This window comes from Gossypium raimondii, chromosome 7 (genome assembly GCF_025698545.1).
Source record: "Gossypium raimondii isolate GPD5lz chromosome 7, ASM2569854v1, whole genome shotgun sequence".
Taxonomy (NCBI): domain Eukaryota; kingdom Viridiplantae; phylum Streptophyta; class Magnoliopsida; order Malvales; family Malvaceae; genus Gossypium; species Gossypium raimondii.
This window is the reverse complement of record NC_068571.1, coordinates 34,800,711-34,872,799: the sequence shown is the minus strand read 5'-3', so window position 1 is coordinate 34,872,799 and position 72,089 is coordinate 34,800,711. Positions and strand designations below refer to the sequence as shown.

Here is a 72,089-nt window from a genome sequence, read left to right as displayed (position 1 = left end):
TGTTTCTTCTATGAGAAACTAGACTCAATAATATTTAATTCCATATTTTATTCATCCTTTAATTCAATTTCCATAATTTATGGCGATTTTTCAAAGTTAGCCTACTGTTATTGTCCAAATAGCAAGGAATTTCAACTTTTCGCCGAATCCCTTTTTTTTTTGTGTTTCGAGTACACACCTGGTTTTGTTTGATGCTAAAAAAGTCCTCGAGCACTCCAAAGCTTATAATAAAGACACTTAACATCAATTTAACGGATTTACAAGCGAATTGACAACTAAGATCGAACCGAAACCCAACTTACCACCAACGATAACCCTCTGTTTAACTATTGTTAAGAAGAGAACACTTAATTCACTAGTCCGAGCCTCCCCCTACGCCTAAATCATAGAGAAAAAACATTACCACTTCAGTCGTTAAGAGATTCATGACAGAAATGAAGAGAAACACTTATCGAAACTAAGCGAGCACTAACCGCTTGTGAAAATGAAGGAAAATAAATGGATTAGGGAAAAATCAAAAAGAAGAAAAAGGAGAGAAATATGGAAAAACTCAGAGAATTTCGGCAAGAGGAGATGGAGAAGAATAAACGGCAGAATTTGTTTTGGAAAAAAGAGTCAAAATTTGTTTATGGAAAAAAATCCCGATAACCCCCAAAATCCCTTAATCTTCTCCCCTAATTCCCACTACACATCCACTACTCAGAATCCCCTTATTACATAACTCTATCCCAAAATCTGAGTAAAAAATAATGCCCTTGCTTGCATAAGGATTCGATCACAAGACCTCTACCATAATAGCACACCATTTAACCACCAAACCAGCAAGCCCATTCTAATGTAATTTACCCAAAAATCAAATAAAAGCCTACTAAACAAGAGTAAGGCCTAATTCATTCAAAATACCAAAATTTGCCCAAGCGAAGGCTTGAAATTGGGACCTTCCAAACATTCCCAGAACACATAACCACTAAAGCTGACAGATATTTGTGTCATATTTTCACAATAACGAAATTAGAAATTTTGGGGCATTTCAACGGTTTAGGGTTGGGTGGTGTTGCATATAAGTTATATTGAATTTTTGTGAGTTGGGGTGCCTATGATAGGCATATTGGTTAGTAGTTTAAGTTGTGTGAATTGGCATGTTTTGGTTGATGATTTATATTATTGTATAAGTGTGTATACTTGTGGTACCATTGAAGGTACATTGGTTAAGCATTTAAGATGATTGAATTAGCATGATTTGAGCATGTTTAATGGCATTTTGAATAGGTCAAATGGCTAGTAAATGGATTACTTAATGTTCAAGAAATCTTGAAATGGTAAACTTGATATTTAAGATTCATTTAGGTACATACGGGTTGGCACATGGTCTGCGACATGGCCGTGTGTATCAAGTCAGAGAGTTACACGACTTGACACACGGCCTACGACACAGTCGTATGTATCAAGTCAGTGAGTTACACGGGCTGGGACACGGTCGCTTGTCCCAACTTTGAAAGTCACACGGTCTGGGGCATTCCACACGGTCGTGTGTCCCCTATTTTTGAAAATTTTCATATTATCCTGAAATTTTTTAATTTGTTTCAAATTAGTCCCTGAGAGTTTTAAGATTATTTCTTTAGTCCCTTAAGCTCGATTTAAGCCTCGTAAATATAAGTTATTATTGCAATTAAATTACTTTGTGGTATTTGAGAAATTATATTGTAATGATCATGATTATTACTTGTTATTTATGTTAACTTGCTGTAACATTCCCGTACTCCCTATTCCGGTGACAAATATGGGTTAGGGGTATTACAGTCATTGTATATTTTATGTTTAAACAAGATTGCCAATGATGGAGTGGATTGCGTAACAACCCAATTTTTGGTGGTGTCGAAAAATATGGTTTTGGGACCTTGTTTCCTTAAATTGAGTCCATAAATATTAAATAAGGATATTTGCGGAGTTAGCGTATAGACGAATTGAAATTTGGTTAAGCAATTTAGCCAAAATTGTGAGTAACTACGGCTTAGGGACTAAATCATAAAATTTTAATTGCTATAGATTTTTAATTAGAATAAAGCTTGGAAACTTAAATAACAATTATTCAAAGGAACAAAATAGAAATGGACCAAATTGATTTGATGTTAGTGGGATAAGGTGTTAATTATCATTAGACTGAGTTGATTAAAGTTTAAGCCTAATTAATTATAGTTAAGTTAATTAACTAAGTTTAATTAAAATAAACCTAAGTATATAAGCAAATTAAGTAGGAAAAAGATGAAAAATGTTTTCATCTTCATCCCAAAGACCACTAAAACCATTTTAGAAGAAAAGAGAAAGCTTTCAAGCTTTACTCAATATTCGACCCTTAATTGTAAGTAAGTCCCTAGCCATCTTTCATTGATTTTTTTTAGATTTTAGGTCATGAGAGCTTGTTTTAGCTAGCTCATGTACCAAGTTGTGAGACTTTTAAAGTTTTGTAAGTTACCATTATTAAGAATTAGATGAAATTGGTGCAAAAAAGTTAGAAATTAAGCTTAGTATATGAAAAAGACTAAATTGTAAAGCTTAATTGTTAGTTTTGTACACTAAATTGAATAAAATGAAAAACAATCATGAAATGTTTGTAGGGACAGAAATTAAAAGGTCCCTAATGAGTTATGTGGAAATCAAATTTTAATCTGAAACCCTAAATTAAAAGTTATGATTGACTCGATTTTAAGGACTAAATTGAATAAATTGTAAAATATGTGTAAATTGATAATTGGTTATGAATTTGTTGTAAATTAATTGTATAATATATTTTGTGGCTATTCGTAGTTAATGACTTCACCGGATCGTCGAGAGAGAAAGAAAAAAGAAAATTGTCGATGAGTGAAGCGCAAAACCTCAGTTTTTACTTTTATGATTCGAGATAGATTTAATTTATTGCATATATATGTTAATTGCTTGATTGATCATTGAGGTAAGTATATGATCATAGTAAGAATTGCTTTGATTGAGTTTGATGTGGGATAACGAAATTTAGGACTAAAATGAATAAAATAAAAAATAGCATGAAATACTTGAATTATGTTATATGAAATGGTAAATGGATAAAAATATGTTGTATGGTCAGTAGTACATGTGATTTTATGATGAATTGGATTATAGTTGTGATTGTGGTCGAGTAATGATATATGTACTAAATTGCAAAGCGAAATGTGATAAATGATTGTTATGCAATAGAACAGTGTACATGGTATGAAAATGCATATGTGACTGAATACAGAGTATGAATATGTGAGTAAGATGATTACAAGTATGGGAATGCTTATATGTATAATTGATATTCGTGTGAACTTAGTAAAACGTTAGGATACGATTTGTATGCTAATAAGGTCATATGCACGCTTGTACAGGATATGTAATTATACGGAGATCATTACAGATTATATCGGGATCCAACATTCATTGTGGATTACTGAGTATTTGATCTGTCACAATTCGTTGTGGCAAATTAAGGTCTTTCTAACACTTAACGAGCTTGCTTTATAGCATTTTTATATATTTTTATTTCATTTTCAGTTTTTATTGTGATGTGTTTAATTTATGCAAAATAAGCGTTTTTATACAATGTTGAGTTATGTTATGACCTAATAGGCCACTATGGGCCTGAGGATGATCTAACGACTTTATCCAGTGTGTAAGACACTATTTTTGAGCTTAGAAGGCAAGGGACAGCTGTAGCATCATGACACTAGGAAGTGGTGTCGCAACACTGAACTTTGAAGCCAAAATACCTAGAAAATAAAGGCAGTGTTGTGACACCGATCCTGTGGTGTTGTAACATCGAGTGACGAATAGGAAAAATTAATTAAGGGTATTTTAGTCCTCAAAATGTATCTTAATAAGAATATTGGGTTGTTTAGAAACCCTAATTAGGTATGAGCATAAAGTCTATAAATAGGCATATTAAGTCTCATTTGAGGAGGCCTGGCCAAGTGAATCATTTTAATATTTTTAGGTTTTTAGTTTAGTTTTATTTTCTTTTCAGTTTAGTCATATTTATACTTTTCTTACTACTTTAACTTGGATTCGATTTTTATCCAAGGTCGTGATATGTTAGTTTTTCATTATTTTGTTGTTGATTTCAATTACAATCGAGATGATCTCTGCAACTGTTAAATGAAATTTTGCTTCCAAGCTTCAATCGATATAAAAAAATGGATTTCTTTCTCTACTCCTTACTTTTATTTAATTTGATGTTTTGCATGTCAAATATGAGTTTAAGAATTTTTGTATTTCAATCCATGAGTAACTAATTTCCTTAGGGAATATAACGAATGATGTTTGAATAATTAACGGATGAACGAGGGTTGAAATCTAGGTTTGTTGGTTTAAATTATATGCAATTAAACTCTAGAGAGTGACACCCTTGGTAAGTAATTTAAGATAAACGAGATCGAGAGATAAGTTTACCTAGTACCTGGTAATTTATCCCGGTAAAGAAAGTGAGACCAAGAGGTAAATGTGTATTAGTCGATTAGTTAATTAGTTAGAGGCCGAAAGATAATAACTAGTTAATTAATAGTTAACTAGATAAAACCTGAGTTCTAATGTTAATTAGGATCACTAAAGTGAGTTAAGCTCTTGCTTGTTTTATTAGCTTTTTTTCGATTGGTAATTGGTTGATTTTTAGTTTAATTAATTTTTAGGTTAATTAGATTAATTTATGCTTATTTGATTTTTCATAATATAATTTTAAATCGGTACTATTTAGACTTATTATTGTAGAGAATTAATTTCGGTTTAATTCAACCTCTCTTAGGTACGATCCTCGGAATACTTCCTGGAGTGTTTCGTTGTAACATTCTTCTATATTACAATTTGACCAGTCTAAACATTTGCATGTCTGGTAGTGATCAATATTATGTGTCTCTACAGAGACCTTGGTGTGGTGGGATGTATATGCATATGAGAATGCATTTGATTCCTATGAGTTTTGCACTTTAGTGCTTTGGTGTGGTGTAGTTTAAGCTTTTATGAGCTATCTGGTGTGGTGTAGTTTATCTGTGTATCCAAGTCCATTTTACTAGGGTTCTATCAGCGTAACATTATAATTGCAATTGGAAAATTTGACAAGGTAATGAAATAGATTAAAAATAGAATTTACTGCTGACACGAATATGAATGAGTCAATAGACTTTAGAAAGAGATTTAGACGATATGTTAAACGAATTTTCTCACGCCTAGTTTCCTCTTATGTTTCGACATTAAAGGAAAGTTAGGAGTTACCTGAATAAAAAGATAATATGGCGGGATCTATTGGGAAATTCAAAAAAATTAGTGGCTAAATTATGAATAGTTGAACTGCAATTCTAGTTTTATTAGATTAGAATCGGCTGGCTCCTTAGTGGGAGACAAAATAATTAGCGATGGATGACTACAATGTTCTAAGGAGACCATACAAATTAGGATATATATGGGTGGAAAGAAGAGAATTCTCCTGAATTAATTAGTAATCTCCTTTTCATCTATAACGTATTCTTCGGTCGCTCCGAAGAAGAAGAAGAAAAATAAGTTTAAGGAAGCTCTGCATGATGTGATAAATGTAGGATCCAAGTCTAGGAAGCCAAAATTTTAATAAGTCGGTATCAACTGGCTGGCTACAACGACACCATGACGATGGTCTAACGACTCTATGGAGTGATACCTCTACGCCAATAATCTATTAGCTCGCTAGAGCGACATTATGACGACGTTCTATAGATTCTATGGAGGGACACCATGACAACTTTTTATACGTCCTTCGGGGTGACACCTCGAAAGAGGTTTAATATGTAAGACCATAGCTAGGCTATGACAACATATGGAGTCCACAAAGACAATAAACATGGGTTTATATTGGGTAAGACCATAGCTAGGCTATGGTAACATATGAAGTCTGCCAGGATAGTAAACATGAGTTTATATTATGTAATGCCATAGCTAGGCTATGGTAACAAATGAAGTCCGCCAAAGTGGAAAAACCAGGAAGCTAACAATGCACGAAAAACCAAAATTTACTATATGGCACATGCGACGAGTAGTACAGTTATATGATTACGATTCGTCTGAAAACGCAAGTAAACAGGATAGTTCAATAATCCACCAACTACGAAGATAAAAAAAGGTGGTAAAAGTGTCTGATAATACAGATAAGCTTGTTAACGAGGGAATTCGCCAAGTTGCTATAGAGAAAGGAGTTGGTGCATGCGATCTTAGTAAGGTAAAGGAGATAGAAGGGATACCTTATTAGAGGTATGAAGTATCCATTAGTATGAGTCTGTTTTTGTTTGGCGAGTAAACCAGCATTAGAGGTGATAATGAGATTATCAAACAAAATCTAAACCTAAGGGTTTGTGGGTAATAAGGCGACCAAAGAAGGGTAAGTCCGCCAAGCTTCACTTTGTGGCGACGGTCTGATCGAGAAGGTCCACTAGAGATCTTCAAAGTAAGAGGGTGTATGACTAGGATTATGTAATATAGGATAGTCCGCAAGGGCTATCAAATGAGGAAGTCTGCCAAGAGCTTCCTTAGGCGGGCAATTTGCCAGAAAATAGTGGAAGAGACAATTCATTGAGACCTATCTATTCATTTCAATTTTTAGACGATTGGACAAAGGCAAACTAATATCATAGAACTACAATGCAAGGTATGAATCCGCTAGGGAAAAAAAGGTGTCTATTCCAGCAACTTACTATCATGTTTAGACCTATGAATTAGGACAAGAGAAAGTGCCCTCACTAAAGATGGACCACGATAAGGTTAAACTTGCTAAAAGAAAAAAGGGATCGAGGATGTAACAAAATAAGGCGAAGACCATAGGGAATCATTGTTGTCGAAGGATGCATTTACATCAAAAATAGTGGAAAAGCCCACCAGCGGGAGCATAAAAAAGGGGGCAAGGTGTCAACCATGCCGATAAATCTAAGAAATGCCCAAGGATAGACAGGGAGTTTGAAATTTTTGCCTTAAATTTTATTTTCTAAAGAACTTGAAATATTGTTGTTGCATTATTTTATAGAATATCACGAATTTACTGATCATTTGTAGGATAAATGTTTTGACTCAGGAATCAAGTGAAGGGACCAAGCCAAACACTGCCAGCTTTGAGGCATGGGCGTGTAATTCGTTTATGTGTATATATAGGGCCTCTGATAGTACTTAAAAGAACATATGTTTTCTCCCTTCTTATTGGTTAATTTGTTCCCATTTAGTTATCTTTAACACTTATTTTAGCATTTTTAGTTCAGTAATTTACATTTTATAAGTTAGTGGATCTTAGCTTATTTATCCTTAATTTTGTCATGTTTTGGTATTGATGTCACTACATAAGTATTTTCAGATTGCGCCTAGAATTGTCGCCGCACCTAACAGTTGTCCGGATAGGAACAAAAATGTGTGAGCTATCCAGTCTTGTACAACTAACTTGTATGTATAGAGGCAACATGATTCTGATGAAAGGACGCCTGGGCTATTTGGGGAAAAATATAAATATTCACATAAAAAGAAAAAAAAAGAAAGAGGAGAGGAGAGAGCTTTTTGGGTTTATCATCTTCTTCAGCCTATCTTTTAAAACTTTCAGCTATGGCAGCTTAAGCTCCGACAGGTGAGCCGACATGAAAATGATGCAGCTTAGCTCTTAATGAAGAGCCCTGAGTGCGACACAAGAGGGAATAGATAGATTCAAGTCGAGTTTTCTAGGAATAGTATTCTCTACCTGTTTCTTTTATTTTTCTTTTCTAAATGTTGGTGACTGTTTCATGTTTTTACGAAAGTACACGATTTCTGGGTTAAATGTTATTTTATTCAATCTTGCTTCTACTGTTTAATCTTTAGGTTTGAATGTTTTTAGCATAGAAGTGTTATTGCAGTCACTGACACTGGAAAGTGCAGTGACAGTTCAAACTAACAAGCATGACAACGGAAGTTGCTTAAGGATTAGAGGAATTTAATCTGCTTGTTCTTAATAGTGTTCCATTGCCAGCATCAGAAGGTGGGGTTAATGTGCATGTTTAAGTCTTAGATTAAATATAGAAGTTAAGCTTGGTAAGATATTCATTGCAGTTTAATGCATCGACAATCACCTATCCTTTTATACCTTGTGAGCACTTAGCATTCTGTTGAATATTCACGATGGGGATCCTAGTTTCTCACTATCATATTTTATCTTATTATTTTCAAGTTATTGCTTCGACACCTACTCTCACAAATTATCTCCTTTCTATCCATTTATTACACTGACATTGATAGAGAAAAGAAAACCATCCTCGTGGGATCGATATCCGGCAGAATCATATCTGTCTACTATACTTGCATCGACAGTGTACACTTACACATTATTGCCGTGACGTTAAACAATCGATCAGGCTCCCTTGGAGGCCACCCCTCAGGGATTAGGTTGGATGTATTACGTTTAAAACTTAATTTGGAATTTTAAATACTGTTAGATTTGATAAGGTAGTAAATTTGTAAAAAAAATATTTCTTAGTTGGTGTGGATTATAGCTGAAGTCATATACTGTAATTTGATAATGTCAAAATATTTAAAGGAATCAGCATAAAAAAATTTCAAGTTATTCAGGTCATTTGTGATATTCGGTACCGAGACTCGGTGATCGGGTCAGGTATAAGGTGTTATAGATTTTTTATATGAACTGAGCTTGATATTGAATGTCATAATGAATAGATTATGAATGTTTTAAATTGTGGATTGGTATTGATAACTAAAGGCCTCAAGATAGATTTTGGTATATGTAATTAGATTTGACCATTCTATTGCCATGATAGTTGAATTAGTTTGCCTTTGATACTTGTATACCTTCTTATGCAATTGATCTTATACTTGTGTTACAATATAGAATATGTATTGGTAGACATTGAGATTATAAGCATATGACATATTGCTAATGTTACCTTACGTTATATTATCTTGGATCATGAAAGTATCACTAAACTTTATCGCTCAGCGTATGATTGTTTGTTCCGTGCGTAGGTGTAGGTATTTTCGAAGCTCGGGGAAATGAAGTCAACATCTAGACCAACGTTTTCAACTCAAGAAAGTTTGCATAGCTTGTTTTATTTTTCTCTTGTGGCATGTACCTAGGAGCAATTTGCTAAAGGTTTCAAATTGTCAAGTTGAATATGTTGTGATCATATGAAATGTTTAAAGTTTATGTTTGTATAAGGAAGTGAAATGTTTAGAAATTTTTTTTTGAATATACTCATTTGGTGAATGGTTGAATTGGAGTCCTAAGGATAATGATTATGTAATTTTTAGGTTTTTTGTAAGGCTAAAGTAGGTACCAAATTCAACCTTGTTGGATAACAAGGGCCTCATCACAATAACGTACTCCTAACGTCACAACGAGAAATAACCTAGGGTTCATGTTGCGACGACGTAGCCTCGAGGTCATGGCAAACCTAATTTAAAAAGTAATGTCATGGCCTGGAAGCCCCCAAAGTTGCAACGTCAACTCAAATTTTGTAATCTTTACAATTTGATCCATTTCGACCTTAGGTTAGCAAAAGTGCTTTCGTCAGTTCGTGTAAGACCCAAAAATAATTATATATTATTTAATACGCATGATTTTCTTAAGTTTAAATGTATAATGATTTTGGATTGAATATTCTTGATTGTAGTTGCTCTGAAAACGAATGTGACATCCTGTAGCTCAGACCCAACGATCGGGTCGAGTATAGGATATTACAAATTTTGTCTACTTAATGCTTGTTAATGCTTATGATTATGTAATAGGGACAATTTGGTTGGTTGTGTTTGTGTGTTTTAGGTTTGGTTTGCTTGAGGAAAAGTAAAAATGTAAGTTTAAGGGAATTATGATAGGGGTAATTAGGCATATATAATCACGATTTTTCTATGCTCATTTTAGCTTACTTTTGAGTAAAATCGATTTGGTTTAAAGTTATATCATGTTTTAGGTCATTTGAAAGTATGTTGGTGGTTTTTTTTCATTTTTAGTGGTTCGATGTTATTTTAGCATTTTGTTAATGAATGATGCTGAAAGAGTGCAATTGACAATGTGTAGGTGAGTGGAAGACTAAGATGCATAAAGGCTTGAATGCTGAGCAAACAGAGAGTTAGGTTGCAGCGTGAGGCTGCTTGGCACTGCAATATGAAGGACTGAGTTGGCATGAGGTAACTAAGGATGAGGTCGTGACATTGACAGGTTGGAGGTCACAACCTAACTCACTATTTAAATTTAAAGAACCAGAGGTTCCATGAAAAGCCACAACGTTGGACGCAAAAGGAGTGACTAGGACAAATCAAGCTATAGGAGGCGTGTCGGATAATGAATGACATCACAATGTGGATATGTTGAAAGTTGCAACATCATCCCTAAATTCATGACATAAAAACCCTAAGGCCACAACGTTGATGCCATGCACCTTGTGTAAAAGAAGTTTGCTTGTGAAGTCACGATGTCGAGTCCAAGATCTAAACACCCTGATAGTTACTCTGGGGTATTTTGTTGGAATTTTTCCTTTCGACCTTTCATAAGTTGAATTTTAAGTGAGGGCATTTAAGTATTTTGGCTTCCTGATATAAATACTTTTTAGCATCATAAATTAGAGGAGAGGAGAATTTGAAAAAGAAAAGAAAAGATATATGGCATAGAGTGTTTTCTTTTTAAAAATTTATAGAGTGTTCTTCGCATTTGTTCTAGTTTGTGATCTTTGGTCAATTTTCTTTAGCTCTTTCTTGTGGATGATGTTGTAAGGTCGAGATTGATGCAAAACTCAGCTTCAAGCTACCTTGGCTGAGCGATTCTAAACTCAAAATTTTTATTTCTCTATTAATTGAATTTTGGAATGATGTTTTGTGTTAACTCAATGATGTGCTAATTTTTTATTATGGCTGATTGTGATTTTAACCACTGATTGATGTTATGATGTATGTTCTTGCTTAATCAATTGTTCGATTTTGTTGTTGTGCCAAATAGACTAGAATTGACAACTCTAGTTGAAAATTTAGATAGACGAGTTTAAGAGGTAAGTCTAATGTGTAGGATTCGATACAACTAGGCCAAATAGTGAGTGCGAGAGGTAAAGGATTAGCTAGATGAGACTAAGAGGAGATCTTAGATGGTGGTTCTTATGTTAGGATGAGATCGAGAGGATATTCCTAGATAGGAGTAAGAATTGAGATAATCGGGCGTGCATATTAACTTCATGACTAGTTAAATGATCAATCAAATATTTTCTTAATCACTTGCATAGTCTACACAAGGAAGAGCATAGATAACTAGATTACTAGCATGTTAAGTTAAGTTAGTTACTTGATACACCATAATTTGATTTGCACATTTGTTGTCCATTCACACACATTTTAGCATGTTTTAAATGGAATCAAGTCATTTTAGTGTCAATTTGTGTAAGTGTATTTTTTTTAGTTGATTTGATTGTTTTTCATGTTATTTTGTTTTTTTAATAGTTTTTGACATTTAAATAAATTTATGTGGTTGTATAGGGCAAATCAGGAGTTGAAAATGTGCATTAAGGGAGGAACTATAGTTGTGGTCGCAACCACGAGCTTTGGAAGTCGCAACATTGAAGTCATACGCATAAGCAATGAGAGACCACAACAGGCAGTCTTGTCACGAAGTTGAACTGTGTAATGTCATGACGTTGCGACCTCATGTCATGACAAGATTCATTTGTAGCCGCAACGCTGTGATGATTTTATATCTAAACTGGACATTGACTTGAACAATTAGGGGCATTTAACAGTCAATTTCAATTTTAAGCCTCTATGACTTAAAATTATATCAGGGAAACTTTTGTCTTTGGTTATTTCCTATATAAACCAAATTTTGGTTTTATTTTACAACAATGGATGATAGATAGATGATTTTTAGGTTATAATAGTACAAGGACCATTTTAGATTTGCTTAGTAGATTAGGTTTTACTTTATTTTCTTTTGTTTTTAATTTAGATTTAGATTTATTTAAGGCGTCAATCATTTCTATTTCTTGTTGGAACTTTACGATTGGATATTACTTGAACTTTCACGCTTAATTTGATATATAAATGAGTACTTCTCCTAATTCTTATTTTTATATTTTTAATCAAATGTTTAATAAAATGTTTGCATGAAAATTTGAATGAATTATGCATTAATATTATTTTTGTTGGTTGATTAATTACTTCATTGTTTCTTTGGTTGTTTAATTTTATTATGTGAAATTAGTCAACATACTAGAATTGAAGACTCTAGTAGAATATTTAGACAAATGAGATCAAAAGGAGAGTTTGTCATGTAACAATTTGGTATAAATGTGACAAGTGGTGAGATCAAGAGGAGAATTATATGCCTAACTCAGATCAAGAGGATAGTTTAGATGGTAACCTTTAATTAGGAGGAGATTGAGAGGATAATCCTAGTTAGGAGTAGTAAACAATTCGATCAAAATATTTGTATTAGCTTAATTAGCAGTTAGTAAATCGATTGAACTTCATTTTATTGTTTTGCATTGTTTAATAAGAAAAAAACTTATTTTAATGTTTTTAGTTGTTAATTTAGATTTAGTTTTATTATAATTTTATATTTGATTGCTCTAATAATTCGTAAATTGACTAAACTAATATTTGTTTTGTAAAAATTAACTTGATAATACATTTACCAATTTGACAATCTCCGGTATAATCCTCCAAATACTTTCGTATTTCATTGTAATTAAAAACTACATTACAATTTGGCCTGTCACACTTGTAGTAAAAACCACACTTCATTTTTATATATATTTTTCATATTTTGGCGTATGCATGCCAATGGTCAAGTTGTTGGCATCGTTGTTGGGGATTGTAAAGATGTAAATGTATTTGTTAAGTTAGTTGTTTGAAAAACAATATTAGTAGAAAGATAAGTGAATTGAATTGTGTTTTTATTTTGTTGTATCATTATTTTATTTTTCTGCATTTGCTTTTATTTACCTTGTTAAAGATTTGACTTAATCATGTATAATAATGAATATAGGTGGCAAACTAAGTAATACAGTTATGACAAGCAGCCGAGTTCAAAGAATGAAGCTTCGATGGGCAATTGGATTTGTGATGGTTATTATGGGGGCAAGAATATTCGCACGAATATTCTTATGGTCAATATGGTTTTGCAAACGACACAAATGCCTACAACCAAGGTTGGTCGGGTAGCTATTTGGCATATGATTCATATCCCTCGTATTGTTATTCTGATATGGATGTGCCAAGTGAAGAATGCTTCAAGAATCCATCCTTTGTTATGTGGGTTGGTACATTGGAGGATGATATTTCTGCGTGCCAAGCTACGATGTCATCCATGTCCAATACGTTGGATCAACTATTGAATGTTGTTTGAAGTCGATCCACAATGAATGCTCCTGTGGAATTGAGTGTCGAGCATGATGTTCTCGAGCTTGAAGATAAGATTCACCTTACCGTTGTTAAGCATTATGAGTTGAGTAGGGATGTTCAACAAAAGTGCAGAGTGAAAGATCAAGATGAGATTGTAATTATTGAAGATATGCTTCCGCTTCAATTGACATAGAAGTAGATAAAGGTTTAGAAGTGAATGTATGTGATGAGTCTAAACCAATACTAGTTGAAGGTGTTGAAGAGCCAACATAACTTTCAGTTATAGTTGCGGAGAAGAAAATTGATGAAATCAATGAGTATATTCATTTCTAATCCGATGAGGGAGGTAAAGCTTGAGTACCTACAACCTTAAGCGACACCGAGGTAGGTGTGCGCGAGATTATAATACCCCAGAATGAATTATGGGTTTGGCTAGGATTTAGTGTAGAATGGCTTGTGATGTAAATGTCGTATCGATCAAAGATAAGGAAGTAGCAATGTGTCTGATCGACAAGACCAATTCACCTCTCTTGAATGCAAAACAAATGTCTAATCAAATTATTGAGAACCAACGAGAAGTTTTTCTACAGTGGTGATATTGATCACCTCGGCTATGAAGAATTTTAATAATCCCTTTTGTTGTTCTTTTAATTTTAGTAGTTTTTTTTATATGTGTTTTATTATTTTTTACTAAGTAAATTTTGTTCATTTTTTTGTGTTAGGTGTCAATAAGGTGAAGTGAACAAAAGAAAGAATAAAAAGTTTGAGCAAATAGGGGTGACATCGTAATGAGGAAAAGTCTTACGTCGAGGTGTGGAGACATAAGGTCGCAACATAGGAGTGTAGTGCCATGATGTAGGCAACATTAACAAGCTTTAGGTGTTTTGAAACAGTAATTTTTATCATGACAAGAAAAGGATTTACATTGCGATGAGAAGCCTTGATGTCGCAACGACATGAGTTGAAGTTGTGACGAGCTGAGTTGTATGAAGCTTGTGAACTAGGTTTTGCACCCCACGTTGCGATGAGATGACATTTTTGAAACCCTGCTACCCTAATGCCCAATTAAAAAAATGGCTCATTTATGTTTTATTATCTTTCTTTGTTGTTTTTCCTCTTCAAAAAATTCATAAAACCTTTTACTTTCTTCTATTTTTCCAGTATAATCTTCATCTATTTTCTTCCTAGTCTCTTAATTTTCTTTCATTGTGCAGCCAAAATCTTTGTTTTCTTACGATTTCTTGTCAAATGGAGGATTACTTAAGCATTCACAACCATGGTTTTATGGTATTTTTCTTCAAGGTGTTGTCTTTCCATCCCAAAACTTGATTATTTTCTTAGTTGTTAACATCAATATTAATTTATTGTGATTTTTTATTAGATTAGTGTGGATATTTGTTTTAAAACAATGTATTATATCCTTGCTTGCATCTAGTTATTGTGTTTTCTTGAATATTTGGGTTGGTAATAATAGGAATAGGTTTGAAGAATTGTGCTATTTAGAACTTATCATGTGGAAATTGGTTGTTGAATATTATTGGGTATTTGGTAAAGATGACATCTTGGAAATGAATTACAGCTAGAAAACCAGTGGAGTGAGATGCTCCAACCAATGATAAGAAACGTTTTGTTTCTCACAAGGCTTTCAAATGTTTCGGCAAATCGGGTAAGCCACTTATCCTGGAGCATGGGTTCAATTTTTCCATGCAATTATTTTATAATCCGATCATTAAGTTGGTCTAGAAACTTAAGTGGGCAACATTTTTTCGACAACCAACTTGACCCATATTATTATAGTTGTCCAGAAATTTTACGCGAATTTTTCGAAAGCACAAGATCAAAAGGTCAGTGTGAGTCACGTTCTTGTGGGTGTTTCCCTAGCTACAATTGATGCTAACCATGAAACACCTCATGACATACGTGATATTTATGTTGAGTTGAATGAGGACGAGATTGATTATGATGGCATCATGAATTTTTTAATTGAGAATAGAGATTATTGGGATAGAAAGGCAAATACCAAAACACCTATTAGATTTCAACAATCGATAATGTTTCCAATTTCTAAAATGTGGATGTATTTCACATATGCAAAATTAATACCTCCTCAGCACATCATGGAAGTTACCTGTGATCGCGTGTTACTCTTGTATGCTATTTTGAACTAAAAAAAATATCAATATAAGAGATCAAATTTCCTACACCATGAGGCAGTGTGCAAATGGAAAAACAATAGGCATTTCGTACCCACATTTGATTATGGAAATGTGTCAATGAACAAGTGTGGAGATGGATCCAAATGAGTCGCATTGTATCCTAAAAGGCATCCTCAATGATGCAATATATGAAAAATTTTACAGAATACATTCTGATCGAGTTGATGAGCATAAAGAGAGTGTGGATGCGCGCAAAGAGTACACTTGGGAGCATTTACTTCAATAACCTATGGAGGAGCTTAGACTTGTGCCCCTAATATCGTAGCGGAAGCAATTTACCCTAATAGTCCTGATAACTAGGGACCTTCTCATGCAAGCAAAAATTGATTATTTGATGCAGTGCATGGTAATTCTTGGGCTAACAGTAACTTATTACTTCAGGAAACATGGACTAGAAGTCCCTTCATGGCCGCAAAAAATGTGGCATACGCCAACCAATGTTGATTTCATTGTTCCGCCATCACCACCACAGCAACCCACTTCAGCACTGAGTGGTGGTGCAGATTTGAGACCACGAAAGAACAGGATTAGCATTCATGACCCATTCAATGTTCCATGAGTTTCGAAGAAAACAAAACCCTCCTAAAGCAAAGGAAAAGAAAATACCATCGTGTTGGAAAAGGAGGACGAGGATAGCATAGAATAATTGATGAAAACTATTTTGATGAAATTTGATTATTTTTCTTCATTTTCGAACTTGAAAATTTTTACTTTTCTTTTATTGCTTTTATTTTATATTTCAATTGTTTATGAATTATGTTATTTTGTTTTAGTGTTTTATTTTTACGTACTCTTCAATCCATTTAGAGTGCACTTTTGAACCTGATACAGTTTCGAGAGCAAGGATTTGAGTTTTCAATGGAGTTTTCTTGTTCCCTTTTCCTTTGTGTTTTTAAAATATTAGGGACAATGTGTATTCTAAGTTTGGGGGGGAAGGTGTAGATTTTTTGTCTATTTTGTTTCGTTTGTCTATTTTCTTTAGTTTGTTTGTTTTGGTTTAATTTGGTTTAGTTTCCAAAAAGAATTTGTTGTTTGTGTGTTGATTATATGATTATGTGGTCAATTTGTGTTAATAGATGTCAACCATAGGATTGAGGCATGATTGGATAAATATGATATGTATGTATGGATGAATAGTTAGATAATATGGATTGTTTTAGTTCTTTTAGTTACTTATTTATTGTGAATAGATACTTTTATAGTTATGCATGTGTGTACCATATAAAGAATGTAAAATATTATTTTTATTAACTTGTTGTGTTTAGGATTATTGAATTAGCTAATTGTGCTTAAATTGATGTTTGAGTTATTTGAATGTATTGAGGGATAACCTAAGGCATTTTTTGGATCGATAAAGCTTAAAATGATACCTTATATGTGAATGTGAATCCTTAATACCCTTAATTTGAGCTTTAAACTATTTCTTTAGAAACCCTTATTGTTTTAACATCCTAACCGTATATTGCGTATTTGAATATCTATATTTTTTTGTCTCATCTTTTGTTTAGCAATGGGACTAACGTCAAACTATAGATGCCAAGAGACTAGTTAGAATTTTATGGAGAATGTGTGTGCAATAAAATGATAATATGGAGGAAGTGATGAGAATAGAACTCTAGCAAAACCGAGTGCTTAATTGAAAACATTTGAGTGAACAAAAGCATTTTCAAGTTTAAAAGCATTGAGAGAGACATAAAAGCATGGTGAGGGTTAAAAGTAAAGAGAGAGAAATGGAAATGAAATTTGAGCAAAAAAGTTAAAAATTTTGAACTATATCGAAAATGACTTTTTTCCACTATTTTGGTACTCTTGGTGCTTGAATCTATGCTTATCAATTTCAAACTATATTTTTAGAAGACAAAAGATTGTTAGAGGGATGGTGAAAGGTGGTGAAAGGCGAGCGCACTAAATGTCTAATTTGGGGATGAAGTTAGGGATTCACATCATAAGTTTAATTGATTTGAATTGCTTGTAGCCATTTTGTGCCTTACTTTTTATGTTACTTATCATATCATTCTAAGTCACTGAATGTTACAAGTTGAAAAGATATATGCAACCTCAATATGTTTGAATTTCTTAAATTGAAATAAGATGCATGAGAAATCTATTGAAAAATGATTTTGACACATTGAGTATAATCATACATTATGATTTGCATTTTGTTAGAATTCGCTAGCATGTCATATTCCAATTAAACCATCTAGTGCACAATTGTTAGTAACTAACAAAACTTCATTTTGTTTCATCATGTGTAACTTTGAATCTATGTCTAAATCATGTTTATCTATAAATGTTGATGTTAGATTGGGGTACATCTTGTCAGTACTTGTTTATATTCATAATTGTTTAATTGAAACACAATGTTTGGTATGTGAACATTTGTGTTTAAATTTTGTTTTGCTTGAGGACAAGTAAAACTGTAAGTGTGGGGTATTTGATACACCATAATTTGATATGCACATTTGTTGTCCTTTCACATACATTTTAGCATATTTTAAGCGAAATCAAGTCATTTTAGCATCAATTCGTGTTTCTATGTGTTTAATTAGTGGAAGTGTGTTTTTTAATTGATTTAAGTGCTTTTCATTTTATTTTGTGTTTTTAATAGTTTTTGACATTTAAATAAATTTATGTGGTTATATAGGACAAGTTGGGAGTTGAAAATGTGCATTAAGGGCGCAACTGTAGCTGAGGTCACAATGACGAGCTATGGAAGTTGCGACATTGAAGCTAGACATGAAAACAATGAGAGACCACAATAAGTAGTCTCATTACGACATTGAATCATGCAACGTCGTGACGTTGTGACCTCACGTCGCGACAAGATTCATTCGTAGTCCTGACGTTGCGATGATTTTACAACTAAATTGGACGTTGACTTAAGCAATTAGGGGCATTTAGCGGTCATTTTCTATTTTAAGCCTCTATGAATTAAAATTATATTAGGGGCACTTTTGACTTTTAGTTATTTCTTATATAAACCAAATTTTAGTTTTATTTTACAATAATGGATGATATATAGATAATTTTTAGGTTAGAATAGTATAAAGACTTTTTTCAGGTTTTCTTAGTAGATTAGGTTTTATTTTATTTTCTTTTGTTTTAATTTAGACTTAGATTTATTTGCGTTTGGATCATTTCTATTTCTTGTTGAAACTTTGTAATCGAAGATTACTCGAACTTTTGCGCTTAATCCGATATATAAATGAGCATTTCTCCTCATCCTTATTTTTATATTTCGTTTATCAAATGTTCAATAAAATGTTTGTATAAAAAATTTAATGAATCATGTGCTAATACTATTTTTATTGGTTGATTAATTACTCCATTGTTTGATGAAGTGTTTTCCTATATTTGATTGGTTGTTTTATTTGATTATGTCAAATTACTCAACATAATAGAATTGACGACTCTAGTAGAATATTTAGACAAATGAGATCGAGAGGAGAATTTGGCGTGTAATAGTTTGGTATAAACGTGATGAGCGGTGAGGTCAAGAGGAGAACCGTATGCCTAAGTGAGACTGAGAGGAGAGCTTAGGCGGTAACTTTTAATTAGGAGGAGATCGAGAGGATAATCCTAGTTAAGAATAGTAAACAATTCGATCGAAATATTTATATTGGCTTAGTTAGCAGTTAGTAAATCAATTGACCTCGTTTTATTATTTTGCATTGTTTAACAAGAAAAAGAAAGTTATTTTAATGTTTTTAATTGTTAATTTAGAATTAGTTTTATTATAATTTTATATTCGGTTGCACTAATAATTCTCAAATTGACTAGACTAATAATTGTTTTGTAAAAGTTAACTTGATAATACATTTATCAATTTGACAATTCTTTGGGTATGATCCTTGGAATACTTGTGTATTTCGTTGTAATTAAAAATTATATTATATTTTGACTTATCACACTTACGATAAAAATCACACTTCATTCTTTTTATATATATTTGCATATTACGGTAGTAGTGACATCAAGAATCATTACTTCTATAAATTTTGATTCATTTGTTAAAGGATTTCGTTTTAATCAAAGTTTTAAAATTCTAAATATTACTTGTTTGAGTAAATATATTGGAGAACTTCAAAATTTGTGAGTAATTTCAGGAGGGATTTTAAAATTCAATTTCCTTTTCAAATTCCATCTAAATGTGGTTTTCAAAATTCCTATAATTTTATTTGATTTAATACAAATAGTCCACCATAAGATAAAAGCTTAAACTTTAAAATTATTTTATTTAAATTATAATAAATAATTTTAAATTTTATTTATTAAAAATATTTGTAAATTTTACAAATATAATGATATTCATAATGAATTTTTATATTATTTATTTTAATATAATTATTCTTATTTTTAATTTGTAAATTTCTAATAATTTAATTTTTCCTTAATCAATTGTTTATCAAAACAAAACAATTACAAATTCTAGTATTTTGAATTAATGATTTTGAAATATTAGCAGAAAATTTAAAATTTTCGACACTTTTAATGTCTTCAAAATATTAAATAAAATTATTAGTTATTACGTATAACATAATATTATTGTGGATTGCCAAAAGAAACTTTTTCGATCGTTTTATATTAGTTTGTAACTTACTTTTTGTATTCATTATTAATATTTTTAAAATAATATGTTTTAAATAAAATTGTCATAAAACTATTTTAAAATTTTCTTAACAAAGTATTAAATTTAATTTATTTACTTACTAGATAATATATAATTAGTTTATTGTAAATATACACACTAATTTAGGATGTGTTTGATAAACTAAAAAATTTTAGAACTGAATTTTATAAGCACTAAATTTTTATTATAAAATTGTTTGATACACTTGTAAAAATTAAACATTTAATGTAATCAATTTATTTGACAATTATAATTAATATTATTCATCGTTATACAATTTGCATTAATATTTTTAATTATAATTAATAAACAATGTTGATTCTCACAATTTAGCAAGTTCCATTTTTTTAATTATATTTTATCTAGATGGTTACAAATTGTAAATCCATCTCTTTAAACAATAAATTAATAATATAAAATTTGTTTTGAATTTCGCCTTAGGCGTGTAGAAATTAATATCATTAATCTCGAGTGAACTTATGGACCAGTCTTATATATTTTAAAATAAATAAATAAAATATTTTTTCATTTAAGTTTTGTTAAATGGAGTAGGCACCATCCTTAGTTAATCCAAATAAAATAATTGATAACATATTTTTCTTATAATTTTTCTAATTGGAGTAGGTATGATCCTAAGTTAACACCAATTAACTTACTTTTCTATGGTACAAAGTTTAAATAAAATAATTGATAAAATATTCTTCTCCTTGCAATTTTTTTTTTAAGAATTAGGTTTGATCCTAAATTAACACATACAATGTTCAAATAAAATTAAAATAATTGATCAAATACCTTTTCATGATAAGTTTTTTTTTTAAATGGATTAGGTATGGTCCTAAATTAACACGAGTTAACATACCTTTTGGTATAAAGTTTAAATAAAACAATTGATCAAATACTTTTTTCTCAATAAGTGTTTTTTTTTTAAAGTGGATTAGGTATGATCCTAAATTAACACTTAGTTAAAATATTCTGCTTTTTGGTATAAAGTTGAAGAAAATGGGGGACAAGAAATTGCAGTAATAGGGTTTGAATAGTGACTATTAAGAGTGTCAACAAAAGACCTTCACCACTCTTACCTTATGCTAATATACTTTTTATATAGATCAGAAACACTTATTCTGGGTCCACAAATATGAAGACAATTCATATTTAAAAGGCAAACTATATAGTTGTGGCTTTACAAGGTAAATTATTGATGCTAAATTTACATAAAACAATTTCATATACAGAAGAGCTTTTAATTCAACATATCTTGTTTTGGAGAAAATGTCCCAAAATCAAGGATGAAGCCATTCATTCTCTTATTACATGATTTTCAGCTTGCATTGAATCAATGTACTCGCAATATATTTTGTGGCTAATGCTCCTATCTCATCCTTGTGTTCTCCAAATTTTGAAAGAATTTTGTATTCAAGGGTTTTTTTTTCTTGTGGTACTGTGGTTCAGAGGGGCAAGAAAAGCAAAAATAAATCTCAAAATGACAACATAAAAATACAGATTCACCTCACTGATTCTTGAATTCGTCGATATTGGCCTCTTCTGCAGCACCGCATTCCAGTGCTGCTGGATTAGGAGAATCTGAAGTCAGGTAAGAAGGTTGTTCGTTCTTCCGAGTTTGCAATCCCGAGAAGCGAGCAAGATCAACCCATTGCTGTTGCATTCAAGTCAGCAACAAAACTACATTAATGTTCTAGACCTAAATGACTGTTGCTAGAGGACAAGGCTGCTATTATAAATGCCATCTCAATGTGCATTAATCAACTTTACCAAGCAATAGTCCATGTGGAGACTAAGAAAAATAAAACTCATATCAAATGGAAGCCATGCAGTTCATGTTCAAATTAAATAACATAGTTTCACCAGGCCACATAATTTAATGTAGTAAGTAACATATGATTACATAGTTTGCAATAATATAGTTCTCAGAATTACGATAATGTTGCTATAACATGACATGATCTAAAGGATCTAACATAATAATCCTAAAGAAATTAAAGTACCAAATGAAGATAATTCTGACCTGAGTTCCCCAGTAAGAATTGATAGTCCGAACAAAAAAGGAAAGCATATTCACAAGAAAGATTTGAGAAGAAAATTCATCAGAAATTCGATGCTCCACGATTCCAGCAATAATCTGAAAATTTTAGTATATTTTAATTTTATATCAAGCAGATGGTAGGCAAAACTGAAAGTACAAATATGCATCAGTTGGAATGAGAGAGGTCATTGTGAATCTAGGTCTAAACCAGGGGTGTCAGAGTTGGCCAACGGAAAATGCATCATATTGATCAGGTGATTAGATAAATCATCTCAGTAGTTCCCAACATAAAGAAAAGCAAATATTCTTTTGCAACGAATACAACCGATATCGTAAATAAATTGTTACTAACAAATGCCAAAGTCTATGTTGCTCAAACTCAGGTGTGAATGTTGGACAAGGTCATGTTTCTAAGACAAGTAAATTAAATTTTCCAAGTGTTTTCTTATATTTGGAGAGCTATGCTCCTGCTTCCATGCCTGCTTAATTGTTAGATGTGCCTGACACAATAAATGAACAAGAGGAAAAACAAGAGTCTAAAAATAGGGAGCACGGACAGACATTGGTACGACACGACAGATACTGCAGCATGGTAGTTTTTAGAAAATTAGGACATGGGCACAGCAAGACATGGGAAAAATAACTTTAATACAATGAAATGCAAAAAATGTAAAATTGATACTTTTCAATTACATATTTACATGAAATAGCTTTAAATTTTTAAAAATTATTTTTGAAAAAAAAATCTATTAGAACCAAATTGCATTGTTTATTCCGCATTTGAGAGAAAAAAGAAAAAAGAAAAAAAAAAAAAAAAACATCATGCATCCATCCACATCCAGGCATGTCCAGCTGCGTTTGGCTATGTTTAACTGTGTCTATTTCTCTACTTTTTTGAGGTGTCCTGTGTGTCCAACATGTACATGACAAAGCATGACATGTCAGACATGTGCGTATATTTTGTGTGTCGGAGTCCAGTCCATGTCAGATGTGTGCATGACAAAGCAAGTCCATTTATAGGCCCAACATATGCCAGAAAGCTTTTTCATGATAAAGCAAGTTCTTGGCATGGCTGAACTTATGTGACAAGCATTCTTACCTGATAACGAAGATTTGCAGATGTCCCTAGAAAGCCTCCATAAACAAGAGCTGTTTTGAGTATAGGTGATCTTTTAACTTGTTGGTTAGAAACCAATTCTGGATTGAAGATTTTTCGAACTGCATACAAAATATTTGAGGAAGCCACAGCTCCAATGCTGGAAATAAATCCAACACTAGCCAGTTTCAGACCACCAACAAGCACAGATGCTAATCTGTGACTGATGTTCCAATCCTTCCCAGCAAGATTCTTCTGAAATGCATTATCGGGTATTGAACCAAGGAGACCTTTTATAGCATCCATGTTGTCAGCTCCATCAGCATTTGAGAGGAATGAGATAGTTGGGGCAGGAAGCCATACGGTAAAGAAATCAACAACTATTCCTCGGGCCGTGTCAGTAATAACATAGTCAAGCTCTTCAAAGAAATTTTCTTTACGCCTCTCATACTGTGCTAAGAGAGTAGTTGTTATCGATATAGCTTCTTCTATAGCTAGTCTATGCAAGAACTTGGGATCAGCTAACAATCTTTCCCTGAATCCCTGCACCAAGATCATATATGGTTAGCTTAAGCACCTTTTGACTTGGACAATGTTGCAAGTGATTTGTTTATTCTTTCCACTTAAAACACATACAAGTATCATCTTCATTGGACTTGTGAATTATACAATAAACCATGACAATATTAATCAACAGATAATGGCATAATTACAATAAATTTCATTTCAAGAAATTGAATATACCTGGAAGCGATGAGTGAGCTCTGAAATAAGAGGATATTGCTCCAGATCAAAAAAGTTCTGCAGGACCTCTGGAGATACTAAACCAAGGTCAAGTCCTTTTTGAAGGTCCTGTTGCAAAATTTTCACAATTAATCTTTACGAGCAGAGGAAAGCTTTGTCCTTAGTAATTTGATAAATGATAATTTTATAAAATATAAAATAATATTGGGGGGGAAGAGAAGGAAGAGAAAAGCTTTTAACCAACAAGGATACCATGTCAAAGTACTTAACCTACCATATAAATATTCTAGCAGCAATCAAGAAAATTAGTGGAACTGCGGTTCTTAGATTACAGTCAACCATAACACATGAGATACTGCAGAATCTGCAATTACGTTGACAAACATCTAGGGAACTAACTATTATAGGAAAAACAACAATTTTTCACACTTCTAAAAAACATAATAAACTAAGCGAAATTTCAGTGAACTTGATTTATAGTTGACTTATTCATATCATTCAATTATCATTAGTTCATTGTCCAATAAATATAAGCAAGTCAGTCACATTTATCATTTCCCTTTACCATCTGTGGATCTATTACAAGTAATGACAAGGTGGTAACTGCCATTCCAAAAGCATTTTTCAAGTATCTTATAGTATGCATATGAAAGATAAGTCATTTAAAAGTTCAAACTCTATTACTTCTAACGTTTGCCAACATTCGGGAAGGAGCTGAACTATACTGATTTAGCATCCAAAGAAAAGTCATACTTTTTCCTTAAAAGAGGTGGTAACCATCCTTAAAATTATATATCCAAAAAGGTATCATTCAAATCGTAGTACTTGTATAAACCTTCACACGTTGATATTTACGAAGTTAAATGTGAGTATCCATGCATGTATTTCTATGTGTAAACGTGTGGATCCATGCATGAGTTTCTGTGGATCTTCAGCATAAAAATTTGAAAACATCAAGATTTTCTTTTGAACCAAAACATTTAAAAACATTTCAGTTAAAAATTGGTATTTAGAGGGATGAAACTTAGCACAAATCAACGGAACAACCTTAAGTCAATCCACCGATGCATCCAAAAAATATATATACCAATCAAGTCAAGGAGATAAAACATGCAATACTACCATGAAGGCTTAAGCACAGCTAACCTGGGGTAGGGCTTCTCGCTGCCTGCCAGCTGCATTCATGACTCGAGCAATTTCAGCACGATCAAAACAATTCCGACTGCAAGGTCTGGCTGCAGAATACCACAAGAAATCAGCAACAGGGACGTCTCCCTCTCTTCTTATGTATTGCCTTTCGGGATTAAGAAGAATAGCCACTTGGTTCTTCTTCTGAATCTTTTTTGAAATTCTGGCAGGCACCCCTGTCCCTCTAGAACCAAATTGGACATGGTTTGCACCAGTCACAACTACTAACAAACTTGTGGCTCCTCCATCTGAAACTTCTTTCAGAATAATTTGGGACATGTTATATTCGTCAACCACTCTTGCTTGTGCAGATAAATATGAACTTGGACCGAAGGGAATTGACTGAGTCGGGAAATGATTTTCCATAGTCGATCTGCGTGAAATAGAACTAAAGCCTGATATGAAACCTGAACCAGCTGGAGGAGCATATGCCTTACGCTCAGCCTTAGAGAGGCCACGAATACCTTCAGCTTGCACAGTCCTTAGGATCTATGTCAAATTAAATAGAATACTCCATATTACAATTCTCCTTGTGCACAGCTGAACTGATAGAATGATAACATAATATTGGTAGTTTGGTATGAATCTAAGACAGAAAAATGAAAATTTTCTTTCTCCCTTTCTTAAAACATATGAGACCATAAATATCTAGGATTACATCAGAGGATATCCTCTTCATCCCTATTTAAAATTGAAACCCATAAGTAACCCAACCATACTAAAGAAAATCAAGTCTTCTGAATATGATGCAACTAATAAGACCTATTACAACAAGCTGACAAGATATTCTAGCCTTTTAGACACCCAAAATGGTGTAAATTATATCAATCAGCTTTTCACAACAAACCCAACAGGGTGATGAAGCAATAAGTTAACACCAAAAGGATGATGGCAGAGTTAATGCAAAAAGGGTGAGTAGTACAGAATCCCCAGTGATTACATAACAACTTAAAATTACCTTTAATGGAGTTCCACAAGCAACAAGGCGAACTTCATTATCGCGACAATAATTTAAAATGGGTTCATACTCCTGCCACCTTTGAGCTGACCAATGTGAAACAAAAGATTTCAGCCCTTCTCCATCTATCCTGTCAACAACAGAACTTTCAAAACTATAAGCCTTTTCAACACTTAAATACAGATGTTCCAATTTCTTTGCTGCAATAGATTGTCTCTATTTTTAACAATATACACACCAGTGTTCAAATAATGTGTTATGAGTGTGTATATATGTATGATCAACTTTTAAGTTTTTCTACTATTAATATATGTTCAGTAATGCAACTATAATCATTTTGCCCGTACAATTTCAATTCAATCCAATACATCTATCATAATAATGGTTTTCAATATATATTTAACAACTGAAATTTTTACATTCAATAATTAGAAATTTTCAATTTACATGAAATCAGCATGTAAACATTTAACACGAATATGATTGTTGAATTAAACAGATATTAAGAGTGTAAACAATTATGAAATCATGTAAAACTGATTTATTAGAGATGAAAATTTATATATGTATTTAGAAAGAGAAGTCAATGCAATAGAAAGTAACCTTTTAGCCATAAACTGATCGAGTTGGTTTTGTAAATCGGAAGGAAAAGCTTCGAGAGCCAAAGCCAACGGCCTCTGGTTCTCAACGCAGCGGTTTTCCAAATTCTTAACAATCTCAAGCTCCAATTCTTTATCGTCTCTAATTGGAACTTGCTCAGCTTCTCCTAAATAAACAATCCTGGCATTCATCAACTTCTCCCACACTTTGCTCTTATCTTTCCCCACCGCCAACGGCTCCCCGATAGCTGTAGCGTCGTATATCCTCGCCGACACAAGCGCATCCTCTACGACCACCTTAGGCGGAGGCGAAGTCACCGGAGGGGAAGGCGGCGTTATCTCCTCGGCCAAGGACTGGGATTGTTGTAGGAGGAGAGAGCCAGCGGGGGCGAGAAACGGAGTGACTAAAACGGCGCGCCGAGAGACTGCGGAGGAGCGGCGGCGAGCATCGTGGGGGTTGTCGTGAGGGTGGAGAGAGAGAGTGAGGAGGCGAGTAAAGGAAGGGAGACGGCGTGGTATGAGAAGGTGAGGTGGGGGTGAAGGACTAAAATTAGAGGTGATGATGTGAACGTGGGGTTTCATTTTTTCTGATTTGGAGGAGGAGAGAGTGTCGATTAGTCGTAGTGGTACAACTACATTACATTACATACAAGGCCGGTGAGGAGAGGCTAGGAATCATTTGAGATTTTGGAAGTTTGTGTACGATAATGAGACTCACACAACTTCCCCAAGTACCCAAGCGAATAACCTATGGTATTTTGAATGCCACGTAGGCTTTGCATCTGCTACTCTTCTTTTCCGATATTATAGGTCTTATATGGTAAAATTACTACAGAGGGCATTATATTCAGAGTTAAATTATTTAAAATTTGAGAAAATTAGTTCATGTATGTTAAAAATTTCATTATTTATACGGTTAAAAATTAGTGTAGTTGAAAGAATAATAAAAAAAGTGACACGTGGTATGCGACGTGTACCTAATTTTGATATATGATGACCATTTTTAACTGTAAAACTGAATGAAATTTTTAACTGATGGACAAGTTTGCTCTTTAATTTAACATATAAGAATTAGTTTGCCCCAGTTTTTTAGTAGAAGGGCAAAATGTAATCCAATTTCTAATACAATGGTCTCCATAATATTTTTACCGTCTTATATCTATCTATTAATAAAATATTAAAAATAATAAATAACAAATTTTAGTACTCCTTCATTTTAAAATTAAATAAACTTAAACATAGTAAAACTAAAAGATTTTAAATTAAAAATAAAATAGTAGATGTCCTCAAGCTTCAAATTAATTTCATTTTTTCACATATAACCAACTGCGGATGAACTTACATTTCTTTTTAAAAATAAAAATCAATTTGTATAATAAGAGAAATTAACACATAACCTAATAAGCTGAAGTGTCATCTTTGGTATTGTAGTTTCTTCAAACCTATTCTCTCTCGCTCCTTGCGTTTACTTTTTCTACTCTTTATCCTTGTTTACTCGTTTTATTCTCTTTTTCTCTACAAAACGTCTTTGCTTTTGTCTTGTCTTGGCCCCGTGATAATAGTGCTGAGCAACTCAAAATCAATAATCGTAATTCACAAAGTAATAATATGTATTCGCGAAAATATGACAAATTTAAAATCTTGTTTACCGCAAATGTACAGTTGCTGATAAGTAATATAACAAAACATTCGTTCACGGAGTATTGTTATAAATGAAACCACCATGTTAAATGTTTTGATATAACAAATAGTCTTTACATTAAATTTGGTGAGTGAAGTCTGCTCTCTACCATGATTTTAGTCTGCCCTTCTTGACACAATTTTGTCGCTTCTGTTTTCTAGTGTTTTTCGATTATTGTCTCAATGGAGGATAATCTGGCGAATCTTTGCCTTTCGGATGAGGAAGAGGATGCTTTTTAGGAGGATGCAAAAGTGATGGAACAAGATATGGAGTTTTCATTGGTTGGAACTGTTTGACCGATAGCGTGGTTCACTTTCCGTCTCTCCGAAATACCATGGCTGATTTATGGCACCCTATTGGAGGTACCGCTATAACTGATATAGGAGAGAAACGTTATTTATTTAAGTTTTTTCATGTGGTTGATATGGACAGAGTTTTAGACAATCTTCCATGGGTTTTTAATAACCATTTGTTATTATTAAAACCAAGTAAAAATCATTTTTCCGCTATCAAGATTAAAATTAAAAATTGTGAGTAATAAATAAATGGAAAATTAATTAAGTTTTTCTTAAAGAAGTCATCGTTACTTTAGAAATTTAAACTAAAATATTTTTTATAACTTGTCAGCCTTTCTGAAAATAGACTAATTTTTTTAAAATAAATAAATATATCATCTCAGTGGTCGATGTAATCTCACAAATTCGGAGTTAAGTTAAGGAAGTTACAATCCTTACAATTCAAAGAGCTTAAAACTCTTTTCTTTCTTTTCTCGTATGCATGGACGATGGTAGAAGATGATAATATTGGTTCTTAGTTTTGTCTCTTTCTTTCCACCATCTTTTATCAATTAACTTAATTACTTTAATCAATGGTCGTTATTAATTCTTACTAACTTAGTGAATATTAATGGCTCAGATCATTTCAAGCCATTAACTTATTTTAAACATGGCTTAATTACCTATAAGGATATGTAATAATCGCCAAACAAAGACATGTACAAAACTTTAATTAACTCCTTTAATATACTCACTTCAAAAATTAGTCATTGTTACTACTCAGTTCTCTTCATTAATCTCACATACAACTTACTAACTTCTCGATTTAAAATTTAAAATTACTCGATTTTCAATAATTCAACCTTAAACAATATTGTTTCGACACTTATGAAAATTGTGTCCTTACAAATTGAGTCTTTTTGGACCCACCACCAAAGCTATTGTTGCATCTCTCGGTTCTTAATTTTAGTGCTATTATATGTTTCTTTTTTATATATATTTTGCGAATTAAATATTGAGAATTTGGTTAAATTTGTTGAAAATTGAGATAACAATCCTTTTGGGTGTAATTTATACAGAGGATGGTATGGTTTTTACTTATAAATCTTGGTGTACTGTGCCTAGGAGAGAAGCTTGTTAAGTTCTTCATGGGATTGTGTGATTTGTTGCATTCGCCATTACCTTTAGAGGAATGAAAAGAAAATGTTTTTAACAAGCACCCATGATAGAGCTAGGTTTATCAGCTGTCATTTTTCTTTTAACGAACTAAATTTATAGAATTTATAAATGTGGATGGTTAAATTTATTGAATTATTTAGAATTAGGGTGAATTTGATAGAATGTGAAAGTTTTAAGGACTAATTATGTTATTATACAGTATGTTCTCTCTATAAAAGCCACCTCCTATAATGACATGTCGTTGTGACAACCAAATTTCTAATAGAATTGATTTTTATGATTTATTTTAAACCTCTATAACAACTTTTCACTTGTAAAAGCAACAACCTTAGTTATGAAGTACATTTTTTATTAAATTAGTTCTCTATAACAACATATTGTCTAAAATTTTAAGTAAAATTATAACTATTTCATATAAGCAAACTGTTAATTGTAATTTATTAAATAAAATGATCTTAATTAAAATGTTATTTCAATAAAATGTTTAAATTTCACATGAAAAAATCTATTAATCATACTTTATTAAATGAAATAATCTTCACTTAGTGGAATTAAAGATATCAATGCAAGATTAAGTTCCTTAATCAAATATTCTACTATAAATTTAAAACATCATAAACTTATAAATTGATTACTTGAACTTAATAACTCATGATAAATTAATTAATTCAATTTTATAACTCGACCGATTAATTGAACTTGTTAGATTTATGAATTTTATAATTAGTCAAGTGAAAAATGTAAAGTAAAAGATGCATAAAAGCATTAATGCATGCACCTCCTATACATTTTTTTAATTTTGTTGATTTGATTCTCACTTTCATTCTTTTTCTAACATAATTTTTCTTCATTTGATGGAATTGGTTTACAACAATTATCTCTCTATATTGTTATATGTGTATAACCACCACATCTCTGACAAACAAATGAGACTGTTATAGAGAAGATTGACTATAGCAAATAAAAAAGGTCACCTCGCCATTTATGTTAACAAATTAATTAGGATGACCAAAATAGAAATAAATGATAATGTTAATGATCAAATTAATTTTTTTTGTTGTTTAGTAACCAAAACAGAAACACACTAATAATTGAGTGTGTAATGACCCAAAATTCACAAGCATCGGAAAAGTACATTATCGGGCCTCCGTCTTAGTAAATTGAGTTCGAAAATAATTATTAGAAATATTTACGAGACTAGTTGTGTGATTAATTAGGTTTTAGATAGGTGAATTTAGCTTAATTAAGAGAAATTAGGAAAAAGGATTAAATTGAATAAAGTGTAAAAGTCTAATTATAGATCAAAAGAAAATAAGAGGGACTAGATAGGTAAATAAGCCAATGGCTTAAGAATAGGCGACAATACATGGAAAAATCTTAGATTTTTTCTTGATTAATATTATAAAATATTATTTAATTAAAAAATTATAAATTATATTAATTAAAGTTAAGATATTATATTAAGAAATAAATTAAATAAAGACAAATGTATCGTGATGATTTAATACAAGTGTATTAATAAAATACATGCGTTTGTAATACTTATAATTAATTATTAAATAGATATTTTATTAAATCATTATATTAAATGATTATTGTAATTATTTTTATTATTATCATATTATGTAATAAATTAAGAAAAGATAAATGTAGGGTGTAAAAATTATACATGTGACATGCATATATTTTACACTTGTAAAATAAATGTATGATTACTTAAAATTTAAAGATTACTTAAAATTTAAGTATAAAAATATTTATAAATATTAATTAAATAAATATAAAATAAATAAATAAATTAAATGGTGCCAAATGTAAGGTGATAAAGTTGTACAAATGTAGTAAAGTATGTAAATACACTTGTGTTATAATTAAAAGATATTTATTAATTAAATGATTATTAATAAATTATATTATTATAATATAAAGTAAAGAAATAAAAATAAAACAAAACAAAAGAAAGAAACAAAACAAAGAAGAGAAGAAACAGAGAGCAATTCGAAACAGAGGAAAGGAAAGAAGAAAAGAAAAGGGAAAGGGAAAGGGAAAACTAGGATTTTGATGCTTAAAGCTTTGATTGGTAAGTCAATTAAGCTTTTTTTACTTAATTTTGATGTTTTAGAAGTTTTAAAACAAAGTTTTATTGAAAATAAGTTGAGGTTTTGGAAGTTTATAGGTTTTTAAGCATGGTTCATGTTGGACAAATTGTTAAATTAGGGATTTAATTGAATGAATTTTAAGTTAGAATTGATAAAAGGATTAAATTGTGAAGTAAGTTATAAGTTTTATGTTTTAGGGACTAAATTGAGGGAAATTCGAAATTAGGAAAATATGCTGAAATTTTAATAGTTAAATTTGAGTTTGGATGAAAATTGAATAGAAATAGAGTGTGAATTGAATTAGGAAAGTAAGTAAACTTAGTTAAGATTAAATTGGGAATAAGGTAAGAATTTATTAGAAATTCAATTATTTATTTTAATTTAATGATGTAATTAATAGCGAAAATTATTATTATTTTCGTAGCTAACAAAGAACCCGAGGCATCGGCATCAAAAGGAAAAGAGAAAGCTATCGAAGACTAAAACGGGAGATTTACGGTTTGTATTACTATAATTTGAATTTATTTATTTTCAATTATTAAATTTCAATTAAAGTACTTGGTAAGTGAAATTTGGTAAGTGAAATTGAGGTGAGTATTAAAATATTGCATTGAATAAAAGTGAATGAAATGAATTGAATCGAAGTGAAGTGAAATTATCTGAACTGTGTATTGATTAAAAAGTGGAAAGTGGAAAGTGAAATTGAATTGAATTGTGATTGAAACGAAAGTGAATTTGAAATAGAAAAATGATTTGAATACCCTATTAACTAGTCGGGCCGAGTCGGAAATAGTTGGCATGCCATAGGATTGGAAGAGTTCAGGGATACTTCGACCTCGAGTCGATGAGACACTGGGTGTCACTATATTTCTTCGGAAGATTCGATGAGGTACTGGGTACCAACTTACTTCGGCTTGGCTGATGAGACACTGGGTGTCAACTTTGCTTCGAACTATCCGATGAGGCACTGGGTGCCATTCTGGTGTGTTTGGTTGGATCCTGTATCCGCCAAAGTCCGAGTCTTGTTAATAGGGGCAAATAAATGGAATAGCAAAAAAAAGCGAATAAAAATGATCTACTTTATTCATGAAATGAAAAGTGAATTGAAATTGAGAAATGAGAACGAAAAGAATGAATCAAAGATTCATGAAAAGATTTATGTTCAAATGAAATGCTATATGATATTAAATTGATGAATAGCCAAATTGAGTTGTTATTGTTGAGAAATGAAAGTTAAGAATAAATTAGTTTATTTATGAATTAATTGTTATATAATTTGACATGTTTATTTGTTATTTTACTTAAATAATTTAAATGATAGTAATACCACTGAGTATGAAATACTCAGCGTACGGTTGTTTTCATGTGCAGGTCATTAGGGTTCAAGGTCCAGTTTAGCACCCAGAAAGATCCCGACTCCATCAAGAAAATTTTGGTGATGTATTTCTTCCTTTTGTTTAAGTGGCATGTACTAGGTGATTGAACACGAGTTGTATACATATAAATATATATATGCTAAATGATCTTGGTTGTGAGTAAACGGTTATAATCTTTTGAATGATAAATAAAATAGTGAATCAATTTATTGATTGAAATATTGGTATTGGGTTGTTTTTTGTTTTAAGTTTGCAAGGGGTTTTAAGTAAAAATAAGCAACAATACTGTCGAAATTTTTAAAATAATAAAAAAATAAGCCAATTAGCATAAATTTATATGAATTTATGATTCTTTTATATATGCTCGTTGTTTATTTAAGAATTATTTGTAAATTATTTGATATGTTCGATAATGCCTCGTAACCCTGTTTCGGCGACGATTTGGGGTTAGGGGGTGTTATAGAGTGAGTAATTGTTAGAGCTAACAAACGGGTGAGATTGAATCAGGCTTACTCCAGGCTCGAATTTTCATAGACTCGAATTTTTCTGGCTAAGGCTTTCTTGTGCTCAAATTTTGTTGGATTTGATCTCAGATCGAGTCGGGCGGACTCTAACGGATTCAAATAATTTTGAATTTTATAAGTTATAAATATTTTAATTTCGAATGTAATAATTCATTTTATTTTTATACTCTAACACCCTAAAATCAACCTAGACGTTACTGTCGAATTTTGAAGGTTACATCATTACGTAAAATATTACCCGTTAATTCGTGAAAACTTAATTTTAAATCAAGAATAAATAAAATTGATTAGTCTATCAAAAACATAAGTATTTAGATAATCGTATGAGATCACTTTGACGAAAACATTATTTTACTAATTTGATTAAAAAAAACCCATTCGTTTAACTAGTTGCATTGTATAACATCGTTTTTTATTTCAAAGCCTTGCAGCGAAAAACACTTAAGAGTTCTTAGCTTGTAAAATCTTAATATGTCATCAGTTATGTCTTGTTAAAAATGTCAGTTATAAGTAGTGCGTTTGCAAGATAAATTTCAAACACAAATTAAAGTCCCTAAACAAATCAAAATGTCCGTAAAGTCTAAAATTAAATCCAAACATACTTAAAAACAAAATGTCTGAACCGAGCTCCGGAATCGCCGCCAAATCTTAATTCTAAGGTTCACCTGAAAAGTGTAAAAAATAAACGAGTGATCTAAAATTTCAGTGTGTGACTTGGCCCACATACACAATTTTACTTATAACATACATAAATGCAATTATCCGAACATAATTTCATATTTCAGAAATATATAACATATCAAAACAAATCCTACCCCCATCCGCTACACATTATCTCCGGCCAACCAATCACATTAATTAGGACTTCATGAGTCCATCCATCCAATCACATCGGTAAGTGGTGGTATGCCATTCATAAATATGAAGTTGAGCTGTCAGACACATATTGTAGTTTAACCGCTAGAATTTATAATAAAAATGCCAGAATACACTTCCTCCATCATATCAAACCCACCCCAACGCACATGCATAATCATATTAACATACTTATAAATCACATGAATTGAGTGGCATGCGTACCTAAACATACTTTTACGAGTCATATCATATTGCATAACTTATACAAAATTAAGCCTACTCAACATGCTTTCTAAGCAAACTCATGTATAGCATGCCGAATTTTATGCTTTTATAAGCCTACAAAATGCTCACGAAGTCAATTTTAGAGTCCCTTAATCGCCCCCTAATCGGGCCTTCAAATTGGCCAAAAAGGGCCCATACACCCGTGTGGTCCACATAGTCTACCTGTTTGGGCCGTGTAATCACACACGACTATGTGCTCCACACAGCCTGGCACACAGCCAACCACACAGTTGTGTGATGCATATGGTTTGTCACACGGCCTGCCACGCGACCATGTGACTTTAGGCAATTTCGAGACTAGCCCCTGTTTTTAGGTTTTTTCGAGTTTCAGTCGAGTTTTCGAGTTAGTTTCACACACCTGATGACAATTTTGATTAACCACACAACCGGGAACTCACGAATCCTACAATCAAACATTAAATCACACAAATTAACCTTCAAGAATCCACTCAAGATAACATCCATTTATTAAAAATTCAATCCCTAAAGCGATGTTGAGCACTTACTTATAAGAAAATAGAGTCAAAATTAGCAATTACTCCGCTGGAGAATTTCGATTCTCACGCCCTTCGCCGAATAAAAAACCACGAGATCACTTATCATCACGTAGAACAAGAATTAAACACTAATCAATTCAAACCTTGCTCAAGAACGAGTTAAAATTTGATATCAGAAAAATGGATCAATGTTACTTACCTTTACTCGGATTTACTATCACAAACGAAGAATAAAAAAGATAGTCACATAACAACCTTAATGGCAGCAAGGTAAGAAGCAAATCAAGAAGAAATATGAGATGGAAATTCAAGAAAAAGAAAAGAAAAGAAAGAAGAGGGAAAAGAAGAAATGTGAGAGGGGAAACGTGAATAGGGGAGTAGGGAAAAAACTGAACAGTGTAGTTGGTGAGTGAATTTAGGGATTTTGATAATTTAAACAAATCCTAACCCAACTACCAACCAATGGCAATGAACAAAAAGAATTCCCATTTTACAAACACAGGACCAAAGGTTTAGATTTAATCAAATGATCTGGGATAGGAATTGAGCCAAAAATTAACAAAATTTCAAAAGAAATTACTTAAACCCAGAACCTTACACGCATAATCACAACACTCAACCCCTAAACCAAATTAAATTATTTGATATAATTTAACATTCCAAATAAGAAAATTTGGGGCATTACGATGACAACGTAATTTAAAATTGTCTAAAAAGAATAAGTTATATATATTTAATAAAATTATTTTATATAAAATAATTATAATGCTTATTGTATATAAAATTTATTATTTTGTGATATTATATGAATTAACGAAAATACCTTTTATTGTTCATTATTATATTATATTGACAATTAAATAAAATTTTGTATTTCTTATTAAATTTATAAACCTAATATTCATACTAAAATATTTATTCGAAACTCAAATATATTATAGTAAACTCAAACCCAAATAATATACTCATTATTACCCAAACTCAAAATAAACTAATTATAGCACAATCTCAAGTTTAAAATAAAAAGAAATTAAACCCAATACCCAAATACAATTTATAAAAGTTAAATCTCAATTCAAAATATAATTTAATACAAACAATATTTTATTAAGATAATAAATTTTAATAATATTTTATGTATTACTAGTTATAATTATAAACATATATTTTAATATACTAAATTACACATAACTATTTATGCTTTTATTATAATCTATAATATAATAGTTATATATATCAATACTTATAGAATATATTAGTTCACTATATAATACTATATCGCATACTATAAAAGTAGAGTAGTACATAATATAATAATTATTATTATAAATTATTATATATTATTATACTCGTTGAAGTATGCTCTAAGTCTCAATACTTTTCGTACTTTTAAAAGCTAGCGCTCCTACTATAGTATATAATGTTATATTATATCATATAGTATATAATATATATTAATAGTTTATATATATGCATCAATGATTAAACATTATAATATCATGTAATACTATATCTTTTATTATAACCTATAATATAATAGTAGTTATATGTAATAGTAGTACATTATATTATATAATGTTATATCATATTATATAGTATATAATAGATTAATAATTTGTATATGCATCAATGATTAAATATTATAATATCATATAATATTATATCTTTTATTATAATCTCTAATATAATAATAGTAGTGTAACACCCTTTACTTGAGTTTGCACCGAGTTAGGAATGTTACTTTTCAGAATAAATATTTTATTCAAGAACCAAAGTACCATAACAAAAATTATACAACAATACTGACGTTCCGAAGCACATACAACCAATAGCGAGTTAGAAGAGAACAAATGCACAAAAATCAAGGAGAACAAAAATCAGAGTGCTGTTAACGAAAGGGTAAAACCAAAACGAAAGAAGTAAATGATCAAAAGAAGAAAAAATGGGAGAATTTTTTACTATTTTTAAAAATAAAAGGATAATATCCTACCATATCCAAACTAATCCACTTAGTTAGGTTGTTAGGGATTTGAGTTTGATTCACTTTTAGTGTTATGGGCGGTAAAGCAGACAAAGTAAAATTTTATTTTGTTTTACACATAAGATTCAAACACATGACCTTTAAGTAAATTAATCACTTACCACTAAATTAACAGGCTCATTCTTACCAACAAGCTAATAAGATTAAAATATAACTCACACGGACCGAGCCAAGAGAAGGAATAATAAAAATAATACTAAATTTTCAAGGAAAGAAATTTAAACATAAAACCTCAAGCACACCTCCAAAGTACTTACTCACTAAACCAAAATAGATAACTTAACATGATTTAACAATTTAAATCTAAGAAATTTGGGGCGTTATACAACCACAGCATATCTAACTTAATTATTCGAAATAAAAATAAAGTTAACACAAAAACTTACCTATTTTATTAAGAATTTCCTCCTTTTTGCTCTTCCCTTTTCTTCCTCAAATTCAAGACTATCCTTCTCTTTTCTTCTAAATTTATCCACTTCCATCTACTAATTTCTTGCTTTTAAATTGATGAACATACTTTCTAAAGTCTCTACTTCAATTTTCTTTCGGTGCTTATGGAATTTTCCAAGAAATTTGGAAGAAATAATGGGATTAGGGGCCAAAATGTAAGAAATGAGTTCTTCCCCATTTTATAATGGTGATGGAGTTGGAGCATTGAGAAGTATGATGAATTTTCTTTATATTTCTATGCAAAAATCTTATAATAAAATATTATGAAAAATATTAATAAAATATTTTAACCAATCATGTTTGAACACCATTTCCTACTAATTATTATCATGATAATTCATGATAAATATCTTGAGTGAGAAATGACCATTTTGCTCTTTTGATATCTTAATATTGACTTGTGTGCCATTTTGGTAAAATTACAATTTAGTCCCTACTATTTTTCACTTATTCAATTTGGTCCTTATTCACCAATTTATTTTCTTCTTTAGTCTTTTCCTCCTCCGGGGTATTTTCACATTTGGTCCTTTATCTTTTTATATTTATATTTTGAATATTTACACTAATGCCACAACCCTTATCACATTTTTATAATTTAGTCACTGCCTTAAATTAATACGTCATGTCATACTTCTTGGTTTGTCTTCCTTTGGTATCCAACGTGCTTCACTTTTGTTGATCTTGTACATTATTTTACTAAGAATCTATCACATACTGTTTACGACCAAAAGGTTTTTGGGATGTTACAAGTAGTATATTATATATTATTGTTTATTATTATGCTAGTTGAAATATGCTCTAAGTCCCTATACTTTTTGTACACTTGAAAGTTAGCCCTTCTACCATTGTATATAATGTTAGATCATATTAGATAGTATATAATATATTAATAGTTTATATATATGCATCAATGATTAAACATTATAATATCCTTTATATTTATATATAATAATAGTACATTATATATGACTTATTATTATATATTATTGTTATTATTATACTAGTTGAAATATATTCTAAGTCCTTATACTTTTCATACGTTTGAAAGCTATCTCTCTTACTATATTATATAATGTTATATCATATCATATAATATATTAATAACATATATATACATCGATGATTAAGCATTATTATATCATGTAATAGTATATATTATATTATTTTATGGAGTAGTAATATACTAATTTAGTATATTGGTTTAAGGTAAAATAAAGTAATCGGTTTCGTTTTTGGTAGTAGTATTATCATTAAAGTTTAATTTTATAGATTTTAAAATAATTAATTATATATATTTAATATATATAAATAATTATAGTATTAATAATATTTTATATTAGATGAATATTTTTAAAATTTATTTCACATTATAGTTTAACATAAAATTATTAATAATTACTAATTAATAAAATTTTAATATAAATATATAATGCTTATGAATACACTTTTTAAAAAAGTAAAGCATTATCATTTATTTTATTTTAAATAATATTATAAAATTATATTAATTATTAATATTTATTATGGTTGTTGAATTATAAACATGTCATTTTGGATTTATCTTAATCTCGGGTTTTGTCGAGCTCTATCGAGCTTAGGCTTTTTGGGATTTGAATTTGTTAACATGGGTAATATAAAGCTGAATAGCATTCTCACAAGTTGGTATCCCTAACTGTAACCACCATTTTATTTTTCGGAAAGCTCCTCAAATGTTATGCTTAGGTTCCCTTCCACCCTCTCCCAAATGGAAAAACCAATCGTATCTTGTTCAAACATTTTCACCTATTCTCATTCTCCTCCAAAACTCCCACTTTCCAGTTACATCGATATCAATAATCCCTTCCACTGTTTAGAATCATGCCAATCTCCCAGGGAACTTAAGCAACTGCATGCTTTAACCCTCAAAACAAGACCTCTCCAAACCCAACTCATTTCCTCCAAAATATTATCATTTCTTATCCCTTTTTCTTCCCCTGAAAGCGTTACCTATGCTAGAGAACTTGTCAACCACTTAAAACCTCCTTATTTGCAACTGCATTTTTACAATTCCTTAATTCAAGCCCTCACGAATTCCTCACAAGCCATAGCATTATATGGCGAAATGATAACCAAATGTATTTATCCTGACACTTATACTATCCCTTATGTTCTAAAATCATGTGCCCAATCCCATGCCCTGGAAGAAGGCCAACAAATCCATGCACATTCCATTAAGTTTGGTCTTAGTTCCAATGTTTATGTTCTCAACACTTTGATGCGTCTTTATGCTGTTTGTGGGTTTACTCATTCTGTTAAAAAACTGTTCGATGGAAGTCCTGAAAGAGACTTGGTGTCTTGGACCACCCTTATTCAAGCTTTTGTTAAAATGGGTTTTGCCAAGGAAGCCATCCAAGCTTACTTTGATATGTGTAGAGCAAATTTAAGACCCGATAAAAGGACATTGGTCGTCATCCTTTCGGCTTGTTCTAGGTTAGGAGACTTGAGCTTAGGCACCCGAATTCATGAAAATATATGTGATATTCATGATATTTATTCGGATGTTTTTGTTGGCAATGCATTGGTTGATATGTATATGAAATGTGGCGATGCGGACTCTGCTCGCAAGCTGTTTGATAAAATGCCTGTTAAAAATGTGGTTTCTTGGAATTCCATGATATCTGGCCTAGTTCAACAAGGACAATTCAAGGAAGCATTGCATGTTTTTCATGACATGCAAAGGATAGGTCTTAGGCCTGACAGTGTTACTCTAGTTGCCGTTTTGAATGCTTGTAGTAATCTTGGGAAGCTGGAGTTAGGAAAGTGGGTTCATGCATATATTGATAAAAATCAAATCAAGGCAGATGGGTTTGTAGGAAATGCGTTAGTGGATATGTATGCTAAGTGTGGAAGCGCAGAACAAGCTTTTGGTGTGTTTCAAGGAATGGAATGCAAAGATGTCTTTTCCTATACTGCCATGATTGTGGGATTCGCAATGAATGGAGAAGCCGAGAGAGCATTGGATATCTTTGCAGAGATGCCGATGGTAGGCACCAAACCAGATGAAGTGACATTTGTTGGTGTTCTTTCTGCATGTAGTCATGCAGGAATGGTAGAGGAGGGTTGGAAGCACTTTGAAGACATGTCAAGAGTTTATAATCTGGAACCTCAAACAGAGCACTATGGTTGTATGGTTGATCTTTTAGGCCGTGCTGGACTAATAAGTGAGGCAGAAGTATTTATAGCAAATATGCCAATTGAACCTGATGCATTTGTTTGGGGTGCACTACTAGGAGCTTGTAGCATTCATGGAAAAGTTGAGCTTGGGGAAGCCATAATGAAAAAACTTGTAGCTATCGAACCTGTAAGAGACGGAGCATATATACTCATGTCGAACATCTATTCGTCTGCAAATAGGTGGAAAGACGCACTAAAGTTGAGGAAGGCAATGAAAGAAAGAAAAATGAAGAAGACTCCTGGTTGTAGTTTAATCGAAATCAATGGTGTTGTTCATGAGTTCCGTAAGGGAGACAAATCACACCCTAGAAATGAGGAGTTAAGGAAGGTGCTGGGAGAAATGGCGATTCACTTACAGAACCATGGTCAATTTCCTACTAGCAACTTCATCACATGATACAGCTCATTGAGATAGTGGAGAATGACTTCGTGTGGGAAAATGGAGGCAGTGAGGCATATTTGTTTGGCTTTCTCACAAGGTAGTATTAATAAAATAAGCAGGTTGAGAAAATTATGGTTAATATTCACATGTAGAGATGCCTAGAAAAGCAGTAAGTTTCTTAGGTCAGTCCTTTAATGGTGATACAAGAGTGCCGTTCAAGAAGAGATAATAAACACCGACCTCCATACTTCCCATATGTACCAGAAAAAAACATCTCAACATGTGAAATGAAAGGGGTCAAATTACTCAAGTTCTTCCGCTCAAAGAAACAAAGGAAGCGGTTTGAGCTTTTTAAGTTCGAATTTTTTTGGACTCGAATTATTATGGACTTGAACTTTCTCTTGTTCGGATATTATTGAGCTCTAATCAATTTGGACAAAGTTTTGGGCTCGGACCTGTTTTACCTGCTCTACTTTCTTTGTTGTGGTACGAGAATATTTTTCCTAAAATAAAAACTGTTGCTTAGTTATTTAGGGTGCTTCCCAATGCCCAGTCTCTTTGGTGAGATCTCTGATGCCTAGTTTAGTTATTTCCTTGAACATTAGTAAAATATCAAAACTTTGAGCTAGTCTTAATTTTTTTCAATATCATCATTGTAATACCTAATTTATGCCCGGCCCGCATACATTTCAAAAAATAAAATAAAAAAAAACAAATAAAAAAATATAAAGCCAAATACGTATAAATTAAAAGTCCAATGCAGTCCAATGTTACAAATTTAATAAAATCCAAGCCCGGATTACATTAAGCCTCAACCCAAAACCCACTAACTTAATACCAGTCCAAAAATTAACCCAAACAATTAAGGTCCAAAATCTAATAATACCCAAACCCGAAACAGACCCTAAACCCAAACCTGATTACAAAACCCGAAATACCTAAACAGCCTAGAAAAACCCGAATAAACCCAATACCCAAAATAACCCACTAAAATCCAAACCAGCCAACCCTAGCCCAATATTAGAGGCGGTTTCTGGAACTGTTTGCATTGTGGTTTGAAACTGGGGTTCTCTCAGCAAGATCAACGATGTCTCTGCACGTCGTCCACTCAAATTGTACACCAATGAGACGCAACAAACAAGCAGCAAACAGAAAGAGAAAAGGAAAATAACAAAATAGCAACAGAAAAGAAAATAGGAGAAAAATAGAAGGAAAAATGGATGTATTTTTGGGGCTATAAAACCCCATTTCTGTATTGTTTCGAGGATCTTTTTTTCCACGCATATTGAAATACAAAAAAAAAATCAATCAAAAAGGAAAAGAAATCAGATTTGAAAAGGATTCACCATTTTTTTTCTCTGCGTTTCTTTACTGTTTTCTTTTGTTTTTTTTATACGAAGAAGAGAAAAGTGAAGGAAAAAGAATAGGGAAAGGAGAACGAGCTTACCTGGTGGCCGATCTTCCTTCTACTCCGTCACAATTGGAGTCGGATGGAGGATAGAGGCACGAAACGGCGCAAGAGAAAGGGGAGTGATTAGGTTTTTTTTAGTTTTATTTTAGATGACTGATTAATTCCAATTAGGTTTTTTTTTAGATTTAAGCAAATTATTTAAACGGCGCCGTTTAAAGTCTTCTTCCATGGCTTCAAAACGACAGCGTGTTAGCCATACCCGTGCGGTGACCCGATCCGTGGGGAGGATCCACACTTTTTGTGCGATGGTTTATTTTCACATTTAACCCCTCTGTATTCTGTTTTCATTCCAATTCAGTCTTTCTTCAATTTCTAAATTTTTACCGCATGTTTGATATAGTTTCCATTTAGATCCCTGATTGAACGGTGTCGTTTCAATTAATTGGATTTGAATGCCTAAATTTGTGCGTTTAATTGCAATTCAATCCCACAATTTTGAATCGATTACAGATTAGCCTCTCTTTTATGTTTATTTCTGTTTGTTGCCTATTTAATGTTGTTCTAGTTCCAATTTGACATTTGCTCTATTATTTTATTTTATTTTTCTTTTTTCTTTTTCTTCTTTAAATTATGTTTTATTTCTAATTTAGTTTTTTATTAATTTAATTTTAAATCTAATTAGTGCATATTTTTGACATGGTTTTTTTAAGATCTAGTATTATTTAATGTTTAATCTTAACATTGTTTTAAATTTATCATTAGTTTTATTTTAATATCATATACTATTATTTTAAATTATCATAAGTACTATTTAAATTTATCATATATCATAATTTAAAATTTATCATGTACTATAATTTTAAACTTATCATATCATTATTTAGATTTATCATATACTATTTTTTTGTGTATATATTTTTATATAAGTTTAATATAATTGATATGTATTTTTAATCTCATTCTATAATGTATTTATTTTTAAAATTTTCTTTTACATTTTGCATTCTAAAGAACTATATGATAGTATTTTCATACATTATTATTATATATATATTTTATATATAAATTATTATTATATGATAGTAATTTATATTTTTATTCTATGAATATATGGTTATTTTATATTATTATAACTATTTTTATGCCCTTTTAATATTTTTAAGCTACTTATATGTATATAATTTTATTCTTTAAAATACACTCTTTCATATTTTGTATATTTTAACTTTTACATAGTATTACATATATCATCATTTATATCTAGTTTTCACTTTATACATATCACTTATTAGATTAATATATGTATATTATTTTGTATAATACTTATTTTAATTTTCCTCATATGCAACATTTATTTTAAAATTTGTTTAAATATTATTGTTTCACATAGTATTTATTTTAAACTCAATTTTGGTTATTTCAATTTCTTGTATATTATTTATTGTAAAATTTTGTACATATACTTTATTGATTTACAATTTCCATTTCTTTCATGTCATTTTTTTAATTATTTCAAAACTTTGTAGATTTCAAGATGTCGAATCCTAACTTATTGGATATGACATTTAGTTATATTGATTTTAAAATAAATGCAATATTTGGTGTTTAGGAATTTTAAGAAATTGAACCCTAACTTACTGGATTCTAATTTCTCGATTGACCTAAATAACCAAATATCCTTCTCAAAACATGTGAATTTTTAAAATTTAAAATATCCTAACTCACTGAGTGCGACAATTTATTTCTTTGAAATGGGAGGGTCCTATTATTCAATTCGATTATTCAGGTTTTCATTTCAAGGGATCGTATTCTAAAATCTTTTCAAATTTTCGACACTAAAGACATTAAGCAATTAATTCGATACCAATTTCGGGCGTTACGAGGGTGCTAACCCTTCCTCGTACGTAACAGGCTCCCGAACCAGTTTTCTTAAAATTCATAGACCTAAAATCGTTTTCAAGGTGAACTGATCACACCTCAATAAAAGATCAGTGACGACTCCATTTCTATGTTTAAAAGTCGATTCCCATTTTTCAAATGCGTAAAAAATGGTTTCGACAAGCATCTATTCGCTCTGGTTTGTTGAGGTGAAATTTTTTTTTAGTCCTTTGTTCCAACTGAATAAAGATTCTAGGTAGGTTCGGATATTTTCAATTCGATTTTTCTTCAATTTTTTTGGGTTCATTTTTTTTTCAGTTTCGAACCTTTTTTATTTCAAGATTTTCGACTTCAAATTAGTTTGGGTTCAGTCTCGGATTCCTTTAGAGTTTAGGTTTGTTTTACATTTGATATAATGACATCTATCTATATAATTCAAATGTTCGCATTTTAGGTAACGTTTGATATGATGGAAAGTAATCACTTTCCTGATAATTTAATTAATTAGAAAGTGATTCTAACTTTGGTATGTTAAATTTCATTTACTTTCCTTAGAATCTAACTTTCTTTGATAGTTACTTTTCTATGAATAAAATATTAAGACAAAATTAGTCCTATTTTATATTAGTTTAGATAAAAAAATTTTCCTACTAATTGATTTTCTAGATTACTTAAACGGATTTTTCACAAGTAAGTTCTCTTTCTTTTGATTTTTCTCCATTACAAAATTAATTTAGCACTTATATTTGTAGGAAAAGTTTATTATTTTTTGTAGAATATGTAGAGACGAATTTAAGAGGGTAGTTAGGGGCCTTGGCCCCTCCAAATAAAAAATTTTCAATTTAATCATCTTATAAATAGAGATACTATAAATTAATATATAGATCGTTAAAAATTTAAATTTAACTATACGAAAATAAAATAGAAAAACGAGAGAATTAGACTCTTACTCAAAGAGGACAAAGGGGCGACAACAGTGATCTTTGTGGAAGCAATAGGGGCTAATTTTTGAGTGATTAAAGTGAATAATTCAAGGCTAAAAAATAATGGAAAATGATAGTAAAAGAGAGAAGAAGAGAGAACAGTTAGAGAAAAAAATGAACAGAGAAAAGAGCTGAAAACAGCGAAAAAGTGACATTTATACCTAAGGTTACTAGGCTTGGGTGACACAAAATAAGAGGAAGGAGAAAATTAGCAAAAAATTTAAGCTAATTTTCAAGGGAAGGGAATCAAACTCAAGTCTTAAACATTACTACACACCCTCTTTATCTTCTCTTAACCATTGAGCTACCAACTTATTCTTGAAACAATTTCACATTCTTTAAAACAAAAATATGGGATGTTACATGGTGGTTGAGGTGGAGTGAAGGGTTGGATGCCTGGAAATGATTGGTCAACTAAGTGTTCCATCCGACCACAGAGTTGGCACTGTAGTCGAGATGTGGTCTTGCCTTTTCCATGGTTGTCGTAAGAGGAATGTGACCTGGGAACAAAGTGAGAGGTGTGTACATGTCTTGAGAATTGGGCTTGACTAGGAAAAAGGAAAGAGTAAGCTGATGGGTCAGAAGTGTTGGGCCTAGGGCGCGGGGTGGAGACAAAATCTATAGGTGTGGGTGTCATAGCTTGAGTGGTATTGATGGATAGAGGAAGGCAGAGAGGGTCGTGAAGACATGACTTAGCATTCATGAGGATAGTCGTTACTTGATCAAGGGTATATGGTTCATGGCTAGAGGTGATTACAGTAATAAATGAGTCATAGTACTTGGGTAAATCGTTTAAAATGGTTGCAATGTGTTCAATGTTGGAGATGGGACTTCCATAAGTGATGAGGGTGTCACACACTTTTTTAATCTGGGAGAGATAATCGCGCATGGAGAGCGCACCTTTGCCAATAGAGCAAAGCTTGCAATGAAGGTGCATCACCTTGGTAATGGACAAAGTCGAAAATAGGCAGGTTAAGGTGGACTAAATGGAGGCCGAGGTTTTTGCACCAACAAGTTGTGGCAGGAAATTGGGGCTGATAGTGGACAGAAGCCACGAGGCAAGGGCACAATCTTGCTTGACAAACTGAGTATAGGTTTCATTTGGGATAGATTCACCAGTTGCAGTGACAGGAATTTTTGGGGGAGGGGTGGTGGAACTGTCGAAAAAATGTTCCAGACTATGACCTTGAACAGGAAACAAGACTTGCGGTTTCCGAATGAGGTAATTTTTCTCATCCAATCTGGCATTGACACGTTTGATGGAGAAAAAGGATGGTGATTGTGAATCTGAGGTGAGGGCGGTAGTGAGGGATGGTGGACTATCATCTGAGTCAAGCATGATAAAAGAAGGAAAGGGTTCAGCAGAATCAAGTTGAGATATGGCGAGTCGGAAGCACAGGCTAAGATACCATATTAACAATACTCAAGTGGATTTATATTCAGAGAAATATTTGCTAAATCATTGTATTGTTGAAAAACTACTCTTTACAACCACGAGTGAGTGTGAATATATAAGATCATAAAATGTCCTCTGTAGCAGAATAGAGAAAGGATCCAAAGGAGGTTGCAACATACAACAACGTGGTTGCGTTACACAGCTGTGAGTATATTCATCTCATTCATCATTTTTGCTAATAGTATATGAATTTTTTTTATATATGTATTATTATTTATAATATATATTGTCGAAACTGTTTTTTGAAAACAAAAATTTTAGTTGTCGACTTTAAAAATAAAAATTGGAGTCGCCACCGATCTTTTATTAAGGTGTGATCGGCTCACCTTAAAATGATTTTGGTCTACGAATTTTGAGAAAACGAGTTACGAGTCGATTCACATACGAGGAAGGGTTAGCACCCTCGTAACGCCCAAAATCGGTACCAACTTGATTATTAGATGTCTTAGTGTCGAAAGTTAAAAAAAAGATTTTAAAATAAGCTTGAATGATGAAATTTGCAAAAAGGATATCCAATTGTTCAAGTCATGTACAGAAATCGAGTCCCAATACGTTAGGGTACAATTCCTCATAATTTCCCAAACTTGAATATCACTTTTATTTTATACGAAAATCTTCATTTCGAGAAAGTAACATACCAAACCCAATACGTTAGGGCACAACAAGTTAAGTTCTCAAAAATGATTTTTATGCGTTTTGAATAAAAATATTCTCGATCATTTAGGATTGACAAAGAAAATCAGAACCCAATACGTTAGGGCTCAATTTCCCTCGAAAATCCCAAACCTCAAACAATACATTTATTCAAAAAAAACCTTTAAATCAAGAAAATGATTTTGATGAATAGTTAAAACCAAAAAATATCTTTGAAGGGGTGTGTTAAAAAGTTAATATACAATATGAAACACAACCTTAATTTCAAACATATATGAATAAACGTTCTGAGATATATACAAGTAAATTTACATGCATGTATACGCATACATTCAACGTGTAAATATAAGTGTACATATAAAATAGATGGAATGAAAGAAATCTAAATAAAATGCATGTATGTATTTGCAAATTGTGAAAGTAACATAAAAATATAAGAATATATACATGAGAATTGTGAGAATAAAGTAAAAATATAAAAATATGTGCAATATGTATAAAAGGATATATAAAAAAATAAAAAAACTTAAAGGAAAACGTGTACATGAATATATGAAAATGTATGGGTATCTTGAATTATGAAGCGAAAAGTGTATATGTTATATAATATATATGCATACATATATAGTATAAAATTTATAAATGTTAGAAAATAAAAAATAAAATATAAAAAAGTATATATATGTATATTATTTAAAACATGCGTATATATGTGCAGTAACAATAATGATAATATGAATAATAATAATAATAATAATAATAATAATAATAATAATAATATCAATAATATCAATAAATAGGATAAAATAAAAAACATAGCATAATTATGAAAAAAAAAGATGGACTAAATTGAGTTAAAAATGAAGCAATGGGCGTATTTAAAATAAAAATTAAAAAAGGGGGCCCACTCGAACGCGCGCGCAACCATGGAGGACCAGAAGGGATATTATCCCGTCCTTTCAAAACGCTGCGCGCAAGGGACCCAATTGAAACAAAAATCAAACATGCGGCCCAATTTTGAAAAAAATAAAATAAGTTCAATTGAAACGCGGCGCACATTGGAGGGCCAAATCATAAATTAACCAAAACCAAAAGCGCGGATCCTTCCCGGTCGGGTCACCGCTGGTCGAGAGCTGGGATCAAAACGTCGCCGTTTTAAGGCCACGAGACCTCCCCAAACGACGTCGTTTACTTACTTATAAAACACCAAAATTTCCACCAAAATTTAGTTTTCTCCCCTTTTTAAGAGATAGCAGAGAAACCCTCTGCTAGGGTTTCTTCCATGCCGCCGCCGCCGTGCGAAACCACACCACGACCTCGGACGACGCCTTGACCTCCGATTGCGACGGAGGGGACGATCGACAGTTCGGTTAAAGGTAAGTCTTTTCCTTCCTTTTTTTGTTATTTTAGGTAAAATAAAACGAAAATAAAAGGAAAAATAATATACATATATACAAAAAAACGATGAACAAAGTAAAACCTTGAAAAATAAATTTTCTCTGTATTTCTTTGCTATTTCTTGTATCTTTTCCCCTCTTTTCTGATTTTAATCGGCTCTTTTATAGCCGAAAATGGGAAAGAAAATAAATCCAAACAAATCTATTCGGTTGTTTGTTGGCCCGATTTTTTGCTCTTCTCTTTCGCTTGTTGCAGTGCGTGCTTGAGGAGCGGTGTTTGGGAGAAACGCATGCGCGTGGAGGCCAAACTTGCGGCGATCGAGGCTACGGTGGCTACTTGCACTCTTGCCTAGCGTTTTCGAAATTTTAACGTTTTTGGGCTAGGGTGCATATTGGGCTTAGGTTTGGTTTATTGGGTTTGGGCCAAGGTTTAGTTTATTTTGTTTTGTAATGGTGCAGGCCAATTGGGCCTTATTACAATGCCCTCTTTGCTCGTTGTCGGTAACGAGAGCAGAGCAAAGACTATAAGCAATTGTGCCCAGTCTTACTAAGCCTCGACTTCTTGATGCTTCTTTCTTGGTAGCATCATTCCTTCCTCTGCATCTTGAAGTATAGGAACCAATGCTTGATCCACTCCTTTAGCGTCGGGAAGATAGGATTCGTACTTTGTGGCTTCTCAAAAGAACAAAATTTGCTATTTTTAGTACATTCCACTTTGCAACTTGGGGATAAGACTTATAACTTCAACTTGTTCTGTTACAATTTAAGGGTAAATCTGATGTGATTTGCTCTACTGCAACTTCGGAGAGATGAGATCTGCGGTTTTCATCCACTCCATTGCAACTTCAAGGAAATAGGATTGGTGGCTTTAACATACTCCACTGTAACCTTAGGGAGGTAAAATCCGCCATCTTCGATCTGCTCCACTACTGCTTAGGGAGACAAGATCTGAAATCTTCAATCTATTTGCTGCTGCCCAGGGAAGTAGAATTACCGGCTTCAATGTACTCCACTGTAACCACAGGGAGGTAAAATTCATCATCTTTGATCTGCTCCACTACTGCTTGGGGAGACAATATCTAAAATCTTTTAATCTATTCCACTGCTGACCAAGGAAGTAGAATTTGTGGCTTCAATGTACTCCACTGCAACCTCAGGGAGGTAAAATTCACCATCTTTGATCTGCTCCGCTGTCTATGCAGGAAGGCAAGATCTGAAATCTTTAATCTATTCCACTGCTGACTAGGGAAGTAGAATTTCTGGCTTCAATGTACTCCACTGCAACCTCAGGGAGGTAAAATTCACCATCTTTGATCTGCTTCGCTGTTTATGCAGGAAGGCAAGATCTGAAATCTTTAATCTATTCCACTGCTGACCAGGGAAGTAGAATTTCTAGCTTCAATGTACTCCACTGCAACTTCAGGGAGATAAGACTGGGGTCTTCAATCTACTCCGCTATTGCTTAAGGAGATAAGGTCTAAAATCTTCAATCTATTCAATTGTAATGTCGGGGAAACCAGATCCGCCGTCGTAGCTTCAATCTGTTCCACCGCACCGTCAGGGAAGTAAGATCCGCCGTTGTGGCTTCAATCTTTTTAATTGCAATATCAGGGAAACCAGATCCGCCGTCGTAGCTTCAATCTGTTCCACTACACTGCTAAGGAAGTAAGATCCGCCGTTGTGGCTTCAATCTTTTTAATTACAATATCAGGGAAACCAGATCCGCCGTCGTAGCTTCAATCTGTTCTACTGCACCATCAGGGAAGTAAGATCCGCCTTTGTGGCTTCAATCTTTTTAATTGCAATATCAAGGAAACCAGATCCGCCGTCGTAGCTTCAATCTGTTCCACTGCACTGTTAAGGAAGTAAGATCCGCCGTTGTGGCTTCAATCTTTTTAATTGCAACATCAGGGAAACCCAGATCCGCCGTCATAGCTTCAATCTGTTCCACTGCACTGCTAACGAAATAAGATCTACCGTTGTGGCTTCAATCTTTTTAATTGCAATATCAGGGAAACCAGATCCGCCGTCGTAGCTTCAATCTGTTCCACTGCACTGCTAAGGAAGTAAAATTTCTGGCTTCAATGTACTCCATGCAACTTCAAGGAGGTAAAATCCGCCATATTCGATCTGCTCCACTACTGCTTAGGGAGGCAAGATCTGAAATCTTCAATCTATTCCACTACTGCCCAGGGAGATAGAATTACTGGCTTCAATGTACTCCACTGTAATCACAGAGAGGTAAAATCTGCCGTCTTCGATCTTCTTCGCTGTCTATGCAGGAAGGCAAGATCTAAAATCTTCAGTCTATTCCACCACTGCTCAGGGAAGTAGAATTATTGGCTTCAATATACTCCACTGCAACCTCAGGGAGGTAAAATTCACCATCTTCAATCTGCTCCACTACTGCTTAGGGAGGGAAGATCTGAAATCTTCAATCTATTCCGCTGCTGCCCAGGAAAGTAGAATTGCTGGCTTCAATGTACTCCACTGCAACTTCAGGGAGGTAAAATCCTTCATCTTTGATCTGCTTCGCTGTCTATCAGGAAGGCAAGATCTGCTATCTTCAACCTGCTCCACTGTCTCCGAGGGAGGCGAGGTTGGTGTCTTCGATCTGCTTCACTGTCGATGCAGGAAGGCAAGATCTGTTATCATCACTGATCTGTTATTTGGGAAACATGACCTGTATAATGAACTTTATGAACCTAATTATGCCAGTGATTAGGATGTCATGATCAGAATGAATCAAATGCTCCTAACTAGACATGTATGAATGACATTTGAATGAATGCAAAATGTCATGAAAATAATATTTTAACGCTTGGGTTATTATTACTCCAAGTTTATTAAGGTTTCCTCACTAATGAGCTATAACACATTCTTCCTCAGCTAGCATCTCCGAAAAACACTTAATCAGATTGCCCCCCACTGTAAACCTCCAAGTTTGATCCATTGGGATGCAAAATATGTACCATCTTTCTCCTGTTGTAACCCAAGAATAAAAAGATTCGGCTTTTTCTCAATCCTCTGCTATCACAATTCAAGGATACAGGATGTGAAACTTTTTGGTCTCTTACACCATTCCCAGGGTGTTGTACCAAATGCTCATGCACAAATGAAGAAATCTTCTCCAAGAGCAATTTCTTCATACTACTCGGTGATCATTGCTTGCTTGTTCATTGAAGCTTTGTCACCAACACGACATCTTGCCAATTTGTTCAATTAATACTTTAGACAAGAAAATTCAAAGGGATAGTCTTAATTTAGACTATTCTTTATCAGATTTCCAACCTGGTGCGTTCTAAACAATAGTCCTGTTTAAGGTTCCTATATTATTCAGAAACTTCTAAAGTAATATGCAAAACTTCCCTTCTGAAAGTTTTATTAGTCTATTAATCATTACTCTAATGCAACACACTTGCAAAGAGAACAAAATGATGGATAAAATTGAATTGGTTCTGAGCCTAACTCGAAATGAATAAATTATCAGAGATAATAAAGATGGATAACAAAAACATTGATTTAGGAATGCGTATCTCGGAAATGAATAAAGTGTTCCAAGAATAACAAAAATAGTATAAGGATTAGGTGCCCCGGATATCGCACTTGAACTTTCTTGCATGAGACTTTCAAGACCATTCTGAGTTTAACATGTGTTTAGGAGTACTTTGTCAATGCCCCAAGATGTCGCCTACCCTTTTCTATTGATTCAGGTATAGCAAGACCACCGTATATCCCATTCTGATCAGTATTTGAGCTGCTCTGATTACTTCATGCCCCATTCTGATCAACATTTGAGCCTTTCTTTTTCGGGTTTTCAACTCAAATCCCCTTTGGTCTAAGGCGCCCTTTGCGAGTTTTCACCTTAGCCTCTCCTTTTTTTTTTACTCAAGGCTCCCTTTGTAGGGTTTCACCCTGGTCTCTTTTTTTTTTTGACTCAAAGCGCCCTTTGTAGGCTTTCACCTTGGTCCCACCTTTTTAAGCGAGTATTTCTGATGAATCTGAGTTTACAGGACTTTGTAAATTTTACCATCCATCTCACTCAAGATCAAAGCTTCTCGAAAAAGGCTTTCTTTATAACATATGGACCCTTCTAATTTGGCCTCTATCTTCCTCTAAAATCCTTTTGTATAGGAAGGATCTTTTCAACACTAGTTCCCTCTTGTGAAATTCTTTGGGACGAACCTTCGGGTCTTCCTCTTAGGATAAAATGTAGAGAAATGACAATTCGACTTCAATGAGTAAAGCTATGATAAGCCAAAGAGGAGGATATTGCCCAAAAGAAAGTTTCTTGCATCGTTCATAGCATCGATGTTGAACCTCACCCATTTCGACATTATCTTTGTTATTCGATTACAAGCTAGTGCTTAACCCGAGCATATCTGGGTATGACCATGTGAAGACATCATTGAATTCTTGGGGTAGCTCTATAAGGTCCCGCCTCGTCTTTGTGATCATGTCAATTCCAATCTTCACCAAGCTCACAATTTCTGATAATTCATTGTGATGTAGGATCTGTCTATCCTCTTATCACCCTCATCAAGTCTAGAGATAAGCTACAATCTATGTCATCTTCAAAGTCATGAGATCCCTCTAAACACATGTCTCACTCAAAAGGAAATTTTGAGTCTGTAGCAGCGTCACTCATGACATTGATATCTGGGGACCCATAGTAGGTATCCGAGAATATACAAAAGAATGTATGAATAATATGAATGAATGGTTTGGCAGAAAAATCCAAAAAAAATGAAAAAAACGTAAAGAATGAAAGAACATTTGCTCAAAGATGATTGCAATAATGTATTTCATTAAAATAATAATGTTCAGACATGAGCCAATTTCACAAAGGTGCTCCTATTGCTTTTAAGCTAAAAGCAACAAGCGTGTTCTGAATATTACTCTAAGTAAGCCCTAGATGCTACAGAGATTCCTTTTACAATCCGATTATTTAGACGCTCTCAAGTTTGTAAGGGTGGATACCTAACAAGGTCCCTTTTCAAGTGTGTCTTCATATACGGCATTGATATGAACGCTTTCCAATTCTTCTTTATATGTCGTATTCATCCCATTATCAATGTGATTGGGTAGTGAATTTTCTGCACTCGATGAGTCACCAAACTTGACAACACCCATGTTGATGAGTCTCTCAACCAGCTTCTTGAAGGCAGTGCAATTCTCTATTGAATGACCTGTAATTCCCGCATGGTAGTCACATTGTGCGTTCGCATCATACCATTCGGGATACGGAGGTTGTAGAGGCTTCACATGAAAAGGAGAAACAACGTGTTCATCAAATAAGCCTTGATATAACTCTCTATACGACATCGGTATGGGTGTGAACTGAAGCCTTCCTGTATTTGTTCTCATGCAAGGTTCTTGCTTTAAAGGGGTTTGATGGTTGGTGGTCTTTGTCTTTGGCTGCCCCACAATAGTTGGTTTTGAGTAGCCCCTATTATACCTGCCTGCATTATCCACCTTATTCCCCTTATTCCTTGGGGCTTTTACAGTATCTGGGCGCTCTACTCTTGCCTGCTTTGTTTCTGCTGGGTTATTAAGGGCAACAGGACTGGTTAGATTGCCTCTTAGATTACAACCTGGGCCTATCGAGTGATTCATCAGTGTCGATGTACCAGTCTGATATTGTTGAGGCTTGATAGTAAAGAGTGCCCCTCGTGGGTGTGCATCTGGATGGATTTGAACACTTATTGGGATAAATTTTGGGGAATAGGCGGGGTCCTCATTATTATCCCCAAAGTGAACATTGGACTTTTCCTTTTTCTAACCATTTACCCAATAACTGGGTTAATTGGCTCATCATATCTCTTTGGAATTCTAATAGCTGATCTCTCATATCTTGCTGAAATTTGGTCAATTGTTCTTGTATCTGCACTTGCATTTGCTCTAATTTCTCCAACCTTTGGTTCATTTCTCTAGCCTTTGCTTGGGTGCCGTGAGGTGTTGGTTTTCAATTTAATGAAATAATTTTACACAATTAGGCTCTTTCGGTGGATTTTAATGCATATGATGCTATGTAATGCAAATGCATGAGATGAATGCAAGAAGAGACGTTGATTCTGATTCAATTCCATTTAGAAAACTTTTCTAGAAGACAAATTTCTTTACATAAAGCGGATATATATATACGGCTTTGCCCTCATACTCCAAGCGAGGACATCTTCTCCTTCTTCATCTGGATGCTAAGATAAATCTTGCGAATTCTTCAAAAGGGTATCTCCTCTACCTCTTTTTACTTGATCCTGGTTATAATCCAACGTCGCCCATCCCCGTGATGCTTGTTGGCCTCTTTTAAGAAGGTTCACACTCTCGAATAATCTTTGTCATCTTGAATCCTTGGGCAGCGGAGCCATAGTCGTGTAGTCCTCCATTAAATTATCATCCTTCTCTTATCACGAGTTCTTGGACCATATTCGGACAACCATCTGTCATCCACTTTATCAAGAAACCCATTTTCTTATGACAAGCTCTCTATTTAGCAACCGAACGTGAATCAACACCTCTTTTTAAGATGAAAATGTAATGTCATGACATGCAATCAAAACAAAACACAAAAGGTCAAGATCATATAAACATAAAATATAACCAAGAAATAAAAAAACTCCTATTCGGATATCTACTAAGGTTTAGTGTAGCTCTACCTAGGGCGGGTTCCTAAGGCTCACTATATGAGGCTCAGTTTCTAGAGTAAGGGTACCCGAACCAGCAGATTTCTCGATCCTCACCCATTATAGGCTCATGTGGATCGAGTTCAGTTCAGGGGGATACATTTCCCTATGGCTGCACGGAGATGAAAATCTCACGAAGACATAGGTACGGATATATCCCGGAAGCGATCCACTACCCTGCACGGAGGTGAAAACCTTACGAAGGACTAGTTTCTCGCTCCCACTTAAAAGGGTAAAATGCAAAATGCAAATGCAAAGTTGCCAACATACCAAGATGAAAAAAAAATCAATGAATACAAAGGGAACTCATGAATTTTTTAAAAAAACTTTTGATTTTCGACACGAAGACAAATATAATCGGTTTATGGCTCGACTTTCAAACGTCCCCAGTGGAGTCGCCAAGCTGTCGAAACCGTTTTTTGAAAACAAAAATTTTAGTTGTCGACTTTAAAAATAAAAATTGGAGTCGCCACTGATCTTTTATTAAGGTGTGATCGGCTCACCTTAAAATGATTTTGGTCTACGAATTTTGAGAAAACGAGTTTGGGAGTCAATTACGCACGAGGAAGGGTTAGCACCCTCGTAACGCCCAAAATCGGTACCAACTTGATTATTAGATGTCTTAGTGTCGAAAGTTAAAAAAAAGATTTTAAAATAAGCTTGAATGATGAAATTTGCAAAAAGGATATCCAATTGTTCAAGTCATGTACAGAAATCGAGTCCCAATACGTTAGGGTACAATTCCTCATAATTTCCCAAACTTGAATATCACTTTTATTTTATACGAAAATCTTCATTTCGAGAAAGTAACATACCAAACCCAATACGTTAGGGCACAACAAGTTAAGTTCTCAAAAATGATTTTTATGCGTTTTGAATAAAAATATTCTCGATCATTTAGGATTGACAAAGAAAATCAGAACCCAATACGTTAGGGCTCAATTTCCCTCGAAAATCCCAAACCTCAAACAATACATTTATTCAAAAAACCTTTAAATCAAGAAAATGATTTTGATGAATAGTTAAAACCAAAAAATATCTTTGAAGGGGTGTGTTAAAAAGTTAATATACAATATGAAACACAACCTTAATTTCAAACATATATGAATAAACGTTTACAGATATATACAAGTAAATTTACATGCATGTGTACGCATACATTCAACGTGTAAATATAAGTGTACATATAAAATAGATGGAATGAAAGAAATCTAAATAAAATGCATGTATGTATTTGCAAATTGTGAAAGTAACATAAAAATATAAGAATATATACATGAGAATTGTGAGAATAAAGTAAAAATATAAAAATATGTGCAATATGTATAAAAGGATATATAAAAAATAAAAAAACTTAAAGGAAAACGTGTACATGAATATATGAAAAATGTATGGGTATCTTGAATTATGAAGCGAAAAGTGTATATGTTATATAATATATATGCATACATATATAGTATAAAATTTATAAATGTTAGAAAAATAAAAAATAAAATATAAAAAGTATATATATGTATATTATTTAAAACATGCGTATATATGTGCAGTAACAATAATGATAATATGAATAATAATAATAATAATAATAATAATAATAATAATAATAATAATATCAATAATATCAATAAATAGGATAAAATAAAAACATAGCATAATTATGAAAAAAAGATGGACTAAATTGAGTTAAAATGAAGCAATGGGCGTATTTAAAATAAAAATTAAAAAGGGGCCCACTCGAGCGCACAAGAACCATGGAGGACCGAAGGGATATTATCCGTCCTTTCAAACGCAGCAGCAGACAAGGGACCCAATTGAAACAAAAATCAAACATGCGCCCAATTTTGAAAAAATAAAATAAGTTCAATTGAAGCGCCGCGCATTGGAGGCCAAATCATAAATTAACCAAAACCCAAAACGCGGATCCTTCCCGGGTCGGGTCACCGCTGGTCGAGAGCTTGGGGATCAAACGTCGCCGTTTAAGGCCACGAGACCTCCCCAAACGACATCGTTTTACTTACTTATAAAACACCAAAATTTCCACCAAAATTCAGTTTTCTCCCCTTTTTAAGAGATAGCAGAGAAACCCTCTGCTAGGGTTTCTTCCATGCCGCCATGCCATGCCTGTAACCACACCACGGCCTCCGACGACGCCCCGACCTCCGATTGCGACGGAGGGGGACGATTCGACGGTTCCGGCTAAAGGTAAGTCTTTTCCTTCCTTTTTTTTGTTATTTTAGGTAAAATAAAACGAAAATAAAAGGAAAAATAATATACATATATACAAAAAAGAAACGATGAACAAAGTAAAACCTTCGAAAAATAAATTTTCTATGTATTTCTTTGCTATTTCTTGTATCTTTTCCCCCCCTTTTTACAGATTTTAATCGGCTCTTTTATAGCCGAAAATGGGAAAGAAAATAAATCCAAACAAATCTATTCGGTTGTTTGTTGGCCCGATTTTTTGCTCTTCTCTTTAACTTGTTGCGATGCGTGCTTGAGGAGCGGTGTTTGCGGAGAACGCCACGTGGAGGCCAAACTTCGGCGATGGAGATATGGTGGCTACTTGTCACTCTTGCCTAGCGTTTTCAAAATTTTAACGTTTTTGGGCTAGGGTCTGTATTGGGCTTAGGTTTGGTTTATTGGGTTTGGGCCAAGGTTTAGTTTATTTTTGTTTTGTAATGGTCTGGGCCAATTGGGCCTTATTACATATATAAAAGCATACGAGTTTGAAAAACTTTTTATTTATATTATTACCAAATTAACATTTGAATTATTATTAATATTATTAAATAATAAAATATTTCATTAAATCTATAAACACAATACACATATTCTAAAATAATCTCACACTCATATTTTAAAATATTTATACCAAATAAAATATAATATCTCAAACTCAAAACCAATTACTCAAATCCAAGATAAATAGTAAATCCCAAGTTCAAAAAAAAAAACCCAAATGCAATTTGTAAAAATTAATTTAATAAAATAAAATTTTGTAGAAACTAAAATATTAAATTTTAATAATTTTTACGTATTACTTGTTATATACGTAACTATTGATGTTATGATGTTATCGGTGTTGCAAATAAATCATATTTAATCATGTGTGTAAACTATAAAATTAATTTACTATATTTTAATTATTAAATTATTGTATTATATACAATCATTAAATTTAAAACTTCTAAATTTCAAATAATTATTAGTTTTTGTATATATATAATGATTACGTTAAAAAATATATTATAATCATATTAACTATTTTTGAAAAAAGTATTTTAATTCGTAATCCAACATAAAAAATATTATTAAATACTTTTATCACTAAAAAAATTTATTATAATTAATAAATTTTTATAAAGTAAAAAATTGGTATTTATCTTTGTTTGATTTTTTATTTGGTTTTGAATGGAATCGGTGTTGGGTTTGGATTAGTTCAAACTCTCAAAATCTTAACGATACCATAAGAGTTCTCATGGAACACTATATTTAGGAAAGTGAAAAGAAATGGTAAACATCTAGTCAAACTAAAGGATTGTGGTCGTTGTGATGACTATTTTAAGACAAAACCGTTGTAATATAATAGTACAATAAAAAGCTACGTTTACTAATATCCAGATCTAGAATTTATTAAAAAATTATTATAAAACCAATTAATTCAACTATTTTCTTTTTATAACCAGCTGCATGAAGAGGTTGTATCAATTTTCATTTCAACAGTAACGATTGGAAAATATATTCTTTGGCATAAAGGATTTCAAAATTATGCATACTGTTTGTACTCCTCAATTCGGCTCTCCACTCGTTTTATAATCAGATTGATGTCAGTAACCTAAATCCCAGGAAACATGGATTAGGATTAAATTACAATACCATAAAACAGCGAAAAACAAAATTAAGCCTCAAGAATTAAATATATAATTAATTTTATTGCTTGTAAGTATGAAAGATGATAACAGTAGATTTTCCATGTAAAAGAAGCGAACAAACGTTTACATCTTTAAATACTTATTCTTCTTTGCAAGATACTATAAGCTAACAGACTTAAATAATGATGAGGCAGAAAACATTAGCCTAGAAAGCCTTCGGAGGTGGCGGTGACTTGTAAAGATACTTGGGTTTTGGGCGTGGAGTATTCGGATGTGGGGGATGAGGCTTAGGATAAGGATGAGGATGAGGATGAGGTTTGGGATGTGATGGTGGTGGAGGGGACTTGTAGACATAAGGTACAGGTGGAGGTGGAGATTTATGGACATATGGAGGAGGTGGGGAGTGGATTGGTGGTGGTGGAGACTTGTGAATATAAGGAGGGGGTGGTGAATGAACTGGTGGTGGTGGAGACTTGTAGATATATGGTGGAGGTGGGGACTGGACTGGTGGTGGTGGAGACTTATAGACATATGGAGGAGGAGGAGAGTGGACTGGTGGTGGTGGAGACTTGTAAATGTAAGGAGGGGGTGGTGAATGGACTGGTGGTGGTGGGGACTTATAGATGTAGGGTGGAGGTGGTGAATGGATAGGTGGTGGAGGGGACTTATATATGTAAGGAGGAGGTGGAGAATGGACTGGAGGTGGTGGTGACTTGTGGATATAAGGAGGGGGTGGTGAATGGACTGGTGAAGGTGGAGATTTGTGGACATATGGAGGAGGTGGGGAGTGGACTGGTGGTGGAGGGGACTTGTACACATATGGAGGAGGTGGATAATGGACTGGTGGTGGTGGAGACTTGTAAATGTAAGGAGGGGGCGGTGAATGGACTGGTGGTGGAGGGGACTTGTATATATATGGAGGAGGTGGAGAATGGACTGGTGGTGGTGGAGACTTATAAACATATGGTGGAGGTGGGGAGTTGATTGGTGGGGGTGGAGATTTGTGGACATATGGAGGAGGTGGGGAGTGGATTGGTGGTGGTGGAGACTTGTAAATATATGGTGGAGGTGGGGAGTGGACTGGTGGGGGTGGAGATTTGTGTACATATGGAGGAGGTGGGGAGTGGACTGGTGGTGGTGGGGACTTGTATTTATAGGGAGGGGGTGGAGAATGGATTGGTAGGGGTGGAGATTTGTGGACATATGGAGGAGGTGGGGAGTGGACTGGTGGTGGAGGGGACTTGTATTTGTAGGGAGGGGGTGGTGAATGGACTGGTGGTGGTGGAGACTTGTAGACATATGGTGGAGGTGGGGAGTGGACTGGTGGGGGTGGAGATTTGTAGACATATGGAGGAGGTGGGGAGTGGACTGGTGGTGGTAGGGACTTGTAGACATATGGAGGAGGAGGAGAGTGGACTGGTGGTGGTGGGGACTTATGGATGTAGGGTGGTGGTGGTGAATGGACTGGTGGTGGTGGAGACTTGTAGACATATGGTGGAGGTGGGGAGTGGACTGGTGGTGGAGGGGACTTGTATTTATAGGGAGGGGGTGGAGAATGGACTGGTGGAGGTGGAGATTTGTGGACATATGGTGGAAGTGGGGAGTGGACTGGTGGGGGTGGAGATTTGTGTACATATGGAGGAGGTGGGGAGTGGACTGGTGGTGGTGGGGACTTGTATTTATAGGGAGGGGGTGGAGAATGGACTGGTGGGGTGGAGATTTGTGAACATATGGTGGAGGTGGGGAGTGGACTGGTGGTGGAGGGGACTTGTATTTGTAAGGAGGTGGTGGTGAATGGACTGGTGGTGGTGGAGACTTGTAGACATATGGTGGAGGTGGGGAGTGGACTGGTGGGGGTGGAGATTTGTGGACATATGGTGGAGGTGGGGAGTGGACTTGTGGGGGTGGAGATTTGTGTACATATGGAGGAGGTGGGGAGTAGACTGGTGGTGGTGGGGACTTGTATTTATAGGGAGGGGGTGGAGAATGGACTGGTGGGGGTGGAGATTTGTGAACATATGGTGGAGGTGGGGAGTGGACTGGTGGTGGAGGGGACTTGTATTTATAAGGAGGTGGTGGTGAATGGACTGGTGGTGGTGGAGACTTGTAGACATATGGTGGAGGTGGGGAGTGGACTGGTGGGGGTGGAGATTTGTGTACATATGGAGGAGGGGGAGTGGACTGGTGGTGGTGGGGACTTATATTTGTAAGGAGGTGGTGGTGAATGGACTGGTGGTGGTGGAGACTTGTAGACATATGGTGGAGGTGGGGAGTGGACTGGTATGGGTGGAGATTTGTGGACATATGGTGGAGGTAGGGAGTGGACTGGTGGAGGAGGAGACTTGTATTTGTAGGGAGGAGGTGGAGAATGGACTGGTGGGGGTGGAGATTTATGGACATATGGAGGAGGTGGGGAGTAGACTGGTGGTGGAGGGGACTTGTATTTGTAAGGAGGTGGTGGTGAATGGACTGGTGGTGGTGGAGACTTGTAGACATATGGTGGAGGTGGGGAGTGGACTGGTGGGGGTGGAGATTTGTGGACATATGGTGGAGGTGGGGAGTGGACTGGTGGAGGAGGAGACTTGTATTTGTAGGGAGGAGGTGGTGAATGGATTGGTGGGGGTGGAGATTTGTGGACATATGGTGGAGGTGGGGAGTGGACTGGTGGTGGTGGGGACTTATGGATGTAGGGTGGTGGTGGTGAATGTACTGGTGGTGGTGGAGACTTGTAGACATATGGTGGGGATGAAGAGTGAACTGGTGGTGGTGGAGACTTGTACATGTATGGAGGTGATAGTGATTTAGATGGTGGTGGGGGTGAATGCTTAAGAGGTGGTGGGGGAGATGTATACTTGTAATTAGAATCGGTGGCTACCACGGTTGTGATGGCAAGGCAAAGTGCCAAGGCATAAAGCAGCCTTGGCTGTTCCATTGTATGTATTTCAACTCTATTGAGGCAAAGAGAGGTTGAGACCACTACTTTGTGGCTTGGGTGGTGATACTATTGCTATCCCCATTTATAGTGCACTCTTGGATGACTTTTTTGATTAAAATAATGTTGTTACGGAATAAAAAAGTACTTGGCTGGATCTAGCTCTCTAATATATTGCTTTGATTCCGTTCATTTCATCCTCACATTCGTGCCTTGCCAGAAGGAAGCCCCATCTTAATTAGTTTATGATTTATGATGAAAAAGTCAGAGAACATATAAAGTGTATATGATATTCAGAAGATCATGTGGACTCAATCCTTTGATACCTTCAAATGAATTTTCAAGATAAAAAGCTAGCTGTAATCATCCTTCAGTCGGTGCCTTATTTTCTATTTGGATTAGCACTTCGCTATATTATATGTAATTATGTTTGGTTTCGTGCACATTGCCTTAATCTTTTCTCTGGTTCTATTTCAGATATACCAATATTTTAGGGAAAATGGTGAAAAAAAAAAGGGAAATGCCAAAAGATCCCATACAATGAATACAAATTACTTCCGCAATTAAATCAGTTTGCCCCCTGGACTTAGGACTGCACATATGAGCTATTGAGTTCTTCCTCCGATGAATAAACCCAACTTGGGCTTCATGGAAATGGAACGAACTACTTTCTACTCTAGTCGCTTAGAAAAAAAGTACAAATAATAAAGCAACAAAATCCATTTTTATCATTTTCTCCCTTTTTTTTTTAATCAATGAGTCGTGTTTTTTTTTTTTTTTAATTTTTAAATTTTTTTTTACAGTTCAATGTAAAAGAGATTGCTTTAAATAATAACTAGAATGGTTTTCGATACTCAATTTATGTTGAGTTTATTATTTGTTCACATTAAATTATTGAGTAAAAATTTGAGGGTTAATATATGTTCTAAGTTTGTATACACTGTGTAAATTAGCAATTTAGTTATTCTACTTTTATTTTCAAGGATTTAGTCATTTATTTTGGATTTAAAATTTAAGTCTAATTGTTACCACTACTAAAATTTTCCAATTAAATTTTATGGCATGACATTTTGAAGTTACAAAAAGAATTAGCATAATAGTCATGTAACAAAAAATAGTATTGAAAATATTGATTAGAATTTTCTTAAAACATTCATTTAAAACCGTCATGATAAAATATTTTTTTGTCAAAATAGTATTCTTAAGAAAATTGACAATAACATTTTGATTAAAATGGTTAAACAATATTAACTATTTAGGCAAACTAAGAACATTATAAAAATAGAGAGACCAAATTATGTAAAAATTGAAGTATATAGATTAAATATCAATTTTAACATAGTCTATGGATCAAAAATGAAATTTGACCATCTTTTATGATGTTAAAAAAGTAATGCAAACCTAAAAGAAATAATAAGCCACGTGTTATTATTTTGACTCAACATTTAAATTATATATAACCATGTAATATTTTAATAAAAAGTTAATGATATTAACTATGCGGACTAATTTATAATATGATAAAAATATAGTGATCAAACTATATTAAAAATTAAAGTATAAAAATTAAATCTTAAATTTAATAAACCAAAACTAAAATTTATCTATTTTTCTAAAATGTAAAAAAAAAACAATGAATGATAGGCCTTTGGTTATCTGTCAAGCTTTTTTTTCATAAGTCTCATTAGTACAAATATAATATAATTAGAAGTGCAATATAAGTGAAGGAAGAATCTATCCCGGAAATTGATCAAAACTCAAACATATCATGTGCACATGGTGAGATTGAAATCCACACATCGCAATTATGAATTGTGAAACTTAAACTTAGATATTAAAAGAACCAGGGTCTCTACCTTAACCACTATGTAACACTCTAAATCTGATCTAGACGTTATAATCGGATTATAAAGGTTACATTGATATTTAAGACTTTGACCATATATTTTCAAAAAATCGAAAATATGATACAATAATACTAGCCTTATATCTTTGGTAAGATTGTTTGTCACAAAAAAAATAAAAATGTGACAGCGTCTTGAAATATTTGCTTATAAATTAATTTAATAAAACCATAATGCTTAGTTACTTGTTTCTTAAAACACTTTATTCGAATAAATCTTTGCGTTGGAAAACTTTCAGATTTTTTAATTATTGAAATTGTTTGATTGATTTATATTATCAGAAATCATGCCAACTTTTAAAATAGCCAGCTATTAAAATATTTAGCAAAACCAGAAACCAAAGTAAACGTCCAAAAAATAAAATAGTCCATAAAATCCATAAAATCCAAAGTAAAAGTTTCTGAAAGAATTAAAAACAGTGAATCGAATCGAGCTCTTGGGCGCCGCCAAATCCTAAGCTTGAGGATCACCTGAAAAATGATAAATAAATCGAGTGAGCTAAAAAGCCTAGTGTGTGCCTTGGCCCATAAGCAAAAATCACATCAAAACACGCTTATATGCATATATCAAAACAGACATATCAAATGTTTCACATGCATAGATGTACATAGCAGAACAAAATAATCCTACCCCCATCCGTACACACCGCTCCGTCTAACCAATCACACCAAATAGGGCTACAAGAACCCATCCAACTATCACACTAGAATGTGGTCGTATGCACTCAGAAAATTCGTAGTTCTGCTGCCAGAATACACATATATTGTGGTAATATCGCTAGATTGCAATAAAATTGCCAGAAACACATTTCCTCCACCAGCATCCACATCCCGAAGGGTTCCTCTTCTACCCTTCGATCAAACCCCGATTTCTCCAATACGGGTTCGGACTAGCCTGCTCCATTTTTCAGTTATGGCATTGCAAACCCCATTCAAATGTTCAAACCATGCCCATAATGACCACACTTGAAGCAAACATTTTGTAGAGACTTATACTCTACATGCAGCATCCTTCCATTGATTTTCACCTTTGACACCAAAGGCTTTCTAAAATCCACACACACCGCTAGCCACACGAATCGTCCCCGACGAGCACTGACTATGTGCACATCTAGTTTTACCACTGGTCCAATCGTCTGCCCAATTGCTCAAAGGAGACAATCCGAGTAGTACCCTTTAGGTAAAACCGAAAGCCTAATCCACACCACCTGATAAACAATTTCGTTCTGGGCCGTCGAGAAATCCAACGACTATGGTCGGATAGATAATTAATGGCCAAATATTGCCCACAACCCCCAACTAAAACCCTATTGAAATCGTCTTCATCTTGAAACCTAACCAGAAAAAAAAAATCATTTTCTAGATCCATCATTTGAATCGGGCACATGGGATTCCACAGTAAAGAAACCCTATTTAATAAAGCGTTAAATCCTATTCTTCTGTCCAATAATTTCACAACTATTGTCCTCGCCATCCTATGTCCAATGTACTCCTATACTTGATTCGAGAATGTTATCGACAGAATACCATCCACCACCTCTGTGATCACATCCCCGTCCATGAATGCAAAATCCTCCACCATGGCCACATTCTGCACAGGAGTTGATGGGGCCCCTAGTAACATTGATTTATATGATGCCTTAGAGATGCTCGAAATTTGTATCTATTGTCTATTTGCATCCACTGTTAGATCATCCGTATCTGGCGGTAAGTTCGATTTTGTACGAACTTTCTTCGTTGCTTGACCAACACCGCTGTTTGAACCCAAAGGATTCGCACCTACCACAAAATCCATTGTAGGCAGTGTATTATCCATCGTAATTATTTGGTTTTGGTTTTTACGTAAAAAAGAAGAAAATTTATTCATGCAACTTAATAATTTTTTTTAAATTTGATTTTAACAGAATATAATATGGGATGAAGCATTATTGTAACAGCCCGATTTTGACCCTAATTGGACAAAGTTGTTCCAGGACCACAAATCTGAGTCAAAAAAATATTTTTAAATTATTTTTGGTATTTGCAGTATGTGAATTGATATGTGTAAAAATTTCGTATAAAAATTTGATCGTTTGTGTGCTCAATTTGATAAAATAACTTAATCGCGTAAAATGAAAATTTAGAAGGTCAAACTTAAAAGCACCCAATTGTTGTTGTCTTTCAAAAATGAGGGTTTTAAATGGCAATTAGGCCATTTAGTAGATAGTGGGCAGCAATGGTCAATATTGCCCTTAAGTTATATGTTTTATAATTTATTTAATTAAGGTTAATTTAGTCATTAAGTAAATTATAATATTATAACTAAAAATAAGTAATGAAAAGATGAATATTTCATCTTTCTTAGCTGAATAGTGAAAATGAAGAAACCTTCCATGGCTTTTTAAAGTTTCGGCACTTCCATAGCAAAATTAAGGTATGTTTTGGTTTCGGTTTTTGATAATTTTTATGTTTTTGAGACTGTTGCTTTGTGTACTACAAGACCCATACTTTAATTTTAGAATTTGATGGTGATTTTGAGATATGACATTAATGAATGCTTGAGCTTTGTGATAGTTGATGATGAAATATGAAAGATATGTAAAGGATTAACATGTTTTGTCTTTGAATGTTTAGTGAAATTGAGTAACTAGGGTTAAAATTGTGAAAATAAATTTTTGAGGGACTAAAATGTGAAATAAATGAAATGTGTGGACTTGCATGAAGCCTATGAATATTCGGCCCTAGCATAGTGTGGGCAAATTTTGTGTATTTCATGTTTTGTGCAAAAAGGACTAAATTGTAAAAAGTGTAAAATGTCAGGGGTAAAATGATAATTTTCCCATTTATGTATTTTTGGATTTAATTGAACGTTTTGATGAATAAAAAGGTTAAATTTGAATATGTTTAGATCAAGAACGAAGAAAACGAAATTGGATCGGGGGAAAACAAAAGTAGTCGAGTAATCGATCGTGTCCGCCGATATCTGAGGTAAGTCAATTAGCAAGTAAATGTTATCTAAATTGAATATATATATATATATATATATACACATTTTTTTACCACACATATGATAAGTTAGAACTTAAAATGTGTAAATTAAATAAAACCTTGTAATTTACCTATATATTATAGCCGAATATAAGAATTAATAATAATAAGTTGATGTTAATGATTTACGTTTCATGTATGTTAGCTAAATATGCTATAAATTCAATGATTCAAACAAATGGTGGAATAAATATACATAGATGTGTAAATTGAATGTAAGGCTTAATTCTTTGGATTGAATTTAAGTTATAAGTTAAAGATATGGTTCTAAAGTATATTATAAGTTCTTGTAATAAAATTTAAATACTATGAATTACATATATTTTTGTGCGTATTGTTAGAACATAGTTATATACGTATATTCATGTTCTTGAGCTGGAAAATTAATGTATGAATTTTATAGGTATAAGAGGGTTCGAACATAGATTACAAAAACATTTGTGCTGAATGTAATGTTTTTTTTTTAGTTATACCTATGTGGTCCGGATGTAAGTTTACTATGAAGAATCGAATTTAATTCAATGTTACGGATATGCAGTTACTGAGTAAGACTTATGTAATTATAAATAACTATACGAAAGAGTGTCTTTGTATTTGAGATTCTCTGGCTTGTGCCTAGCAGGCTTAATGCCGGTGAAATATTCAGACTATACGTCTAGCAGGCTTAATGCCGGTGAAATATTTAGATTATACGTCTAGCAGGCTTAATGCCGGTGGAATATTCAGACTATACATCTAGCAGGCTTCATGCCGGTGTACGGAATCAGGCTTTAAGCCTAGCAGGCTATGTGCCGGTGAATTTATTTAAAACGTCTGTTCAGAAAGTTCTTGTTAATGTAATTTTAAATGTAGTCGGACATGTGAATGAATTATATCTACAGGTATGTATTAATTAAATGAATGAATGGAAATAAGGTAAGTTGTCTATTCGGAATGAAATATCATAAGTGTTTGTAATATTATAAGTTACCAATTTTATTTAGAGATGTAAATTGGCTTAGTTGATAACTAAGCTACCATAACGAAGGCTTATATATATATATATATATATTTATATATTTATATATGGATGAATTAAGGTATGTTTAGATTAATAGAAATGTATATGGAATTGAAAGTGTAACCAAGAGATGTATAATATCCTTATAAATAAATTAATTGTTCTTTTATTTTATTTGTTAAATTTTATCTATGCTATTGACTTACTAAGCTTTAAAATGCTTACTGTATGTGTTTGTGTCTGTTTATTTTGTCTTATAGATTTTGAGGTGGTTACAAGTTCGGGATCGTCAGTAAAGTTTATCACACTATTGGATAATTACGGTATTTTAAGCTGAAATTTTCTTGAAACTATGGCATGTATAGACTAGTTTGAAAATGTTTCTTTTGAGAGTATATTTGTATTAAAGCCATGCGAATATGGCTTAATTAGCTTGCTCTACTCGATTTTGGATTGGATTAAAGACCATGCACATTTTGGTTTTGGTTTGACATTATAGGAAAATTGTAAGGTAAATAAATGTTGTGTGTGTGGTTTATTCGAACTAGGTATGAGCTTAATATATATATAACATGGTTATAGGTGAAAGTATACATTATTTTAGAGAGGAATTTGGTCTTGAATGCTAATGAAAAGTTAAACTTGAGAAGTTGGATTCTATATGCAAGTATATATGTTAAAATGGGGTATGAAATGCATTTTATAAGGTGATGAAATAAAAACTTTGGTAAATGATATTTGTATAGATAATTACGTGTGTGCATATGCGGTTTTAGTATTTATATACAAGTATTTGGCCTTGAAGTTTATAATATTTTGGAATAAGGCGATGGTTGAATATGCATGTTCGGCTTGGTCATAGTAAATATTAAGTAAAATGTTTCACATTTTAATTTAGCATCCGCATGATATATATATATATATATATATGTGTGTGTGTGTGTGTGTGTATAATGGTGATTTATCAAAATGTTTGACATTAATGATGGGGTGGTTGTTGTTAAATAATGAACTTTGCTTAAAAGTATATTTAACTTGTTAAATATATAATATGAGAATAATAAAGTTGAAAGTATATATGCAGTTAGTGAGTAGAGAATATTAAATTATTGAGTTATAAATTTATGCAAAGGTTGAATAAAAAAATGCTATGTACTGGACCTATATTAGTAAATATTACATATATTTGTATATATATATATATATATTCATATAGAATGTCTTGAAATTTGTTTGATTCAAGTATATAGGTGATAAGAAATATATTTATGTATATAAGATTTACTAAATTGACACGGATATATATACGTATAAATTGCTATATGAAACTTAAGTTTTCATTAAATGAGTATATATATATATATTATTTATATTCGAGTATACCTTTGATTAAATTTGGTTGCGTTGATAAGGAATGCAACTATGTAATAATTTGAATTGTCCAGTAAGTATATTTAGCATTGTTCTTGCGTGTTTAAGATTGTTCAATAATTGTCTATAATCATGTTAAGTTCAGTAATGCCTTGTAACCCTAATCTGGCGACGGACACGGATTAGGGGTGTTACAATTATATTATATTTAATCATAATCTTAAATTTAATTTTTACTAGCTCTCTAATCTAACTCATAATTTTTATTGTTGTGCATTACAATTTATTGAATAGTAAAATTTGTAACTCGATTTTAATATATTATAGTAATTAGATTTTCTCAAATGTTACAAGTGATGAAAATATAATTACTTTTTATCATACATAATTCACACATTTTTAAAATATTTTGATACTATTTTATTAAGGGATAAATATCAAAATTATATATAAATTTTGATTTTATGCAATTTTATATATGAAAATTTGATTTGATTCAGTTTTCGAAATCACTAACAACACTATTAAATTAGCACAATTTTATGTTGATATATGGCACCGTTTTACATTGATGTATGACATACATAAATTATTATGTTAACTTAATATGAAAATAAATGTATATATTCATTTATTTAAATATGTACAGATTGAATCAAATTTAAAGTTTCATATGTATAATCTGCGTCAAATCAAAGTTCACGTATCAAATTGCACATTTATCCCTTTTATTAATTATTAAAGTTTAAATACATAAAATCATTAAATATATTAAACATGTTTGATAAATTTTATAATAATAAAATTCAATCTCAATCTTTCCTCCAAAAAATGTCATTAAATTCATTCGTCATTTATTTTATTGCAATTTCTTAATAGATGTTTTAATTTTACATTATTTTCAGTAAATATGATAAAATACTGTTAACATAAAATTTAAAATAAAACTAAAATATAATTATTTATTTGATAAAAATAAAGGAAAATAGATGTGATAGGTCGTTTATTGATTTCATTCCCACTACATCAACAACAAAAAGGAAGGTAATTATTGAAGACAAAATTATTAATAAATTTGGAGTTTGTAAGATATATTCATGTCCACATTTTGATATACAGAATCAATTTGACTTAAATAAAGCCGACCATGAACTTCAATTTCACCACCAAAATCGCTGCTCATCACAGCTTCGTACGATTCAAAAGAATTTCCTTATTTTCCGAACTTTCTACGAAATCAAACTATGTATTATATTAAGGAAATACATATTCATTAATTTATAGTTTTGTGCTGCATTTAATGTCTTTAAATTAAAAAAAATTTAAAAGAAGAAATAATTACAAACTCGAATATAAATTTTAAAACCCTATGTTTATACCAAAAAGTAAATAAGTATTTTCTTTTTATTTTACATATTAAAATATGTGCTTATATACAAAAAGAAATAATATTTTCTTTGTCAATATATATAAACTTTATAATATTTAAAATATACTTCCAACTAGTTTATTACCCATGCATCTAGCTTTATTTATTTAATACTAGCTTTCCATCCCATGCATGCACGAATTGCTTGTATGTTTCATAAAAAATTATTATTTAAATAATTGCATATTAATTAAAATTATTGATGAAACGATATTTAAAAATATAATAAAAATTTTGAAATATAATATATTCGTAATATTAGGAATATAATATATGCTTTAGTTATGAGAAAGAAATGTAAAAGATAAAATTGTTATAATTTGTAAATATGTAATTAATGATTCCGACTCATATTTAAGGATGTCAATTGCGTGCTCCCTTCGCACCCATCCCCACCAAGGA

The 72,089-nt window shown here is 32.7% G+C and overlaps 3 protein-coding genes and 1 long non-coding RNA gene across 5 annotated transcripts; 1 reads left to right on the top strand and 3 right to left on the bottom strand.

Moving 5' to 3' along the window:
• Positions 1–21,321: 21,321 nt before the first annotated feature.
• Positions 21,322–27,533, bottom strand: LOC105794280 (protein RETICULATA-RELATED 6, chloroplastic). The gene is made up of 7 exons (XM_012623387.2): positions 26,836–27,533; positions 26,233–26,362; positions 25,233–25,763; positions 24,087–24,194; positions 23,346–23,885; positions 22,229–22,342; positions 21,322–21,859 (listed from the first exon to the last, which is right to left on the bottom strand). The coding sequence occupies exons 1-7, from the start codon at positions 27,411–27,413 to the stop codon at positions 21,713–21,715; spliced, it is 2,148 nt and encodes a 715-aa protein (XP_012478841.1). The 5' UTR covers positions 27,414–27,533; the 3' UTR covers positions 21,322–21,712.
• Positions 27,534–34,456: 6,923 nt separating this feature from the next.
• LOC105770936 (uncharacterized) lies at positions 34,457–36,093 on the bottom strand. 2 transcript variants are annotated; one of them, XR_008198120.1, is made up of 5 exons: positions 35,805–36,093; positions 35,615–35,703; positions 35,467–35,511; positions 34,781–34,897; positions 34,457–34,630 (listed from the first exon to the last, which is right to left on the bottom strand). It is a non-coding gene; the product is annotated as an uncharacterized LOC105770936 (long non-coding RNA). The 2 variants fall into 2 exon arrangements; XR_008198119.1 differs by lacking the exon at positions 34,457–34,630 and having other exon boundaries at positions 34,637–34,897; positions 35,805–36,091.
• A 3,604-nt stretch (positions 36,094–39,697) lies between these two features.
• Positions 39,698–42,231, top strand: LOC105794287 (pentatricopeptide repeat-containing protein At1g08070, chloroplastic). Its single transcript, XM_012623396.2, has one exon. The coding sequence runs from the start codon at positions 39,811–39,813 to the stop codon at positions 41,704–41,706; it is 1,896 nt and encodes a 631-aa protein (XP_012478850.1). The 5' UTR covers positions 39,698–39,810; the 3' UTR covers positions 41,707–42,231.
• A 17,834-nt stretch (positions 42,232–60,065) lies between these two features.
• Positions 60,066–62,999, bottom strand: LOC128042370 (extensin-3-like). The gene is made up of 3 exons (XM_052633268.1): positions 62,291–62,999; positions 61,765–61,860; positions 60,066–61,669 (listed from the first exon to the last, which is right to left on the bottom strand). Exons 1-3 carry the CDS (start codon positions 62,955–62,957, stop codon positions 60,231–60,233), a joined length of 2,202 nt encoding a protein of 733 aa, XP_052489228.1. The 5' UTR covers positions 62,958–62,999; the 3' UTR covers positions 60,066–60,230.
• Between the last annotated feature and the right edge of the window lie 9,090 nt (positions 63,000–72,089).

What these genes read in the sequence shown, in the direction of transcription:
- LOC105794280 (XM_012623387.2), bottom strand. Translation starts at nt 27,413, where the DNA reads ATGAAACCCCACGTTCACATCATCACCTCTAATTTTAGTCCTTCACCC. An exon ending in AGCGAGAAGCCCTACCCCAG is followed by an intron (nt 24,195 to 25,232) that starts GTTAGCTGTGCT and finishes ATTTTGCAACAG; the next exon opens with GACCTTCAAAAAGGACTTGA. An exon ending in CTGCAAATCTTCGTTATCAG is followed by an intron (nt 22,343 to 23,345) that starts GTAAGAATGCTT and finishes TAAAATTTTCAG; the next exon opens with ATTATTGCTGGAATCGTGGA.
- LOC105794287 (XM_012623396.2), top strand. Translation starts at nt 39,811, where the DNA reads ATGCTTAGGTTCCCTTCCACCCTCTCCCAAATGGAAAAACCAATCGTA.
- LOC128042370 (XM_052633268.1), bottom strand. Translation starts at nt 62,957, where the DNA reads ATGGAACAGCCAAGGCTGCTTTATGCCTTGGCACTTTGCCTTGCCATC. An exon ending in CATACCAGTCCACTCCCCAC is followed by an intron (nt 61,861 to 62,290) that starts CTCCACCATATG and finishes TCCACTCCCCAC; the next exon opens with CTCCACCATATGTCTACAAG. An exon ending in ACCACCAGTCCACTCCCCAC is followed by an intron (nt 61,670 to 61,764) that starts CTCCACCATATG and finishes TCCACTCCCCAC; the next exon opens with CTCCTCCATATGTACACAAA.